Source organism: Hipposideros armiger, unplaced genomic scaffold, assembly GCF_001890085.2.
Source record: "Hipposideros armiger isolate ML-2016 unplaced genomic scaffold, ASM189008v1 scaffold_641, whole genome shotgun sequence".
NCBI classification, from domain to species: Eukaryota; Metazoa; Chordata; class Mammalia; order Chiroptera; family Hipposideridae; genus Hipposideros; species Hipposideros armiger.
The window spans coordinates 876,748-940,311 of NW_017731991.1; the positions used below are offsets into that span (position 1 = coordinate 876,748).

The window sequence follows — 63,564 nt, forward strand, 5'->3', positions numbered from 1 at the left end:
AGCATGCCTTCTATAAAAATAAATCTCATCTGTATGTTCCCTTTAAATGGCCTCAGTTACGCCCAAATCTCTTCACAAATTAAACTGGCATTTCTATATCATAACTGACTCCTTCTGTCCAGTGAAGTCTGAACATCTACTGAGTTTGGGTGACTTGATTGTGACTTATTCTGAACTCCCATCTACAGGACGTGATGATGATTATTGTGGGTAGAATTATAGTGATGGTGGTAGCAATGGTTTTGGTCCACAGCTCGTAAAGAAATATCGATCCAGCAGAAGGGAGTTTTTCTCTCTTTTTTCCGCAGAGTCCGCTGCTAGAACCTGCCACAGGCCTCCCACTGACCACCATTCACTAGATTTGACCTTCTCTACTTGCCAGACATCGTGCTAGACACAGGCTGGGGATACGTTGAGGGTAGTTTAGCTCCCTAAAGGAGAAACCTTGAGCTGATATTTTAGAGTTCATTATCTCACTACTGTGAGAACTGCATACTTTAAAACATCAGTAATCAAGCTATCACCAGGCACTGTTATTATGACATTGGATTGCCCCTAGCAAGCTCACCAGATTCCAGTTCTGTGCCCTCCCCGCCCTTCCCCCACCCTCCCCAAGGTTATAAGAATCTTCTTGGTGGAGTGTTTGGCAGAGGAGTTTGATTGGGTCTGGGATGAGTCTCTGTAGTGACCTTGGGGACCAACCAGTAATCTACCTTCAAGGGATTTCATTTAGCTCCCTGAGGCTGTTGAAACAGCTGTTAATTCAGATTTATAAAGACTGAAGACTGACATTTTAGAAACACTTATTATGTACGGGACATTGTTAGAAATTGCGCCAATACTATATTTTTAGTAGATTAATACATACTTTATATAATTTTTTTTTCCACTGACGTGAGTAAACAGTGCAAACTCCCAAGAAACAACAAAGTATTAGAGGAGTGTTTTTTTGTTGTTATTGTTTGTGGCGTAGGTGTGAATGGTCACACTCTTCATTCTGGGAGTGGGTTTGAGGAGTTGAGGGGGTGGTGAGTAGCCCATTGCAGAAAGAATGAATAGACAGGATTAGATCCTTGGAAGAGTAGAGCCAGCGCGACATATTTGGGGAATAATTAAAAGGTGTTAATTAATGAAAAGCATTACATTAAACTTCAAACTCAAAATTATCCCATAGGATGGACTTAAAGTTGAAGGCTGGGTGTTAGGCAGGTGTATATAGTTTCCTAGGGGTGCCTTAACAAATTACCACAAACTGGGTAATTTGTTACCCAGTCGGAAATCAGGATGTCAGCAGACCCATGTTCCCTCTAAAGGCTCTAAGGAAGAATCATTCCTTGACTCTTTCTAGCTTCTGGTGGCTCCCAGCCATCTTTGGTACCCCTTGGCTTTTAACTGCGTTAACTCCAATTTCTGCCTCTGTTCTCATGGCCTTCTTCCCTGTGTCTCTGTTTCCAAATCTCCTTCGCCTTTCTCTTATTAAGACTCCAGTTATTGGACTTAGAGCCCACCTCACTCCAGTATGATCTCATCTTAACTTCATTACATCTGCAAAGATTCTATTTCCAAATAAGGTCATGTTCATAGGTACCTGGGGTACGGCCTTAAACATGTCTTTCTGAGGGACACAATTCACTGAACTACAGCAGACAAAACTATAAAAGCCCCTAGTCTATTCTTTTTGGCTCATCAGTGAACCTTTCTGCGTTGCTACTTGGTTTCCCAATACTTAACTCTACACCTGTTTCCAGGAATGTTCCTTACAAATTCATCCATCCTAAGGTATCAGAGGGCATTTGCCATTATCAGACTGCAATGAAAAAAAACGCCTAAATGTGGAATTTTAGGCATCAAGGTTATAGAAAATAGTGCTGTTTTATCACTAAATCTTTGAAATCGCACACATTTCCTTTCTCATGAAGCTGAATGTTACAAATGTCAGTGTCCAGAAAATTCTTAGGTTGAGATCTATATAGTGTGTACATTGACAATGAGAAATTATATAGTGTGTGAAGGGGATTCACAAGTACAAAATCATACATCTGAGCCTTGCAAACTCTTAGACCCATCCTGTGGACCGGAGTGAACTGTATTTCTGTAAAGGGTAGAACTTGCTTCAGGTCATGAAGTCACCTCAACATACTTAGAAACACCCAGATCACAGCTTTTAGCTAAGATAAAATGGAAAGACTTCACTAGATTTGAAATCAGACTTAAGTTGGAAACTCGGGTTTGCCTTGAATTATCTGTGTAATTTTTGCCAAGTAGTACTTTGTATGAGTTTCAGTTTCTTTGCCTGTACAATAATCATAACATTATAGTTCATAGTATAAGCTGCATAATAGCTTTATATAACATTTTATTGTTGTTGTATTGCTATGGTCTGAATGTTTGCACTTCCCCCAAATTCATATATTGAATTCCTAACCCCTAAGGTGATGGTATTAGGAGGCAGGGCACTTGGGACGTGATTAGGTCATGATTAGGCAGAGCCCTCATGATTTGGATAAGTGCCCTTATAAAAAAGACCCAAGAGAGCCTGCTCCGCCCTTCCAGCCCTTCCGTCATATGAGGCTACAATTAAAAGTCTGTGACTTGGAAGAAGGCCCTCACCCAACTATGATGGCACCCTGATCTTGAACTTCCAGACTCCCGAACTATGAGAAAGAAATTTCTGTTGTGTATAAACCACAGGGTCTGGAATTTTGTTATAGCAGCCCAAGTTAGTAGATTAAGACATGTACACACACACACACACACACACACACACACACACACACACACGGAACAATTTATATGTTGCATTCTGCATATATGTTACATTGTAACAATCCTACCTCACAAAGGTCTAGAGACAAATAGGAGATAAAGAATGTAAACAGTCTATACAAACAAAGTTATTCTATGAAAAACAACTTGAAATCAATTTCCTTGTGGGCTTATGGGACATAAATGCTTGCACTGTTGACTACAGGGCACACACTCATCCTTGTGGCATCTCTCCTTGTATGACTATTTCATTACACCTCCATCTAAAGGGCTTGCCATATTCTGTCTTGTGCTTGCAGTTAGCAGGTCTTATTGAGGGAGCACTCAATTAACCTGTATAAGTGGTTACTAAAGAAAAAAAAGATGCAATCTCTGCTCATAAGATAAAGCCAGGAAGAATGACTTATATAATAGCCAGGACAAAAGTGATTTGTGTAATGGGTCATATCACTAACAGTAAAATCAACAGAAGAGGGCAAAGAAATCATCTCCCTCTTAAGATTATATAGAGAATCCGGGATTTTATTCCTTTGGCAATGCAGACACACTGAAATGAGACATCAATACATTCAAAAGCAGAATGTCACTGGTCTTATACTAGCATCTTTTCTATCAGCTCAAATGAATATTTATGCACTATCATCACTGCCTTCAAAGAGTCCACAAAACACAAAAGAGTGCATGTAATTATAGTAGGAGACAGAGTACAGTAAATGCCTTCATGGAGGTTTAATCAAATACTTAGGCATAGGTAGGGAGAGAGGCCACAGTGGCTGCATTGTGCCTGGTGGTTAAAGCTCTAGGACTGTGGAAATCAGGTGCTGCTTTCAGATTTAAAGCCAGTGCCTGACTGTGCCTTTCACAGAAAGTAATTCCCTCCTGTTCTGCCCTGAGTAGCTGTGTGACCCTGGACAAGATACATACCTGTTCCAGCCTCCTTTTTCTCATCTATAAGATAGGATGATAATTATGCCCACCTCATAGTGCTGTTGTAAAGGTCAAAAGAGGTCATGCACACAAAGTGCTGACCAAGGTGCCGGATGCTCTGGAAACTCACATTTATGTTGGTTATTATTATTAATAGTATTATTTCTTGGAGGAAAAACTTGATGAAGAAGACAGCATTTAGTGGATGTTGGAATGGTAGATATAATATGGTAGCAAAATGATCAGAAGAAAGAAATCAGACAGATGAGGGGGAGTGAGACTTAAAGCCATGAGGTCTTTACACAGTTTGTAACAAAAAGACTTAAGTGGAATTATACATTGAAATAATTAATGCAAAAAAAAATCTAGATTTTTTTCCCCAGACACCCAGCAGTCAAAAAATTTTTTTGTTTAATATCACACCTCTAAAGTACATTCATAACACTTCAAATATGTTCCATAAATAATAAAGAAATGTCCAAAAAGACTAATTGTTCTTTTAAAAAAGGTAAACTGCATGCCTGATGGAAAGAGGGGAAATACATATTGTTTCACCAAAGAATTGGCCACAAGAGCATATCCCATAAATAAAGAGACTCAGGAAGAAGAAGAGGGCATGGGAGAGCCAGGATTTGAATGTTAAGTCAACTTGACATCCATATTCAGGAGGCTAAGTTGCAGGTGGTGGAAGAGAAGTTGCGGTTTGTGGAAGGTGTAGAAGTCCTGGCATGTATCCTCTACGTTGAGGCGGTAAGTAGAAATGGAATATCTATTGTTTCCCTTTTTGTGGGAATCACAAAATAATATTCTTTTGCTGTCTCTAGACAATAATCATCCTGGAATTTACCAACAATATACTGGGAAAAACAAAGAATTTTAAAGCAAAATGTATCCTAAATAAATGAACTACTCAGGCAAAAAGATTCAACAGGACATGTTTATAGTTTATACATGCAGCTTGAGTGAGAAGAAGAGTGAGAGATAGCTACTAGCTCTGAGTTTTTTAGTCTGGGAGCTTAGAATGGTAATATCCTAACTAAGAAAGAATCTGTGGGACTGCGATGCATTCAGTTTTCAACATGTTAAGTACAACAAGCTCAATGAGATGTCCACATGGAAATGACTAATGTTCAGTTGGAAATTCAAGCCTGATGCTCACAGACATAAGGTTGGAGATCTAAACTGAGAGATAATCGCAAAGACGTAGTTGTCAAGAGAATGTTTCTAAAACATTAGTGACCAAAGAGAGTTGGAAGAGAACAGGGCCAAGAACAGAAATTTTGATGAGTAACTTTATTTTTGAGATTGGGGTGTGTGTGTGTGTGTGTGTGTGTGTGTGTGTGTGTGTTGGAGTTGGGAGGAGAGATGCTTAAAGGCCATCAAAGGCAGGAAGAAGGCTTGGAAAATCAGAGAAGATAGAGTTTCAGGGGTCCAAGAATGGTCAATGGTGTCAAATATCGTAGATAGTTTGTAAAGAGATAGTGACTTTGGGAGGAATTAAATTCCAAGCATGGCCGCAGGGGATGGTTGTGCAGCTAAGGAAAGAAACACTTTGCTTACTGTGCTCACTCTGTTTGGAAGGAAAGGAAACTTTATTCATTCTCAAAATGGCATGGATAGCAGTTGCTGTGGTCCTCGGTTACTTTTTGGAGTAGTTTCAATCTAACAGCGAGACACAAGAATCAGATCACAGGGGGCTGACAAGTGAGTGGGACCTGAAAAAGGGAAGGCCGTAAATGCAAAGGAATCTCAGGAAGAGTTTTCAGTGAGAAGGGAGGAAAGAGAAGTTGGTGTGATTCTTCATTTACTCGACTAACATTTATGGAGTGACAGGTTTAAAATAGTTTGGAAGGGTGGAGTGATAGTTGAATGCGTTAGTTGAGTTAATAAGAGAAAGAGGATTAATAAGGGCGCAAGGTGCCAGAAGAAGAGAAGTGGGACACGTAGCAGTCGCAGTCTAGGGGGAGGGGTGAGGACAGAAGTCTTCCTGTGTGAGAAGTGAGGAGGAGGAGCGAAGACAAGGGGAGCTCTGAGGAAGAGGAGAGTAAGCTGTCATCATCAGGTGAAACACACTGAACCAAAACCAAGAATAACTGTGAGAGAGTGTGTTAGTTTGTTTGGGCTGTCATCACAAAGCACCATAGGCTGGGTGGCTTAGACCAGGGGTCAGCACACTGCGGCTCGTGAGCCACATGCGGCTCTTTGGGTACGTACATGGGGCTCTGAAGTAAAATTGAAAATGAAAATAAAACTATCATAGTTTCATTTATATAATTTTTAAAGGATACTATTCACATAACGGCGATTTCATTTGTTTTATGGCTCTCGAATAATTTTTAAATTGTTGTGAGGGACAGGATTGGCTCTTCCGTCTCAAAAGTTTGCCGACCCCTGGCTTAGACAATAGAAATTATTTTTTCTCACAATTCTGGAGGTTATAAGTCTGCAGACAAGGCGTCAGCTGGGTTGATTCCTTCTGAAGCCTCTCTCCTTGGCTTGCAGATAACCATTTTCTCCGGGTGTCTTCATGGGTCTCTCTCTCAGCATGTCTGTGTTCTAATCACTCCTTGTAAGGACACTGGTTATTTTGGATTAGGGCCCATTTTAATGATATCATTTAAATTTAATTACTCTTTAAAGACCCGATCTCCAGATACAGTCATATCCTGGGGGTTAGGACTTCAACAAGTAAATTTGGGGGTTGGGCGGAGAGACACAATTCAGCCCATAACAGGAAACCTTCCACTGATTTGCACGAAGACATGGAGGTCGAGGACCCACCCATCACATTTTGCTCAGGACTATCCCGGTTTTAGCACAGAAAGCACTTTGTCCAGGAAACCCTCAGTCCCCAGTAAACCAGGGTGATTGTTCAGGCTACATGAAGACAACAAAATTGGTTTGAGTGAAATCAAACCTGCTAGTGGGCATCCCATCAAGACTGCTGCCAAGTACTTGTTTTTATGGAAGAGGCTTCTGCCTTTGAAAGGTTCTATATATGGCTGTCAAAGCTATTCATAAATGATGATCTGATGTAGAACTCTTTAATAGGATAAATATGTAAATATAAATATATATAAATATATATAAATATATATATATATATATATATATATATATATATATATAATCTCCTGACAAGCTTTTATAGAAACCTAAAAGAACTCATTATGCTAATAATTATAATAACCATTAAGCAGCTCTCCATTCATCATATAGCCAGGAAGACTTTAGAAAAACCTTGTCAGGACTTGCTGAAGTACAAATTCAAACAATGTTGCTTATCTGTTGACCGTTTCACTGTTTCAACAATCTTTTAAAACTTCAGATTCAGTATGCTTTAAAATTATACTCATTTCATGTAAAGAAATTGTCTTAACAGCTAACCTCCCCTGAGTGTGTCTATGTGTGTGCCTGCACAGTTGCAGACCGATGTCATTAGATCTGCTGAAATAGGGGCACCCTGAAGAAAGTCTGGAGCGAGGCAGTGTAAGTCGCCAGCTAACCCTGGTGGTACTGAGGCTGTAGTGCAGTGAGCTCCACAATTCCTGAGTGGGAAGTGGCTGCCCTAGGCTGCAAGCCCTACTCACCATCTTAGTAGAGTCTTTTTTGAACCCCACAGTTGCTTAAGATCCTTCTCTTATTTGCTTCTCTGGTACCTGGACCATTACATTTAGCTCATCATATTGAATTGTATTGGACTGAATAAATGGTGGTTGAGTCAGTGTTTAATTTTGAATATGAAAAATGTGAAAATTTCAAAATATAATGTCATAAAATTAAAAAGTAAAGCACATAAAAAGGAATGCAAAGTTGATAAATATAACGGTTGAACTTACTCCATGTATTAATCTGAGTGTGGACAGAACACAGACAGCACACTCAACAGTCATTAGTGAGACTTTAGTGAAGGGATTATTTACAGGAGTTGAGGCAGAGTTAAGGGACACCAATAAGGGATAGCAAACCAGGGATGACAAGAGCAGGGAGTCTTTACCACTCTCAGGCCTAAACGAGAAAGAAGGGAGAGTGGTGCCTGAACCAAGAAATTGCTTGTAGCTGTAGGAGGAGAAGAGTTTTAGAAAACAGCTGGGTACTTCTATAGAGAAACTAGCCATGGACAGCTCACCAGATGGCAGGGAGGGAGCCAATAGAATATATTACCCAGTTTTTGCCCCCACCATTCACATCGCCAGTTTCCTGTTAAGAAGACCCAAATGGAAGTGAGAAGCATAAAATAGGATGGAGAGAAGTGGGAAGTGGACCTGGATGAGCAAATGCAGGATGTCCAGAACAGAATGCAAATCTAAAATTTCTTAAAAAAAAAAAAAAGAGAGAGAGAGAGAAAAAAAAGAGAATTTTACTGTGGTCAGTGATGTGGTACATGTGGGCTCATTCTGTAGCCTATTCATTTTGACAGGGACAAAGAGAGGCTGTCGGGAATAGAAAGGTATAATGCCTGGAAACATCATTATATGATGGAAGTGCTATGGAGACCTCATGGCAGTCCTTATCACAGAGTGTAACCTTAAACACTCAGCAACTCAGTTCCTTTTTAAAGCCTGTTAGATGGAAATTATAAACAGGGAAGAGAGTCTACCCTAAAAGACTTGTATGATATCTATTCCTCTTAAATTCTATTCTTCTATCAAACTGAATCAGCCAAAAACCTCCTTAATGCCAGATGACAGTCTATGGAAGGATAATTTTCAGTGATTTGAACCTAAGTTATTTCTAAGTCATTTCTTCTCAGCTCAAGTCACTTCGTTCAAAATCTTCCGATGGCTTCCTCGATCATAAGCATAAGTACTGAAGTCCTTATAAGATCTAAAAAGGCCTTTCACAGTCTGGATGTCTGTTGACTTGGTGATTTCATCTCCTACCACTCTGCTGGTTACTTTCTCTGTTTCAGGAAGTGTCTCCTTGTTGCTCCTTGAACACACCAAGCATATTCCCCACTCCCCCTGGAGCACATGCTGTTTTTCATGCTGGGAACACCCTGGGGATAGCCACATGGTCAATTCTCTCTCTCACTTCCTTCCAGTATCTGCTCAAAAGTCACTTTATAAAATAGAAATACCAGTCTTTCAACCTTTAGAATAGAGGTACAATTATATCTAAGTTAACAACCCTTGACACTGTCAATATTTTTGTCAATATGACACTGTCAATATTTTTTTCATAGTGCAATCTGGTTATATTCAAGTAGCAAATCTTATACTTCAGATTTTTTTTAGTGTCATTTGGTTACATGTATCTATATTTTATTGTTCTTAATAAGTTGTTTCATTGATTATGTAATTTTAGATTAGGCGTTACTTTCTCTTTACACATTGAAGATTTCGTTCTATTCTCTTTAATTTTCATTGTTGCTTTTAAGAAGTCAACCTGGATCAGCCTAATTGCTGCTATTCTGATTTCTTTTCTTTATTCTGATTTTATTATGATAAATGTAGATTTGGTCTCTTTTATATACTCTACCTGGAGTTGTTTTTTTTTTAAATAGGGCTTCCTGGATCTCAGGATCTAATATTTTTCAATAGTTTTGGAAAAATTCTAGTCTATTATCTTTTCCAATATTGCTTCTCCTCCATATACTCTAGTCTTTTCTGGAATTTTAATTAGGTATGTACAAGTTATTACTAATCATAATACTATAATTACTATTGTAAAAGTTGTTACTATAACTTATATGTCTCAACATCTCTTTATCTCTTTGGATTGCATTCTGGATAATTTATTTAAGTTTATCTTCCAATTTACTAATTCTGTTTTCGGATTTATCTTTCAGTTCACCAATTCTCTCTTTAACTCCATCTCATTTGCTATTTAATACAACAAATGAGTTTAAATAATACATTGCTTATATTTCTTGAAACTGTGTCTTTGGAAGTTCTTTGAAGCAGGTAGAAACTGAATACTCCAAAGAATATTTGTTTCTTTTGGCTAATACTCTGTACATTTTTAACTTGGCAAAACTTTAAATTAAATCCCCTACTCCAGTGTTTTTGATCTTCACATACAGTGTGAGTCAGAAGAGAAATTTTTCTCTTTTTACACAGTGACAAGATCTAGACAGGCAATTTGTAAGCTGTTTCTTCTTGCTTTCAGTTTTGGGATGGCACAAATTCTTAACTGTCGTGCAACCTCAGCAATGCATAAATTTTAAAAATATGTTGCGCAACATTTCAATTAATTATTGCCATCAGTTATTTCATTTTAGTTATTTCAATCAGGGCAAGCAAATTGTGATAAAAAATGGAGTTAATACATATATTTTAATTGATTTTTTTCTTCTAGTTATAGCATCTATCATATTTAACTGCTAGTTGCTTAAACTTTAATTATATCTTCTTGAGCAATTTTATTACTTTTTAAAAAAGTTTTCATCGGACTCTTCCAACAGTACTGCTTCAGTGAAACACCTGTTTGAAATGTTTATCTTGGTTTTCCTCTCTGGCTTACTAGTACTACAAGGGAAAGTTGTTATTTTCCATTTCCTGCTCAGACTTCAGGTTCTGTATACGCTGACCTATAATTACAGGTCAAGTGGTTATATCTTTTATGCAGTGGCAAATCTGTGAAGAGGAGAGTTGCTGCTCTTGTGGGCTAGTGGTGAACCAATTGGCAATCTGTCAACATCCAGTTAAGCTTTGGAAGGAATTCTCTCTCTCTTCTCCCAGATCTCCCTGGGTGCAAAGGAGGACTGTTTGCTAGCTTCAGGAGCTAGGAGCAGCTCACCTCATGGATGCAGCTCGCCTCCATATTATCTGTCATCAGCTGGATTAGGTCAACCCTCACAACAAACAAACAAACACATAAATGAGCAAGTGTAGTTATTTCCTAAAGGGATTCATCAGTTCCCCCCACAACTAGCTTTCACTAGGAACCATGAAATTCAGACCTTTGCTTTATGCATGCTCAAAACAAAGAGAGTGAAAGTGTGTCTTCCTGGAACCTGTGACCTCCAACGCCTCATCCAGGGGCCCCCACTTACCTGCTCCAACTTTTTTCTTGTTTGGATTTATGGTTGAGAGGGAGTTGGGAAGGGAACTTCAGGGCTCAGTTGCCCATCTTCTCATGCCCTTTGCATCACCTGTCCACTCCTTGTGACAAAAGAGAGTCTATCTCATCTGAAAGACATGAAGGAAGGAGTGTCAGGGAAGTAGTTCCCTTGGAAAATTGGAGTGCTATTCTCAAAAGAAAGAAAAATGGGTAATGGGAGGGCATAAACATCTGATATCTCCTATATTGTAGCACCAATAGCATTACACACTGTAGATATACATAGACTACGTTTTTTTAAATGTAATTTAATTAAAACCAGGAATAGAATTCCATTCTGATTGCACATTATACATTGTTAATATGGTTCTTAAATGAGAATATGCTTATCTTGGTTAGGGTGTTTTTCACTGCAAGGTATAGAATTCAGACTCAAAATGATTTAATAATTATGGAATTATATTAGCTCATGTAGTTGGAAATCTTTAGATAAAGAGGACTTTAGATTCAATGCAATGAGGACTTTGGCTCTGTTTCGCTCAGAGGCATTTGTTTCTGCTTTTCTGTCTCTGTGTTAGCAATTTCCTCATGCTGGCTTTCTTCCTGGTCAAAAGATGGCTTCCAGCTATATAATCGACAACATACTTTCTTTTGTTTTTCACATTGAGACCTTGAAAGAGAGAGAGTGGAGGAGAGGGAGAGATATCTTCTTATGGCTCTCTTTTAAGATCAAAGAACTTTCCTAGAAGCTTTTAGCACTTTTCTTTGATTCTCATTAACCAGATTTGGGTCATGTACACATTCTTGCCTCCCAAAAAGTTGCTTCATGGCCTTCTGCAGTCCCTTAGTCCCACTCTGCCCATCCTTAAGCAACCACTGATCTGCTTTCTGTCACTATAGATTTTATTTCCTAGAGTTTTATATAAAAGGAATCATTAAGTATGTACTCTTTTTCATCTGGTTTCTTTTATGCAGCATGATTATTCTGAGATTCATCCATGTTGTGTGTATCAACACTTCATTCCTGTTATCGTTGAGTAGGATTCTGTTGTATGGATTTACTACAACTTATTTATTCATTCCTCTATTATTGAACATTTGGGTTGTTTCCAGTTTGGGACTCCACAAATAACGTTGCTAAAACATTTGTGTATAACTGTTTGTATAGGCATATATTATATTTTCTTTTCTCATGGGTAAATATCCAGGAGTGACATGGCTGGAGCAGGTGGTTAGCAGATGCATAATTTTTTAAGGAATGGCAAGCTGTTTTCCTCAAGAAGTTCTATTATTTTACAATATATTCCCCCAGCAGCTTATGAGGGTTCTAGTTCTATCATATTCTTGCAACATTTGGTATGGACAGTTTTTAAAATTTTAATCATTATAATTATTTTGTGTAATGGTGTTTCACTGTGATTTGCTTTGCATTACCCTAATGTCTAATGATGATGAGCATCTTTTCATATGCTTCTTTTCCATTTAATGAATTGTGTGTTCAAATATTTTGTCCATTTTTAATAGGTTGTTTGATTTCTTATTATTGAATTTGAGTTTGTTTTATATTGTGGATAAAAGTCTTTTATCAATACATGATTTGCAGATATTCTTCTAGTCTGTAAATCTTGTCTTTCCACCCTCTCTTGAAGAGAAGTTACTAATTTTAATGAAGTCTACCTTTTTTTTACTGCATTGTATTTTCAGTGTTGTATCCAAAATCTTTTTGCATAACTTAAACTCACAAAGATTTTCTCCTATGATTTCTTCTAGAAATTTTGTAATTCGAAGCCTTAAATTTAGATCTATGATAAATTTTGAATTAAGTTTTGTATATAGTGTGCAAGATATGGATTGAAGTCCTTTTACTTAAAAAACATGGATGTTTAATTGTTCCAGCATCATTTGTTCAAAATATTTTTTTCCTTCTACTGGATTATCTTTATAGTTTGTCAAAAAGCAGTTATCTCGAAACGTATGGGTCTATTTCTGGACTTTCTATTTTGTTCCATTGATCTTCTATCTTTATAATATCACATTTTTTTGTTTGTTTGTTACTATAGCTTTATAATAAATCTTAAAATCAGGTAGTGTTAGCTCTCTGACTTTCTTCTACTTTTCAAAGTTATTTTGGCTATTCTAGGTTCTTTGCATTTCCATGTGAATTTTAGAATAAGTTTGCAAATTTCTACAATTAGTTTGAATTGCATTAAAAATACAGGTCAGTTTGGGGAATGTTGGCATCTTGACAATAATGAGTTCTGTCCCATAAATAAGGTATATGTCTCCATTTATTTAGACAATCTTTAATTTCTCTCTGCAATATTTTATAGTTTTCAGTGTTTAGGACTTTTACATTCTTTTGGTTAGATTTATCCTCAGCATTTATATTTTTAATGATATTTAATTTAAATTTTAATTAGCATATAGAATTACAATAATATTTGTTTATTGATCTTGTATTCTGCTACTTTGATAAACTCAGTTTTTAGTTGTAGTAGGTTTCATTGGATTTTCTACATAGATGATCATGTCTTCTATGAATACAAATAATTTTACTTCTTTTTAAAAATACTGAGTGTCTTTTATTTACTTTCTTTGCTTGATTATACAGACTAAATGTTGACTAGAAGTAGTGACAGCACACATTATTGTCTTCTTTCTGATTTTAAGGGGAAATCATTTAATCTTTCACTATAACTATGATGTTTGCTATAGGTTTTTTTTGTTTGTTTTTTTTAAAGATTTTTATTGGGGAATTGGAGGGATGGTAACAGTGCTGGGGAATTGGGGGAAGGGAAACAGACAAGTTGCTGTCGTTTTTTTTTTGTTCTTCAGTCTAGTTGTGGAGGACGTTGCTTCACTGGCCCAAGTTGACACCATCATTGCGCTCTTCCCGGGCGAGGCAGATCAGTCGCCGGCTTCTGGACGGCCGCTCACTGCGGCTGCTGGTCACTCACGCTGGCTGCTGGCTACATACGGTAGCCCATGGCAATTCACTGCCACAGGGGCTGCAGCCTACGCCGTCGCCGGCGACTCACGGCAGCCAGCTCCAGGTTGAGCTGTTGTTCAGCATCTTAGCTGTAGAGGGCAGTGTCACTGGCCCTCATATGTGGGATCCGAATCGGGGTCCTCTGGCGTCCCAAGCCAGTTCTTAACCATCGCGCCACTCAGCCGGCCCTGCTATAGGTTTTGTAAATGCCCTATATCAGATTAAGGATGTTTCCTTCTATTCCTAATTTTTTGGGAATTTTTTTATATCATGAATGGGTGTTGGATTTTATCAAATGCTTTTCCTGCATCAATTGAGATGGTCATATGTTTTTTTCCTTTTTAGTTTATTAATGTATTGAAATACATTGATTGATTTTTGAATGTTAAATGAACCTTGCATTCTTGGGGTAGATAATTGCAGCTATTGTACCATTTCACATTCCAGCTATTGATACCTTAGTGGTAAGAACTTCTCCACACCCTCACCAGTGTTTGGTTGTCACTATCTTTTACTTTAGCCATTCTCATAAGTGTGTTGTGATATTCATTGTGGTTTTAGTTTGTACATTTTCAAGGGATAATAAAGTTGAACATATTTTTATTTACTTACTTGCCATCTGTTTATCCTCTTCCGTTACATTTCTGTTTATATCTTTAGTCCATTTTCTAATTGGACTGTTTATTAATTTACTTTGAGTTTTGAAAGTTCTTTATATATTCTAGATACTTGTCCTTTGTTGTCTGTGTGGTTTGCAAATATATTTTCTGAGGCAGTGGCTGGATTTTTTTTATCCTCTTAACCAAGTCTTTTGCAGAACAAAAGTTTTACATTTTTTTTCTTTCACAGATCATGCTTTGATGTCAAGTCTAAGACTTCTTTACCTAGTCTTAGATCCCAAAGATTTTCTATGTTTTTTTAAAAAAGGTTTTATTTACATTTTATGTTTAAGCTCATGATCCATTTTGAGTTAATTATTAACTTAGGAGACAAGGGTTTTTTTTGTTTGTTTGTTTTGTTTTTTGTCTATGGATATCTAACTGTCACAGCACCATTTATTGAAAAGACTGTCTTTTCTGTATTAAATAGCTTGTGCACCTTTGTCAAAAATCAGCTGAGCATATATCTGTGAGTTTATTTCTGGGTCCTCTATTCTGTTGCATTGATCTGTGTGTTTATCCCATGGCCAGTAAGTTGCAATCTTGATTAATACAGCTATAAAGTGTTTTGAAGTTGGGTAGACTGGTTCCTCCCACTTAATTCTTCTTTCTCAAAATTGTTTTAACTATACTTATTCCTTTGCCTTTCTATATACATTTTTAGAATAATTATCATTTGATTTCTGCTATTTGAATTACTTTGTTTTTCCATTACATTTTAGGATGATTTTGTGTATATCTACTAAAAGTTTTGCTGGGATTTTGATAGGAATTGAATTAAACTTGTGTATTAATTTTAAGAGAATCAACATGTTTACTATGTTGAGTCTTTCAACACATGAACATAGTGTGTCTATATATAGCTCTTCTTTGACTTCTTTCATCAGAATTTTGTAGTTTTAAGCATACACATCCTATATATGTTTTATTAGATTTACATATATTTTATTTTTTGAGTGATTATAAATGGTTTTATATTTTTAATTTTAGTATCACTGTGTTCATTGCTAGTATAAACAAATTGCAATGGATTTTTTAAAAGTATATCTTGTATACTGTGATCTTCTGAACTCACTTATTAGTTGTAGTTCTTTTGTAGGTTTCTTTCTATGTAACCAGCTTTGTCATCTGCAAATAGGGACAATTTTATTTCTTCCTTTTAGGACTGTATGTTCTTTATTCGTTTTCTAGCTTGATTACACTTGTAGAACTATGTTGAATAAAAATGGTGAGAGTGGGATCCTTGCCTTTTTCCTGATTTTAGGAGGAAAGCATTTAATCTTTCACCTTTAAGTATAATGGTAGTTGTAGGTTTCTTTTTTTTAAAAGATTTTTATTGGGGAATTGGGGGAAGGGGAACAGACAAGTTGCTGTCCTTTTTGTTCTCCAGTCGAATTGTGGAGGACATTGCTTCACTGGCCCAAGTTGGCACCATCATTGCGCTCTTCCCGGGCGAGGCAGATCAGTCACCGGCTTCTGGACAGCCGCTCACGACGGCTCTTCGCAGCTCACACCGGCTGCCAGCCTCTCACACACAGTAGCTTATGGCAGCCCACTGCAGCAGGGGCTGCAGCCTACGCCATCGCTGGCGACTTAGGGCAGCCCAGCTCCAGGTTGAGCTGTTGTTCAGCATCTTAGCTGTGGACGGCAGTGTCACTGGCCCTCATATGTGGGATCCAAACCGGGGCCCTCTGGCATCCCAAGCCAGCTCTTAACCAACGCGCCACTCGGCCAGCCCATAAGTTTCTTATAGATACACTTTTTCAGGTTGAGGAAGTTTTTCTTTATTCTTATTTCTCTAAGAGGTTTAATTGTGTTTTATCATGAATGGTTGTTGAATTTTATCAAATGGGTTTTGCTGCATCAATTGATATGATCATGTGATCTTTCTTTAGTCTTTTATATGGTGGATTACATTGATTGCTTTTTTAAAATATTAAAGCAAAGTTGGATCTCAGAAATAAATTCTGCTTGATAATGGTATATGTCTTTTTAGACATTGCTGAATGTATTTGCTAAAATTTTCATGTTTATATTCATGAAAGATATTCATCTATAGCTTTTTTTTGGTACTGTTTTTGACTGGTTTTGGTATCAGGGAATTACAAGCTTCTTAAAGTTGATTAATAAGAATTCCTTTCTCTTCTATTTCCTAAAAAAAAAAAAAAGTGTAGAATAGGTATTAATTCTTTCATATTTTTGTAGAATTCTCTAGAGAATTCCTCTGAGCTTGGAGGTTTCTTTTTTGAAATTTAAAAAATTATGAATTCAATTTTATTAATAGTTATAGGGCTATTCAAATTATCTATTTCATACTGGGTGAGTTTGGTAATTTGCATTTTTCAAGGAATTAATCTATTTCACCTAAGTTTTCAAATTTATGTACATAGAGTTGTTTCCCTTATTACCTTTTGATGTCTTCAGGGCCTGTAGTAATATCCTTATATTATTCCTGATATATCTTTTGACCCCTTTAGGTTATACTTGTGTCATGGGTGAAATTAGAGGCTTTAACCAGTCAAGATCCCTTCTATCAATATTTCTGAAGATCTGCCACAATGCAAGCAACTGTGATTCAGAACAACATATGTTTGCAGTCATTTTAAATGGGATGTTGATTACCAGCCTCCCTCTTAAAAAGCAATAATGATATATTTGCAGTTGGAATTCAAACTCTTAAAACAATACTGTAGAGGTTACTTAGAGTTTAGATTTTTAAAAACAAGTAATGATGGAGAGTAAAGAATTAAAGGGCTGTTCTTTTAAAATCCATTATTTTACAGAATAATTTCTTTTATAATTTTATAGACACGACCCAATCATTCGATCCCAATAACTCTAAATCTGAGCTTCAACGAAAAGGAAAGGATGTGAACAATAAACCGTACTCCCTCAAACAGCATCTTTTTGTCAACAAGCTTAAATCCTGCTGAAGGAAGTTGAATACAGGAAATAACTCAGTTAATGACGTGATGCATTAAAAAAATACTATCTCTTCCATCAGAATCAGCATCACAGACTTAGATCAAACATATCTCTATGCAGCCACCAATGCTCGGTCAAAAACTTTGTGTTGATTTATTTGAATTAGTTGTACTACCAATTGCTTTCTTGTTTTCCCTCATATATATTACCAGTGAGATTTGTTGGCAATTTGTGCAGGCTTATCATAAAAATACTTGTTATACTAAAATTTACACGCAAGAAAAAGTTCAGTTGTAGTGGTTGTGTTCATATAACCGCAGGATTCTCTGTTGGTGATGCATCATCATGTAAGAGAGTATGAGGCTTGGCATCAAAGACATCTGATTATGAACCTTTGTGTTACAGTTTATTATCTGGGCAAGTGACTTAAACTCATGGAACATCAATTTCTTCAAGAAAAGTGAGATTAGTAGTAATTATTTTTTAGTAGTAATTATCATGAGAGTTAGAAAAAGTTTATGTAAAGTGCCTACCCCAGTGCCTGCATGAGGATAAACCTTCAACAAGGGGTAGCTATTATTATTGCTCAACAACAATGATAAGAAGAACAAAAAGAAATGAAATAAATTAAAATTTTCATTATTACTTTCAATATTGAACTAGAGTTCTAAATTTAAATGGCATCTGGCTAGCAGGTACTTTTTCAGTCCCTCTCTGAGTTCCTCACAAAAATATTTATGAAGACACAGAAAAGGATGAAAACTCATAGCAATGAAAATTAAGCCTGACAGCTGTTTTTTAGGTTATTCAAAAATAATCACAACAGATAGTCATGCTCACAATTCGTGGCCAATGTAGTGGTTTGTTTTTTATTCTCTTTCTTTTTGGAATGGAGTAAACTTACTACTTTGAAAGTACATGGAGAAACCTACTCTCTGCTCCCCTCTCAATAATAATAATAATAATAATAATAATATAATAATAATTATTATAATTATTATTATTATTATTTCTGTGCCAATGGATAAGCAGTGGGGAGGACAAGTCCACTTTAACCCAGGCATTATTTACTAAGCATTCAGAGAGGATTGTTCCTATACTGATCACAGCCTCCATCCTGTTACATTTGTCTTTATATATCCATTTTGAAACTGCAATCTTTACATAACAACTTAGAGACAACAAGACAGGAAATATGGACTTTTGGTGATTGTGTTAGGCAAAGGGAGAGTGAGAACAATATGACTCATTGTATACAGAGAAATGTAGTCCTGAAAGAAAATGAATTAGGGTAGATATTGGGAGAGCTTTGGGCTGTGAACCTTGTATATTCTGTGGGAGCAGAGGGTCAAAGAAATGGGCAGCCTGGGTCTGAGAAGACTCCAACTCAAGCCTAAAAGATAAGGAGAATAAATCAGTACACTTGTCTATCAAACTGCCTCCCAGAAATAGCAGAGTAGGGAATTCCATTAACCCTCTCCCCGCCACAAAGAGACTGAGGTAGAATCATGGAAAAGTATGACTGTTGGAATTCATAGGAACTGAAAAAAATCCTCCTTATTCAATGGAATTAGGGAGGGAAAAAAATTAATGTGGCTTTTAAGAAGAAAATGAAGACAAGAAGAAGCCAACATTTTTTCTCCTGAAGTTTCAGAGGGATTGCATTTATCAAAAATAATTTACTACTAGAACCAGGGGAATGTTTTAGAAAAAATTTGATATAGTCATTAAAATGCCAGGAAAGATAGTCTTTATGAAATTGCAACAAAAAACCAAAGAAGAGAATGCAAATTAGCCTAAATAGATAGCAGTGTGAAATGCGCTGCAGAAACATGCTGGAGATAAAATCAGCTGCCTAAGATCAGGAAATTGTCAAGAAAATTTAAAAATCCAATAGAATTAAAATCAACAATGCAGTGAGTAAGGCAGACTTGATTTAACAGAATATTTAATTAATGATACAGTAGAACTACTTGAAAAAGGTTTTTCACAATATAAGGGCAGAATAAAAAGATGGAAGAGAAGATGGTTGGTATAAAAGATAAAGACAATAATCCATATTAAAATTTATAGGTTTTTAGAATAGGAAATCAGAAGCAAAAATTAAAAATTAAAAACATAAACAACCAAGCAACCAACCAACAGATGTTTTTCTGAACAGAAAACAAACAAACAAACAAACACAAAAAAACCTAAAACACTGTATTGGTTTAAAAGACTTAAAATGTTACAAAGAAAATTAGCAGAGAGAGAAATATATCTTGGAAAAAAAATTTCCACTTTAAGGATAAAGAAATAGAAATAGAAAAACTATAAAATAAATTTTTGAAATAAAACATGTTACCTATGAAATAAACGAGAATTTTCTTTCACATTAGCAGATCAGTTTACAATAGAATCTTTTCTACAGAATTTTGAAGAGATAAAATTGTGCCCCAAGAATTCTATATCCACTCAAGTTTTTGTTTATCTGCAATGACAATATGAGGGCACTATATATATATATATATATACACACACACACACACATAATATGTATGTATACATATATATGCCAAAAAAATGTATACACATTTTAAGAAAGGAAAAAAACTCTATTAAAATTGTAATACTCAATATATACCAATAACGAAAGATGAATATAAGTCATGTGTATACTTTTTTTGGTATATATATGTATATATATATGTGTATATATATATATATATATACACATATATATATACATATTCAGAAAACACACTATCCACATGCTTTTTTGTTAAAAAAATACTTTAAGACATATTTCAGATGACTGCGAAGTTAATCAAAATTTAAAAAATGTGTAAACTAGGCTATAAAAGGTCATATAATGTGCATTGAAATAATTCAAACATAAAACTAGGTGTATTAGTCAGGGTTCTCATATACATATAGGCTCATGCGATTAAAAAGGCTGAGAAGTCCCATGATCTTCTGTCCACAAGCTGGAGATCCAGGAAAGCCATTGATTTAGTTCTAGACTGAGCCCAAAGACCTGAGAAAAGGAGAGCTGATTGTGTAAATTCCAGTCCAAGTCCAAATCCTAAGACAGAAAATGGATGTCCCAGCTTGAAGACAGGTAAAAAGAGTGAATTCACTCTTACTCAATATTTTTTTTCTATTCAAACCTTCAATGGATAGGATGAGGCTCACCCACATTGGGGAGGGCAATCCACTTTACTCAGTCTACTGAATCAAATGTTAATTTCATCCAGAAACACTCTTACAGACTCACCCATAAGAATGTTTAACCAAAATGTGTGGGCACCCTGTGATCCAGTCAAATTGACACATAAAATTAACCATTACACTACATGTATATAATTGTGTGTTTGGTTATACAAAATGAATGCAATTCTCAGAAATTGATCCTAAATGGGGTAATGTAAAATTTACATATAAAATAAATAAAAATAATGTGGCTCTAAATGCCCAGGTAATATAAATAAAAACTACAAATCAGGGAGAAGAATGTTAATTGGAATGTAATGTGTGAATGTAAAAAGATAGCTAATTTTTAAAAATCTTAGGTGAAAATTAGTGAAGAACAGAAAAGAAAGATTATTAAACACTGACAATCAATAGAACTTACAACAGGATTGAAATCTTCCAAATCTGCAAAAGATAAAATCAACCTAAACTGCAAATGACGGAAAACAGAGGAAGTGGCATAAAGCTTTAAAAAAAGAAGCATAACCCAAGATAGTAAAATAAGATGAAACGTATCATTTGTCATAATAAATTTAATTGGCTTGCAGTCCCCAATTAAAACAAAGTTTTACCATATAAGGAGGTTAAAAACAATATCTCTATACTGCTTCCAAGAGGGCACTTCTACAACAAAACACAAATTTTAAATATGAAAAGATGAACAAAGAAAAGAAATACCTGAGATCCAAGATGGCTGACTCACTGAGACCCTGCCTCACCCAACTTGCGTAGCGCAGGAGGCTGTATCAGCACCTGAACATCAGCAGGAGGCAGCAGGCCTCGGAGTGTCCTGGATTTTTGCAGCTACCCTGACCTGGTACTGGTGGAAGCTGTCCTGGATTTGTAGTGTGGTCTCTCCCATTCGCCTCCAGGGAAAGCACAGGCAGTGACAAACTGTGGAGTACTTTGTAGCTCCTACCAGGTAGTCACCAGCTTGTCACAGGCAATGGCTGACCTGGGCCTGCACCAGATCCCCTCCCAAGAGGCCCAGAACCAACATAATTGGAAGCTGGCTTCAGACCACTGCAGAGCACTGCCCAATTAGGCCCACAAACAGCACACACAAAGGGTGGCTTCAACAGGCACCAGAGCCTGCTGTGGTGAATCCCAGTCAGTGGGGTAAGCCTCCTGCACAGCAGCCCATTAGCTGTGGATGTGGCCAAACCCCACAGCCAGTCAGCCTGAGGGTCAATCCCACCCACTAACATGCCAACTGCGATCAAGGATCAACTATAACTGGGCCCCACAGGGCACCTACTATATAAGGCCATCCGGCAAGACTGGGAGACATAGAAGATCTACCTAATACATAGGAACAAACACAGAGAGGCAGCCAAAATGAGGAAACAAATACCTCCCAAATGAATGAACAGGAGAAAACTCCAGAAAAAGAACTAAATGAAATGGAGGCAAGCAACCTACCAGAGACAGTTCAAAACAATGGTTATAAGGATGCTCAAGGAACTTAGTGAGAACTTCAGCAAAGAAATTGCAAGCATAAAAAATTACACAGAAACCATAAAAGGGAAGAAGTCAGAAGTGAAGAATACAATAACCGAAATGAAGAATACACTAGAAGGAATCACCAGCAGACTAGATGAAAGAAGGCCTGAATCAGTGATTTGGAAGACAAGTAACAAAAACACCCAATCAGAACAGCACAAAAGAATTTGGTAGTCACAAAGTAGTCATGGAGAGTAGGGTACAGCATAAGGAATATAGTCAATAATATTGTAGTAACTATGTATGATGTCAGGTGGGTACTAGAATTATCAGGATGATAGATGGGTGGGGGTTGGAGGACAGGCTGAAAAAAGTGAAGGAATTAAGAAGCACAAATTGGTAGTTACAAAATAGTTATGAGGATGTAAATGAAAGCCTAGGGAATATAGTCAATAATATGGTAATGACTATGTATAGTGCCAGGTGGGTACTAGACTAGACAGGGGGATCACTTCTTAAATTATATAAATGTCTAACCATATTCTGTACACCTGAAGTTAATATGCAATAATATTGAATATCCACTGTAACTGAAAATTTAAAAAGGGGGGAAATGTGAAGGGCAATAAATGCTTCAAATTTCCAGATATAAAAGAAATAAGTCATGGGGATGGGATACACAGCATAGGGGAATATAGTTGATGATATTATGATAGCACAGTATGGTGTTAGATGGTTGCTGGACATATTATGGTGATCACTTCTTTAGGTATATAAATTTTTTTTTTTAAGATTTTTATTGGAGAATTGGGGGGATGGGAACAGCGCTGGGGAATTGGGGGAAGGGAAACAGACAAGTTGCTGTCCTTTTGTTCTTCAGTCTAGTTGTGGAGGACGTTGCTTCACTGGCCCAAGTTGGCACCATCATTGCGCTCTTCCCGGGCGAGGCAGATCAGTCGCCGGCTTCTGGACAGCCGCTCACTGTGGCTGCTGGCCGCTCACGCTGGCTGCTGGCTACACACGGTAGCCCATGGCAACCCACTGCCACAGGGGCTGCAGCCTATGCCGTCACCGGCAACTCATGGCAGCCCAGCTCCAGATTGAGCTGTTGTTCAGCATCTTAGCTGTAGAGGGCAGTGTCACTGGCCCTCATATGTGGGATCCAAACCGGGGCCCTCTGGAGTCCCAAGCCAGTTCTTAACCATCGCGCCACTTGGCCGGCCCTAGGTATATAAATTTTGAATAACTACTGTGTGCACTTAAAACTAATAGAACATTGTACACTAACTATATTTTTAATAAAAATCTTAAAAAAATAAAAACAAAACAAAACAAAAAAAATGGACAAAGATTTATAAGGCAAACTGAAAAAAATCAGTGGAACTAATGATTTCAGATAATGTAACTATCAAGGGTCCAAACATTAAAAGATTGAAAAGGAGGTAATTTTTTATCACACGCACCACACTCCATGACCAAATTGTAACGATCATAAACCTTTATGTACTGACTAAAGTAGCATCAACACTTATAGTAAAAATTTATTAGGAGAAAAGGAGAAATGTACAGAAATACTATTGTCGCAGGAAAATTCAATATCCTCTCAGGCTTTGAAAGACATAGTGTTCGCTTATTTTTTCTGCCCAGATTCTTTTCTGGCAGGACGAAGTTCTCCCTATTCCTGTGCTTACAACATGCAAGGACCATGTAAGCCTGGATTTCCAAAAAGCTATCTTGTTGCTACAGAGACAGAGCCTGCTTGAGAAAGGTAGACAGATAAGCAAAGCTAAGAGATAATGGAAGACGGTACCCATATCATTGTTTGAGTCCCTAGATCCAGCCTTTGCTGAAGAAGTTTATATTTTGGAAATCCCAGTTCTATCAGCTTACTTATTCTTTCAATGAGTTATGCTAGTTTGAATTGGGTTTATATTATTTGCAAAAACAGATTCCTAACAACATAGCCATTCAAGCAGGAAAAGAATAATAATGTTTCAGAGATTTTTAATGTGATATAATTAATAGTGGATTAATAGTGCATAATATTTTGCAATGAGATGGAGTGTAGTTCTTTTAAAAATGGATAGTATACTCGCTACAAAAACAACCACACTTGACTCCTCAAAACATAGCTTTTAAAGAACACATTCTCTAAAAAGTAACCATCCTAGAATTTAAAAGGTAAAGAAACGACAAGACCTATATGGAAATTAAAAATATTTCTCCAATGACTATAGGGTAAAAAGAATGTAAAGTTAACAAAAAATAAAAATGTTAGTATTAGGGGGATAAAATTTTAGAGGCAGTTCTTCCATCTGACTCATATTTCCTTTCATCTCTCTTCACTGTTTCATTGTTCAAAACAAACATCTAGGCCCATCTGTGCTCATTGACTCAGGTAAGGCCTGTGGCAGGGTAGAAATAAATAACAGTTTATTTTTTTATAGTTACGTCATTTGTCTTTGAAAAGCTTAGGGTCGTTAGGGAAATACTAAGGTATAGAGAAAATGTTTCAGCACTGGTGGTAAGGTATCGTCTCCTACTCCACTCAGAGAGTAGAAAAAATGTTTCTCAAGTTGGAAGGAGTGTGGACAAACAGAGGAGACGGTGTCACTGGGGATCTGTATAGAGCCGAAGGATCCTGCCTTATACGCGGAGCTCTGGGAAAGGGTATCTGCCGAGAGAAGGAAAAACCGACTAGTGGAGTGCAGGATGACAGGGATGGTGGCGAGTACGCAGAGTGCCTCAGGGTGGTGTGACATCTCAGTGTCACCTTGTTTGGACTCATGATGTCCGAAACCTGAGGACCAGGCTGGATGACGGATGTCTTAGCTCGTGCCTATGTTGATGATCAGTCGACATGAAGGGCAGATGCCCTGCCTGGCACAGTGGTACTACATAAACAACCTAATTAAAGAGGAGAAGGGAAGCCCTAGATTGACTGACATTAAATTGATATATTTGTAGAAAAATAAACTAGGTTGTATTTCTGATGCTTTTGAGTTTGTGACTAACTTTAAACTCACTACACTTCCTATGAACACTTGTGGGTTTTGGTCAAAGGAGCTTGGACAGGCAGGACTTCATTTCTTCAACTCCCAATCCCTCGCCCCACCAATATAGACTTTGTTCATGTAACTGGGGCTCGTGAGATAATGAAATATTTATTTTTATTTCTAGAAATAGGCCAATTTTAATATTTTTGGCTTTTCCGTTCAATGTAGTAGCCACATTACAACAGAATGTATAATATAATCTTGCTTCTCTTGCCTTTCTCTCTCCTCCTTTTCCCCAGGGCTCAGAAGGACTTCCCTTTTTCTGATGTAAAAACTTATGATCTAAACCAGCGGTTCTCAACCTGTGGGTCGCAACCCCTTTGGGGGTCGAACGACCCTTTCACAGGGGTCGCCTAAGACCATCGGAAGATAAAAAGATATTTACATTATGATTCATAACAGTAGCAAAATTACAGTTATAGAGTAGCAACAAAAATAATTTTATGGTTGGGGGTCACCACAACATGAGGAACTGTATTAAGGGGTCGCGGCATTAGGAAGGTTGAGAACCACTGATCTAAACTGACTTACAAGGCTATTTATTCTTTTGCTACAAATCCTATGTTTGGGTGAAACAGTTGATATTACCTTAGTCTTTCTTTTTGCATTTCTTTTATAACCCAGGAAAACAGTTACTTAAAGAAGGCTAAGGGGGAGTTCATGTACCTCAAAAGAGAAAGAAAAAAGCACACTGATAATTTGAAAAGCGAATTACACAGAAATTGCACATTGACATGTACAAGTGCATTTTGTCTTACATATATGTCTTTTTATATCATACTTTGGGGCCCACTCCCTCATGTGTGCTTTAAGCTGTGGCAAAAGGCATTAGACCACTTTGTTTCAATGGATTTGGGGGCTGTGCACATGTCCTGCTACTACACTGTGAAAAGAGGTGAATGAAGTTAGTTGAAGAGTGAAATAGAAGGTGAGTTGAAGTATGTCCCTGTCTCCTTAGGGACTGTTTGTCTTGTTTGGATTCAGAAGGTGGGAGAGTCTGCAATATAGTCTATCTGCCTCCCTTGACAGTGTCTTTAGTGAAAATCCCACCCTAAAGTTGGCATAAGGTATTCTGAGTTTACAGAACTATTTCAAGTTTAAAAACCAAACCAGCTGTACTCATCGGTATGTTAAAGGCAAGTTGGGAAGAGGCGTATTAGGCAAAGCAAACCTTCTCCCTAAAGTCCTGAGAAATTCTCCCTTTAATTTTCTTGTGGTTACCCACAAACCATAGAAGCACTTTTCTACCTCTAATTTCTAATAAGTGACATAAAAGGGTTTTGCTTGCATTTCATGTTGCCACAAAGATGTATTATTCCATTTTTATCTTTTTTCTTCTTGATTTTCCAAATAATTGTGCCACTTAGCATTTTCTCTTCTTTCAAACTACACAGTTTACATAGATAGTTGCTGGTAGATAGTTGCTTGAAATAGTGAAGTGTATGCCAGGCTGAGCCAGATAGAATCTCATGAAATGGCCATTTCAAAGAATGAGACATATTGCTGCATGGAATTCATAGTTTACCTAACTAGCAATATAGCCTTGTTTTTCCTAAAAAGAAGGAAGCCTTCAAAAGCCAATATTTTAAGTTTCTCCTACATATGTAATAATAATATGTATGGCTATAGCCATGAATATTTCATAATAACATTCTTAAAATTTAAAAATGGAACTTCTTGATTGAATTCTTCAGATTTTCTCATCTATCACATGCAAATGTTGGATTATATTATTTTTTGTACCCTCTCTAGCTCTAAATTTGCCTTTTGAAACCTTAGTACAGGTGGAATTTGGTGGATTTTTTAAAAGCACTTTGGGTCATAAACTTACACATTTTTTTTTCTGGGAAATAATATATAACAATTAACACGTCTATTCTTTAGAATTTTGAGTCATTCCAAGCCACGCATGATTCACTGTTTGTTCATTTTTTAGCTCACTCTAGGTAAAGCATTCACAAGGTACAAAAAGGGGAAGACATTACCCCAAAGTAAATTAGTCTTTAAAGTTCTGATGTCTGTTTCTAATAGTAAAAATATTACATATGATGATGAGATAGAATTTGGTAGGAAAAGAAGAATAGTAGGGTTTTTTATCTTCATATTCACAAGTGTTGAGAGTGTATCTCAACAGGATAAGTACAGGTCACTCTTTTTTAAGTTTAGAAAATTTCTTTTTTCTAAGTTATTCTGTTCCTAATTTAAAGCAAACATACATGTGGTGAATATCTTCCTGTATCAGGGCATAGATAAAGAGACCAATTAATGACAAGAAGGGAAGGCTTTAAAACTGAACATTAATCTGGGGCTGTGGCAACTAGAAAAATCACACTTACTGTGACTATGCTATAGATGTTATTGTGAGTCCGAAATCTTGCTCAGAAAACAACACTTACTCCTGATTAATCGGTCTGCCAGTTTTGTGTGCCATTTACCAGACATTCATGGCTATTATATTTTTAATGATTTTCTGATGGCAAAAGGATACGCAAATATAGAACTCCTAGGCGTTGGTGATGTTAGCAGTAGCCCTGGGGCAACTCTCCCAAGGTAGTAGGAATGGATCATGAAAAGGAAGTGAATATTTGCTGAGTTTTCTTACTCTGTACTTGGCATCGTGCCCAATCCTCCACAAATATGATATATGAAACAAATTGTTCAGAAAGACAGATCTAGAACTACACTTTAGTCATATGTCTCTCAATTAAAATCTATGTTCCTCCTGTGTCCCTTTTCCTGTCATTTGAAAATTAAGATAACTTCTGTTTCTTCCCACTAGCCAAGATTTTTGTTGAAAGAACACCCATGACGCCAGGTTTGTTTCACTTCCCAGTACAAACTGATGCTATAATACAGTCCTGATGCCTTTTCAATCTAAACAGATTGCCGACACCTTCTTCTTGTCACCATCCTCCCCCCTCCAAATCTGAGGTCCAGACCCCTCCCTTTGAGAACTTGTGCGTCAGTTCTATAGTCGCACACGCTGCATGAATGCTGCCACCTGCTGGCATCTCTAGAGGAGGTGAAGGCTGGGAAGCCAGGACTAGCTTGGTTCGCATGCTGTTTGCCACCACATTCTGCAAACATGGCCATTCTCTTGCTTAGTCATCCAGTTTGGGCTGCTCATGAGAGAATAAAAATAACAAAAAAGCTAGGATAGGTCATTTGTTCTCCTAGTGTGTCCAACCTGATGGACTTTGAAAATGTATGTGCTGATTCTATTTTGCCATTTAACATGAAGCAAGGACAGTAATTGATGCTCCTGTCCTATTGTTTATTCTACACATAGAAGCTTGAGGCAGAAGCCATGACTTGAATCTAGAGCACTTGGCTATACTCTGCCAAAATTAAGTAAAATATTTCTTGCCACCTTACTATGCATATTTGCTTTAATTTTAAAGGATCTGATCCACCAAAACGTGCAATAACGTAGTTGCTAGTAAATGAGGCCATGCCTGCAAAAACCTTTAAAATTTTATCATTGGTTTATACAAAATAGAGCAATGCTAGTTCATTGGATTAAATTGCCAATTATATTAAACATGTAAACAACCTCACCAGCAGGATGCCTAAAAATAATATGTTAAGAAAAAATTAACACAAAGAACATGATTGATTCATTTTGATTTGTGAATTATGAATGGTTATTTAAATTTTTTTTTTTAAGAAAAGTCTTTTAATCCATGTGTCTTTTGCTCTCTGCAGGGAACAGTCAAAAGTAGATTTATTTATCAAAGGCACTTTTAGATTTAGTTATTGTTGAATGCCTAGTACCTACCATAAATGCTAGTACTTGGTAAGTTCAATAATGTTGATTGAATGAATGATTAATTCCTAGTCCTTTTATTTGTAAACATGCCTGAATTCTTCAGATTAATTCACAAATTGTGTTTAAACTTACTAGTGGAGATGGCTATTCCAATAAGCAGCTGCACACTATTTACCTGTCCTAGTCAGGTGTGTTTCTGGGAGCAGCAGCTGTGAGAAATGCTGCAGCTCAGACTCCACCCCAGAATGATGGAATCAGAATCTGCATTTTCAGCAAGACCCCCTGAGAAGCGTTACTTTATAACACCTTAGCGGCCGTTATTATTTCCAGCTATAGAATCCATTCTCTCACAGGTTTCTTTTCCCTAAATGAAATTATTCTCTGACTGGACTTTGCATTGCTTTCTCATTGAGTGTATGCAAAATAAGTTTTTCTCATTTTTGTTTCCCTCTTTCTTTTCTAAGAGTTGCTCAAGCTTACAAACTGTGAATTTCTACTCCTGAGCTGTGAATCAGGGGGCTTTCTATCAGGGAAATTCCCTTCTGGGGCCACCTGATTGAAAATTTTAAATGATTGAACCAATGGTTGGTTATGAAGGCATTGTCATTTATACAGTTTTCTTTTTTAAAAGAATGTTTGTTAGGCCTGGTACAGACTGGGCACTACATTTAAGGAAAGACTTCCTGCTACAAAAATATTTGTAATTCCGCTTGAAAGAGAAAGTAATTATCACAAATCAATTAAATCTTTTTTTTCCCCCTGAGATTGCCCATGTGTAAATTTATAGAGGGGGTTGGATAACCCACTTGTTAAATTAATTGTTATTTGCTTTTCACTTAATTGACTCAACAGATAGTTTTTATTAGAAAGACAACTTTGGTTTCTTTTTAACTTGCCTAAAGTTATTAAAATTTTTAGTATGGAAAACCAGTTTCAACAGTTATTAATTATTTTGCTTTTCAATTTAATGAAATGCTTATTTTAAGCATGTATTTTTGAAATCAGGTCCAGTATGAAAAGCAGCTGGTGCCAGTGCTGGCTGCAGACATGCTGAGGCCAGGTCTCTCTTTGCGTAGAGACCAGGCCACCCCAGGTCTCTATGCAAGCCTGGGGGCCTGTGACAAGAGAAATAAAACACATTTGGAAAAGTTAAACTGTCAAGGCATATGCAGGTCTCATGGTGGTACTTATCTTTATAGAAGTGATTTGTTTGTCAGCAGGCTATAAAGGGCCCTGGAAAGAGCCTGGAACTTTGGGGTCAGACAAACCCAAGTCCTGTGACTTTGTGGGTCTTTTCAGAGCTCCAAGTGGCTTTTTGTTTTTTTAAGTCAACTGTGATAGGTTTAAGATATGGTTTAATGGGAAGAGCCCGTTCTTTGCTCTCCTCGATTGGGAGCTCCCTGAGAGCAGTAACTTGTCTTTTAGGTGTGTATCTATCTCCCTTGCCTACCTGGAAGATGGCCAGGACACAGCAGGTGTCCATTAAATGCTTGCAATTATATTGTAGTATATTTATTTACTGGTTCATTGTTTTGTTTTCTCATGAGAATGTGATTAGTGAGGGCAGGTGACTTCTTGATCTTTTCACTGCTCTGTATGCCTGGGCCTCACATGTTGCCTTGCATGGAATAAGTGTTCAGTGTAGGTGAATGCATGAAGGAAATAGTGTCCAGGGGCTGGCTGACAGCTTGGGCACCACACATTCCTGTTTTCACACGGAATCCTCACAATACCCTTGTGACATAACAATAACTAACACAGATCATCCCAGACAATGTTTTAGGTTTGAAGTGCTTTACACTTATTCATTCTTCTGATGCTTGTAACAAACATTTGATGCTTGAATGTAGATATTACTGTTATAATTTTCATTTATAAATCAGGAAACTAAGGCACAAAAGAGCGAAGTAAGTTGCCCAAGGTAACACTCATAGAGAATTAAGCTAGGTTCTGAACCAGGCGGTTTGGCTCCATTATCTTTGCTCTTTGCCACCATATAAAGTTGCTTATCAATGTTTCCATTTAGTGAGTGAGGAAGTTGAGATTTAAATGGTTTCCCCATAATCACACTTCTGTAAATTGCCAAAGCAGGGAATTGGACATGAGTTGCCCACCTATAGGCTAGGGTTCTTTCCATGACACCACAATTCTAGACATTTTATTATGACCCTGGAGACAGAGATTTTTCAAGAAGAAACCAATATGTGTCTCTATTGCTAAAAAGGTCAAGAAGATTCATCATAAGAGGCAGAGTCAAAACAAAATACGTAAAGTTCCCCTGCAGTTCAACAAAGCCCTTTAAGATATAAGCTTGTAACATTCTTTGTGGTTCTAGTCAAGACGTCTTAAGAAAAATATGTAAAGATGTTGGGGAAAGTCCAGGAATTACACAGAAAAGGGATGTTGAAGTGGTGGGTAAGGACATGTAGCAAATGAGGTGATTCGATCTAGGAAGACAAAATTGACAGTGCATTTGCCTGACATCTAAGAGTTACAAAATGTATGACTGACTTTTAAAAACAAATCCCAAATACCATTGTAGCTTAAAGAATTTAAGTTTTTAGAGTTTAGTGTAAATAAAAAAATTTAGACTTTGTATTATAAACTAATGGAAGTACTTAGACCAATTGGGATGAATATATGAATGTGTTTTCGAGGGTTTATGTAAATCAATGGACACATATTCTAATGTGTCACTGAGGAAAATTTAGCTTTATTATTTATCTCTTATCCTTGTGATAGACATTCAAGAACCTGGTGTCTGGAATTAGACAAGCCTGGGTTTGAGTCTTGGTTCTGTTCCATACTTGCTATGGGACTTGGGCAAAATTCTTGACCTCTTGGTTCCTCAGTACAATGGGATGTTAATGATCCTCACTTCATAAATTTAAAAATAATTGAATTAGTTTTGAAATGAATTAAACTAATTGACTTTAAGCACACAAATAGAGCTCAATGTTAGCTTAATGTCGTTAGCAACTGTGACTACACTGGATGGCATGAACTATCTATCTGCCCTGGGTCCCATTGGTAGTCCTCAGTTTCAGGAAGATAATGCAGAGGTATTTCAGAAAAAGAACAGGATATATGTTCTATCACAGAATTTCACTGTGGAACCCTCCAGTGACATGCTAGATTTGTCTCTGTAAAGTATGTTGTCATAACTGTTCCCACGGTTTGCATTTTCTAACAGAGAAGATTTGAAGACGTTGTGTCTGCAAAGATACTGAGAGCCTTATTAAACCTACATCCTCTGTGCTGCTTCAACTTGATTATAAATAAGGCACATGGGAAGGGAACTGAGTGAAGTAAAGAACAGGGTCAATACCTAGTGAATGGTTCAGTGACCGGCAGAAAACTCCCACGAACAATTGACTGTGAGCAGTTACCTGGTTCCTGAATGAGTCAGATAGAAAAAATGTCATGCAGACTATTAATACTGGGAACCTAATTCTTCTATGTCACTAGTCTAGGTTTTAATGGAACAAGTGGTTAGAAAGTAGAAATGATCTCATTTGAAATAAATTCCAGTGTGTATTTAAAAAGATAACAATGTGTGGTCTTTGGTATAGAGACAATGGCTACACCTCCGAAAAACTCCAAAAGCACTGCTAATTTAATGAGGAAAACATTCCATTTTGTTATAAAACACAAAATTAGATGACTGTGTTTAGATATTTTTCTTTTTCTGGATGACAAAAGAATTTTAAATATTACATATGTTATGAATTATTCAAAAAATGGTGTTAAAAGATTGGAGAAACTTCTATACTATGTATTTGTATTGTAAGTAGGTTCAACTCTTTCAAAGAGCCATTGATACTGTGTAACAATAACCATAAATAACCATTTCATGCATTTCGACTGAAGTCCATTATTGGGTATTTGTTTTAGTCAAATAATTCTTTTTCTCTCTTGACAAAGACTCACTCTTTGACCAAATTTTAGTCAAGCTATTCTGAGCCTCTTCTCAAATAGGCCTTGACCTTGGTCTTCTCTGTCTGTCCTGTCCTCCCTGAGACTGCTTAGCCTACTTTAGCAAGAATCCCATACCTTTGATACCTGATCAATCTTGATATCTGATTAAGCTCCTCATCCCCCACCTTTGATGTCTAATTCCTTGGTTTACCTTCAGCAAGTTTCCTTAGGTCAGTTTAGCAAGAATCCCCAGACCCCTTGATGTCTTCTCTTAGTCATTTAAAAATATTTTTATTAAAAATACAGTTAACATACAATATTATATTAGTTTCAGGTGTGCACCATAGTTTAACATTTATATAACTATAGAAGTGATCACCATAAGTCCATCAACCATATGACACTGTAGCATGCTATCACAATATTATTGACTATATTTTCTATTCTGTATGTTATGACTCATTTGTTTTATACCTGGAGATTCGAACCTCTTATTCTCCTTTACCTTTTCCCTCCTTTTTAATTTTTTGAATTACAGTTGACATTCAATATTATTTTATATTAATTTCGGATGTACAACATAATGGTTAGACATTTATATAATTTACGAAGTGATCCCCCTGACTAGTTTGTACCCATCTGGCACTATACATGGTTATTGCCTTATCATTGACTATATTCCCTATGCTTTACATCCTATGACTATTTTGTAACTACCAACTTGTACTTCTTAATCCCTTCACCTTTTTTCATCCTGTCCCCCAACTCCCTCCCAATTATCATTCTGACAAATCTAGTACCCATCTGACATCATAAAGTAGTTATTAAAGTATTATTGACTATATTCCTTATGCTATACCCATATCCCCATGATTACTGTGTAACAACCAATTTGTACTTCTTTTTTTGTTGTTGTTGTTAAAGGACAGGGTGTTTTTTATTTATTTATTTATTTATTTACTTATTTATTTTTAAAGATTTTATTGGGGAATTGGGGGAAGGGGAACAGACAAGTTTCTGTCCTTTTGTTCTTCAGTCTAGTTGTGGAGGACTGGCCCAAATTGGCACCATCATTGCGCTCTTCCCGGGCGAGGCAGATCAGTTGCCGGCTTCTGGATGGCCGCTCACTGCAGCTGCTGGCCATTCACGCTGGCTGCTGGCTACACACGGTAGCCCATGGCAACCCACTGCCACAGGGGCTGCAGCGTATGCCGTTGCCGGTGACTCACGGCAGCCCAGCTCCAGGTTGAGCTGCCATTCACCATCTTAGCTGAGAGGGCAGTGTCACTGGCCCTCATATGTGGGATCCAAACAGGCGTCCTCTGGCATCCCAAGCCAGTTCTTAACCAATGTGCCACTCGGCCATCCCCAATTTGTACTTCTTAATCCCTTCCCCTTTTCCCCTCACCCCCAATCCCCCTCCGATCTGGCAACCATCAAAATGTTTTCTGTATCTATAAGTTTGTTGCTGTTTGTTAGTTTTGTTCTTTAGATTCCACATATTACCAAAATCACATTGCATCTATCTTTCCCTGTCTGACACTCCACTCAGCACTACACCCTCCAAGTCTATCCATACAGCCACAGATGGTGAGAACCCATTCCCTTCCATGGCGAGCAATATTCCATTGTATATATGTACCACACCCTCTTTATCCATTGATTTATTCATTAATGGATGCCCAGGTTGCCTCCATATCTTGGCCATTGTAAACAATTGTGCAATGAACATATGGATGCACACGTCACCTCGAAGGAGTGTTTGGGTTTCTTTGGATAAATACCCAGAAGTAGAATTGCTAGGTCCTTCTTTGTCTCTTGTTACAGCCTTTGTTTTAAAGTATATTTTGTCTGGTATAAGTATTACTACTCCAGCTTTTTTTAATTTTGTTTCCATTTTCATGAAATATCTTTTTCAATCCCTTTTACTTTTTGCCTGTGTGTGTCTTTCAATCTCTTGTAGGCAGCATATGTAAGGGTTTGTTTTCTTATCCATTCAGCGCTCTTATATCTTTTTTTAGGGGGGGAGGGTGTGTATCAAATTATTTGAACAAATGGTACAAAGGAAAGAACGTTAAGTAGATGAATTGGTACAACTTATAGAAAAGTAAAGGTAACCCTTTATGTACTGCATGTACTGCTACGGTGACCAGGAAGTCACCCCTGTGGCTACTGGAAGCCAGCCAAAGGCTTAGCTCTCATCACTGTCTCCTAGGGTGTGCTTGTCAAAGAGATACTCTGCCATGCCAGATTCAGGAGCCCCCATCCTGCATAATTTGGTAATGTGGTCACCCAATTTTTTTATGGATTTCACCTGCTCATTTAGGTAATGAGTCTCAATGAAGTCACACAACTGGGCATCATTTTTATCAGTGGCCAGTTTGTGCTCTTCCAGCAGTGACTGATTCACACTTTTCCCCCAAGTATAATGCACACTCCATTGCATTTAGCCCATTCTCCCAGTCATTACAATCTGGTTTCCTGATATCCTAAAGGGAGATTCGGTTACCGTGCTGGTTCTTCAGCTTCGTCAGTTTCTCAGTATGTTCCCTCTCCTCATGAGATCGTTGAAGAAAATATTTGGCAAAATTCTTCAAAGCCACATCACTGTGGTTAAAGTAGTAAGACATGGACAGGTAGATGTAGGAGGTTAGAGCTCCGGGTTCATCTGGTGGTTGTTGGCGGCCTCCGAGGGTGCTGTGAGGAGGTGGCGGAGGGCTAGATATCAGTGGCTGGCGGGATGGGGGATGAGCACCGGTTCTGTCCAACCACTGTTGAAGCAGGAAACCATGGCAACTCCAGGTGAAGACTGTCCCTCCTCTGTCTTTTGTTTGGAGCATTAATCCATTTACATTGAAAGTAATTGTTGATAGATATGTAGTTATTGCCATTTTATTATTTATAATTTTGATTTTTTTCCCCCTGTCTTAAATAAGTACTTCTGTGATTCCCTGTAACACGGGTTTGGTGGTGATGAACTCCTTTAGCTTTTCTTGTCTGGGAAGCTCTTTATCTGTCTTTCAATTTTAAATGATAGCCTTGCTGGGTAGAGCAGTCTTGGTTGTAGATCCTTGCTGTTCATTATGTTGAATATTTTATGCCAATCCCCTCTGGCCTGCAAAGTTTCTGTTGAGAAATATCAGCTGACAACCTTATGAAAGCTCCCTTATAAGTTAGTACTTCACTTTCTTGTGCTGTTTTTAGGATTCTTTCTTTGCCTTTAAACTTTGCTGCTTTAATTATAGTGTGTCTAGGTGTGGGCCTGTTTGGGTTCATCTTGTTTGGGACTCTCTGTGCTTCCAGGGCTTGTATGTCTATTTCCTTCACCAGGTTAGGAAAGTTTTCAGTCATAATTTTTTTCCAAATAGGTTCTCGGTCCCTTGCTTTCTCTCTTCTCTTTCTGGTACCCCTATGATATGAATGTTGGTATGCTTGATGTGTCCCATAGGTCTCTTAAACTCTCCTCATTTTTAAACATTCTTTTTTCTTTTTGCTGTTCTGATTGGCTGTTTTCTGCTACCTTGTCTTCCAAATCACTGATTCAATCCTCTGCTTCATCTAGTCTGCTGGTGATTCCTTCTAGTGCATTCTTCATTTAAGTTATTGTATTCTTCACTTCAAACTTTTTTTTATGGTTTCTATGCCCTTTTTTATGCTTGCAATCTCTTTGTTGAAGTTCTTACTGAGTTCCTTGAGCATCCTTATAACCATTGGGGTTTTTTTTGTTTTGTTTTGTTTTTAAATTTTTATTGGGGAATTGGGGGATGGGAACAACACTGGAGAATTGGGGGAAGGGGAACAGACAAGTTGCTGTCATTTTGTTCTTCAGTCTAGTTGTGGAGGACGTTGCTTCACTGGCCCAAGTTGGCACCATCATTGCGCTCTTCCTGGGCGAGGCAGATCAGTCGCCGGCTTCTGGACGGCTGCTCACTGCGGCTGCTGGCCGCTCACGCTGGCTGCTGGCTACACACGGTAGCCCATGGCAACCCACTGCCACAGGGGCTGCAGCCTACTCTGTCGCCGGCGACTACTCACAGTGGCCCAGCTCCAGGTTGAGCTGTTGTTCAGTATCTTAGCTGTGGAGGGCAGTGTCACTGGCCCTCATATGTGGGATCCGAACCGGGGTCCTTTGGTGTCCCAAATCAGCTCTTAACCAACTGAACCACTCGGCCGGCCCTTATAACCATTGTTTTGAACTCCATCTCTGGATTGTTTGTGTGGGTTGTTTGCCTCCATTTCATTTAATTGTTTTTCTGGACTTTTCTCCTGTTCTTTCATTTGGGGCACATTTCTTTGTTTCCTCATTTTGGCTGCCTCTATGTGTTTGTTTCTATGTATTAGGTAGGGATGCTATGCCTCCCAGTCTTGGCTGGGTGGCCCTATATAGTAGGGGCCCTGTGGGGCCCAGTGGCACAGTCTCCTTGGTCACCTGCTCTGGGTACTCCAGAAGCATCCGTTGTGTGAGTTGTGTGTGCCCTCCTGTTATAGTTGAGCCTTGATTGGTCTTGGCATGTCAGTGAATGGGAATGACCCTCGGGCTGACTGACTGTGGGATTTGGCCACATTCACAGCTTATGGGCTGTTGTGCAGGAGGCTTACCTACTGAGTGGAATTTGCCCCAGTGGGCTTTGGTGCCTGTTGAAAGCACCTGTTTTGTGTGCTGTTTGTGGGGCTAATTGGGCAGTGCTGTGCTGTGGTCTGAAGCCAACCCGTAATTATGTTGGTTCTGGGCCCTCTTGGGAGGGGCTCTGGTGCAGGCCCAGGTGAGCCACTGATTGTGACTGGATGGGGACTACCTGGTAGCAGCTACAAAGTGATCCACAGCTGTTTGTTTCCTGTGCTGTATCTGGAGGCAAGTGGGAGAGGCCATGCTGAGGACCCCTGCCACCAGTACCAGGTCTGGGGTAGCTCTGCAAAAAGCCAGGACACCTGGAGGCCTGCTGCCACCTGCTGGCTCCCTTAAGGTTCAGCCACTGATAATACCTTGTACAGGACATGAGTTGGATGAGGCAGAGTCTCGGAGTCACTAGACTGGGAAGAATTGTGGTCACCAGGTTCATGTAAATTCTGGTTTGGTGCCAGTGTTGAGCCTGAAGCAACCCATCAAAAGTCTTATAGCACACCAAAGCCAGTCGCCACCTACCTGGGGCCTGCTGAATTCTGATAGTTTTCCAAGAAAGAGTACAATGCAGGAGGGGCTGGTCGTTTATGGAGAAAGTGCTTGAGTTGAATGGAGTGGGTTCCCAGTGAGCCAGTAGAGTGAAGCAGTGGAGCTCACCCAGCCAATCAGATTCAGATTTGGCCAGAGGGGGTGGGGCTCAACATACAAAAAGATGGTGCCTGCCTGCCGGCTGCACTAAGATGGATCCCTCACCGGGAAAACGGTGACTGTCTTCCAGCCCTGGTCTGGAAGCCACATACCTCAGTCTGCTCCCCATATGTCTCTGATAGCCCTCGAGTCACTGTCCCTCGCTGGAGCCCAAGACGAGTGCCCGTGAGCGAGTGAGTCAGTGCACGGGTCATTTAAGATCATGTCTGGGCTTCCCACAGCCTCCAGTTTCACCCGGATGGTCGGAATCCCCACTGTTTTTCACAGTCAGATGTTGTGGGGGCTCCTCTTCTTGGCACCAGTGCTCCAGGCTGGGGAGCCTGTTGTGGGGGGCTGCGTTCTCTCACTACTCTGGGGGAAACTGAGGCTGCTGAGACATCCCTTCTGATTCTCAACCGCCACATGCAGCTCTGGGGCCTGGTCCACATCTATCAGTCTCAGTGTGGCTTCTTCTTTATATTTTTAGTTGTAGGACTTCTGTTCAACTAGATATCAGATGGTTCTCCAGGATGATTGTTCTATAATTTAGTTGTAATTTTAATGTGTTCACGGAAGGACACAGGCACAGTGTTTATCTACTCTGCCATCTTGGATCCAGATCCCAGGGGTGCTTTTTTCTTAGTAATTTTCCATCCATTGACCTCCTCACCCTGCTCTTTGGCTATAAATCCCCATTTGCAGTTGTATTTGAAATTGAGCCTGATCTCTTTCTCCTATTGCAATAGCCCCAGTGCAATAGCCTTGAATACATTCTTCCTTATTGTTAACAAGTGTCAGAATAATTTTTCTTTAACTCTATCTAATTTATCTGTCATCTGTTTATCTATCATCTATCTATTATCTATCTATCTATCATCTGTCTTTGCTAGAATGGAGAACTGGAAACAGCCTAAATATTAATATTTAATAAATTACAAATGAAGTCTTTGAAATAACATGCTGGCATTAATAAATAAATAGTGGCCAATACTTGTAGAGTACCATTATCCATATTGTTCTAAGTGCTTTATCTGTTGAGCCTCCAAAAGGAACTAAAGTCACCAGGAACCTAAAGCATCAGCATTCTCCATCTTGCATTCTTTGATTTATTATTCTCTTTGGCAGTGCCTACCCCTGCTCCTCAGACTTCATGGCTGAAAATATAGCTGCTGCCCAGGTGCTCACATGTTTTTTTTTGAGGACGGACCCTTCTCCTTTTCTCTCCAGAAGTAAGCAATATTGCAGGAAACAATTCCATCCTTTCTCCTCCAGTGGCATGTTCCTTTTCGTCGAGGAGGGTTGGTTTATTTTACTGGTGACATGAAGCAATGACTGATATACACTGTGCTTTGTTAACCAGTGATATCATGGCTTCAGAATGTGGGCGACACAATCGCATGACTCTATTGTCTCTTGTTAATTTGTGGACCAGTGTTGCCACTTGTCCTTTGTCTCCTGGTAGTAACTAGTTCAGACCAAGGATTGTCTCTGGCAGGCCCAGTTTAGTTTTAAGCCTGCTAATGGGTGAGCAGATCAAGCAGAGTTGATCTCTGGGCTCAGAGGTCTTCATTTTAGGGGTAATCTTTCCAGGAGAGGTCCCCTTTTCGGGAGAGGCCTCTATTTCAGGATAGATTGTCATTTCAGGAGAGGCCTCAGCTGAATATTGTGTTCCCCAACACATTACCAAGACTCTTTATTTTGGGATTATTTGGTTTTGCTTGACCTTTTCCTGGTCCATACTTTGTTCTCTAACTGGATCCTTATGCATTTCTCAGGTTTTAGAAAACAGAGTTAAAGAGTCAGTGGCATACTATTAAATTGGCTCTTTTGGGGGAAAAAGGGCTGGATTTGTAGCAGTTGTTGATTTTTATAATGTAAGTGCTCTCACCATGGCATATTTCCAGCTCCCAGCAGGCTGGTGGACAAAATCTAGGTGTTCTGTTATCAGCTCTTGTGAGTGTGCTCCAGCCCACCATGGGAAGGGGGACCCACGAAGCTTCATCAGATACAGTTTACCACAGTGAGGGAACAACTTTCTCTCAATCCATTTCCAAATGTCTGGGGAAAGTTCTTAGTGGCCCAGTTTGTCTGTCAGGCTCTGTCCCAGGGTTCCACGACCATGCTCGTATGTAGTAGAAGGAAGCTTGGTTGTTGGAAGCCTGCTCTAATGGGTCAGAGAGGCAATTAGGGAGTCAGTGTGTGCTGGGATAACACCCCAGCCTTAGTGTGGGTCCCTCCAAAGCAGAACCTGTGACAAAGGCTTATGTACGTGATGTTTACTTAGAAATATAACCCCAGAAAGCAAAAGCGCAGGACCAATAGGGATAGAGAGAGAGAGTATCAAAATAAGTATCTATTATTAAGTTTACAAATCTTCCCCTTTTGTTAATATTGGGTAATGAAAGGGCAATCTCCCCAAATAATACATATTGAGAATGAGCTATGTGTTTCCAGGGACGATTGCTGGAACTTGAGAACAAACCCAATGCAGAAGAGCTAAGAGAGAACACAAACCAATTCCGGTGACACCATTCACATCCCTGGATTAAGGTGTGCTTTACGTCAACTCTATGGACCATTCTCCCTCTTTCAATTCTGGTTATGTGAACCAATTCATTTCCTTATTGCTTAAGCCAGTGTGAGTCATGTTTTCTGTCACTTGCAACCAAAGAGTTCCAACTGCTATACTTCCACAGTAACAAAGATCACATGGTATTCTGGTTGTTTGTTAGTATCTTTTCCAGTAGGTTGTTGCCTCCTTGAGGTCAGGGCCCATGCATTTAATTCAGCTTGTATCCCCAGCCCCTTACAGAGCACCTGGCACATAGTAGAAGTTCAGTACATGATAGAAATCTGTAATATTAATTTAGCATCTGTAATATTGATCCTTTCTATTCTCATCAATGCTTTCTTAAAAAACATAAGTAGGTTAACCTTTTTTTGTGCAAAGAAAACAAATAGGCGAAAATTTACAAAAAAATTTGATAAAATACATTCACCCAGGGTAAAAAATGATGGTTAGATGAGAGAGTTGTTATTAAAAGCATCCCATCAAAAGTAATTTCCTTAGATCGTTTTTTCTTTTTGACTATAATAGAGCTAAAAGGTTAACAAAGGTATAGTTATACTTGATTGATTTAAACTGTAACTAATATACAGTAGTCTCTCCTTATCCATGGGGGATATATTCCAAGTCCTCTAGTGGATGCCTGAGACTACAGATAGTATCAAACCCAATATATACTATGTTTTTTCCTGTACATACATACCTATGATGAAGTTTAATTTATAAATTAAGTATAGTAAGAGTTTAATTAAAATAACTAATAATAAAATAGAACAATTATAACAATATACTGTAATAAAAGCTATATAAATGGCTTTGGGGTCATTATTAAGTAATATAAGGTTACTCAAACACAAGCACTGTGATACTCCAACAGTTGATCTGATAACTGAGTTGGTTACTAAGTGGCTAATGGGTGGAGAGCATCCAGTGTGGAGATGCTAGACCAAGGGATGACTCACGTCCAGATGGGCTGGAGCAGGACAGAGTGAGATTTCAACTACTCAGAACAGTAAGCAATAAAACTCAAAAATTGTTTATTCCTGGAATTTTCCATTTCATATTTTTGGACTGTGTTGGCTGGGGGTAACTGAAACCATGGAAAGCAAAATTGTGGATAAAGAGGGTCTATGGTCATGTGTCACATAACAATGTTTAGTTCAAGAGGAACCATGTAACAAACATGGTCTCATAAGACTGTAACGGGTTATAAGCAAAAAGTTGCTTGTGATGTTCACAGAAAAGTCTGGACTTGATTACAATGTTGAATTTACTGCTAGTTGGGGGTGACTTAAATAGTTGAGAAGGCTCAGCATACTATCGACCCACCTTGGCCCTCCCCTCCCTCTCCTCCTTCCCCTCTCCCCCAACCCCCACACCCACACCCACAGCAGAGCCAGAGCTGTGGAGAGAGCCAGCTAGGGAGGAAGGAAGCCCGGAGTCTGCTGTCACTCCTCCCAATCCTGTTTTATTTCCCTTTACTCCCCCTTTCACATTTATTACTTCTTATCTCAGGGTTTATCTCTGTGGGTCACTTTTGATCTCTGCTCTCCCTTTTTCTCCCCTTCTCTTCCTTCCTTCCCTTCCTCCCTCCCTCCTCCTGATGTTTACTTTCTTTCCCAGGGTGCCTCTCTCCACAGCCAACCCCCTGTGTACACACACACACACACACACACACACACACACACACACACACTATCTTTTATACCATATTTTGTACTGTATTTTTTCTATGTTTAGATACACAAATACTATTGTGTTACAATTACTTACAGTATTCAGTATAGTAACATGCTGTACAGGTTTGTAGCCTAGGAGCAATAGGCTGTACCTATAGCCCAGGTGTGTAGTAGACTGTACCATCCAGGTTTGTGGAAGTGAACTCGATGATGTTTGCCTAATGACACATTTCTCAGAATGTATTCCCATTATTAAGTGATGCATGACTACTGTAATGGAAAGATTTTTTTTCTCCTGTTTTTGTTTGAATGGGCAAACTCTATGTGAAATGAAAATGTGGCAAAAAGAAAATGCCATGATGTTGATCGTATTTTATCTTGCTTAGTCCTAAAAGTTAGCGTGAGCAATTATGATCCTGTTAATTAGAAGCTCACAAAAGAAAAGCTTATTGCATATTTGAAAAGTTGCTAATAGAGTAGATCTTAAATGTTCTCATCATGAGAAAAAAATTTGTAACTATGTATGGTAATGGATATTAACTAGACTTATTGTGGTGATTATTTCACAGAATATACAAATATCAAATAATCATTTTGTACACCTAAAATTAATGTAATGTTAAATGTCAATTATACTTTAATTTTTTTAAAAAGAAAAGCTTATTCTATAACCTACTTCATCCCTTTATATTGACTGAGCTACCTCTTTTCCCTGTTAATTGAAAAGCTCTCTGAAAAAGAATCCACAAAGTAGGAAATTCAGAAAGTCCAAAATTTTATCCAACTATCATTCTCTCTGCATTTCTTGCACATGGCTTGTTGAATGAGCTTTTATGGCAATCTTTATATGAAAATTTAAAACTATATATGATCTCCCAAATTGAATTTTAAAGCCGTTATCTGGGGTGCTCACTATATAACTTTATTGTTAGCAAAAAACACATGGAAGTAGCAAGTGCTATTCAAATATATTTCTCTAGAATCCAACATTTAGAAAAACTGAATGCAGATAAACAAAAAGGAGAATATATTTTAAAAATAATGTTTTGGGGAACACAATAAGTTTGAAGCAAGCTACAAACTCGATTTCCCTTTGGAACCCCAAATGCCAATCTTTTCATTAAACCAAAACATTAGCAGATAATAAATTTCAATCCCTAAATAAACCTTCTCCCTTAGACTAATGGCAAGAATTAAAAACATTTTTTAAGTCAATATTCAAGACCGAATCAAAGGAGATGGGAAAAAAAAAATCCTCCTTTTTGTCTTTGAGTAAGATTTAGAAACCAGGAGCAAATTAAGTCTGATACAAAGAGCACTTTATGATCCCTTCTTCCCAGATAAGGAACCAACATGCCAGCACTGTCGTCCTCCAAGCGCAAGCGCGACAACGCCCAGCTCCCTCTGGGTGTGTGAGTCCTATTGTTTGTGGATGTGTCCAGTCTATTCTGAAGACAGAGCAGGTGATTTGCAGATGTGTTCTAGATATCTACTAAATTAGAGTGAGTAGACCATGAGTAGACTCTGCACTTCTGTAATACTTGTCTTTACTTGTAATGTTCACTCTATATTTTCCCTTCCATGATCCTTTTGAATATAGTTTCGTCTTGATTAATTCTCCCAAAAGTCATTTATGTTAATTGGATAAATAGTAAAACCTGAAAAAAAAATCTAATGCTATGATTCTTCAATGTGAATTTGAGGTTAGAATAGAATATTTTGAATTAATTAATCTTTCGGGTAAAAATGAAATATTTGACCTCCCAGGCCATTTGTTCTATATGCAGTAATTTCATGATCTCATATCATTCTTCTTGAAATTGTTAAAGCTTTGAAAATGTTTTGTTTAAATGTAAATGGCAAAACATTATATTTTGAATTTAAAATAAACAGTATATTGATAACTCTTTGAACTGCATTCTAGATTCCTTAAACTGTTAAAAAAGTTTATTTGTTCTAAAATGTCCTTTCTGTAGTTAATAAAATTTTATTATAGGATTGGTAGGTATCTGACCATAATGCTGAAAGACACCTGTAAAGTCTAGAATCCCTCTTGATATATTAAAATCTTCCTCCTTCCTTCCTTCTCACTCTCTCTCCCCTTTACCTCTTTCTCCCCACTGCCCCATCTGTCTTTTTCTTTTTCTTTTTTTAAAAGATGATTTCAGTCTGGAATAAAACATTGTTGTGAAATTGGTCGGAATTTTTGCCAAGCATAGATGTGTACACGTCAGCTGTTTTCTGGAAAATAATTGTACCATGTGACAGTGTCTATTATTTTAATTAGTCCTAAGGAGTGCCTCCAAGATATTTCATCAGGCCAGTCTTTCTTACTCAGGCAATGGCGTTTTATTTCCTGAAATGCTGATTAAGCAGATAGGTGACATTTGACATGTCGTATAGGTGAACAAAATAATTGTTACAGTTAATAAGCCAGAATTCACAGAAGTAATAAACCAGTTAATAAGCCAGAATTCACAGAAGTAATAGACTATTCCCCAGGTGTACAAAAGTCGTGGACCTGCACCCTAGAAGGGCAGGACGGTCTTTAGAGTGAAGTGTTCAAATCACCAGAAGGAAACATTAACTAAACTCTATGAGTGTGGGATGGCCACTGTCTAGGAAGGCTCTGGCATGTCTGAGGAGCTCAGAGTGCTTTGTCATAAAGCCTGCAAGGTTTTGTCAGTCATCTGGCATCTCTTTTATTTCCTGGAAACTTACATATGTTTGTATGTGACATTTAAGAAGTATTAATCCCAAGATCTGAAAAAGAGCCACTTTGTGAAATTGTGTTGAGAACACACATCCAGAAATTTGCAAACCTGAAAATGAAGTGTTTTTAATAGTGCTGGGATGGTGAAGGGAAACTTTGTTTCCTTTTTCTATAGCTGTTACCCAACATCACTGTAAAATGAACTAAAGATTAGAACAGGACGTGTTCATCTGAAAAGCAAAACGCTTTATCGTCATTAAGCTGTGTCACACAGCATCAAAGTGATTTTCAAATATAACAAAACACAATGGTATACTGTTTTCGTATGTCTTCTGTGTTGGTCTGTTGGAGGCTTTGTGGAGGCTGGAAGGCCACACCCCTGTGGGTGGAGGTGATCTCCTGTCAGATTGTGTTAATCCCCATGTCATTCACACTGGGAAGAGGAGGTTTTCAGACTGGAACTGGACTGACACTGGCTGGAGGAAGGGATATTCCCCTCCTACTCTGGGTCTTAATCTTAGTCTAGCTACCTCAGGAGACACTGGCCTGTGTGTGTAGGTGGTGAGCTCTAGGACATGCCTATCACTGGATGCTGGAACCTGACCCAGTCAGGCTTTAAAGAGTGCACATCATCGTTGGCAAGCCATATCATCTATGTAAAGGATGACTTTGCTTTACTTACACTTCGTATTTAAATATGCCGTACTTCCCTACTTTCCATCTGGTTCATCCCTCTGTTTCTGAGTGTGGACCAGAAGCTCAGGACACACTTTGTATTCCATAAGAAACCTGGGTTTTAATCAGTCTAGGAAACCTGTGGAAGGCTGCACTTTCAGCCTGTGATGTTGGCACTAAACCTTTTCATTTCCCAGGATGCTTTTGCGGTGCACTCAGAGTAGGGAGATTTTGTGATATGCTCTCTTGTGCTAAACTCAGAAACAGAGACCTCTGCTGAGGCGTCCAAGGCCCAGCACAGGACCCAGGCTCCCATGGCATGTTCTATATATGAGTCTCTGCCACATCTGGGGGGCTGGGTTTGGGTGGGGTCTTGGTCTCCATCTGTGTAGGGGCCTGTGGGAACATGCAGCCAGGTCCTCCCTCTCGCTTTGGCAGATTCACCCCCTTGCTCAGGCATTTACTCCCCACTCCTCACATCCAATGTGGCAGCTGCCTTTTAGGGCTATTTAGCTTGATACACCTTCCAAAAAAGGCCTGACTTTTTTGGGGGCAGGGGGTTGTTAATAGCAAGAATCACTTCTACTTCTTGTTAGTTTCAAAGCACAGAAAGGTCAGTTCTTTGCCACCCTCTACCCCACAACACTGTCTCCAAAAGAATCCATTAGGGGGCCGGTCGAGTGGCACGTTGGTTAGGAGTTGGCTTGGGATGACAGCTCTGAGCAGCAGGGCCTCGGTTCGGATCCCACATGAGGGCCAGTGATGCTGTGCCCTCTACAGCTAAGATGGTGAACAACAGCTTGACCTGGAGCTGGGCTCCCGTGAGTCGCCGGCGTCGGCATAAGCTGCACTGGGGCTGGCTGGCAGCTGGCGTGCGCTTTCATGAGCTGCTGTGAGCTGCCGTTGAGTGGCTGTCCAATGGCCAGCAAGTGACTGCCTCTCCCGGGAAGAGCGCAATGATAATACCAACATGGGCCAGTGAAGCGCCGTCCTCAACTAGACTGAAGAACAAAAGGACAGCGACTTGTCTGTTCTCTTCCCCCAATTCCCCAATAATAAAATCTTTAAAAAAAAATCCATTAGGATTCTATCAGGACTTGAGATTATCAATGTCTAACCTTTTCTTACAGGGGATTAGAATAAAGATGGAGAAAGGACATGGTTTAATTTTCTCCTGGTGACTACCCAAAAACCAAGGGATTAGTTCAACCTTTTCACATATTCACCCCAATGGGGCTAGTGTAATTCTCTGTTTCCATCAAGCTTCCCATAGTTGATTCTTTTTTATTTAGACAGGTCTTGTTTAAATATGCCAGCCCTGTTCAAGTTTTACTTGTTGGTATTAAAGAAAGTGTCTGTGTCCAAAAATGAGCCAGGATGTTAAAGGTGAAAGGGCATTTCTTTTCTCCTCACCTTAACTGAACCTAGTAATGGCAGGTGTCAGGAATGAGATCCCTAAGGAGAAATGAACCTGTCAGCTACAGATGGGGCTTCATGCTCCTGCTATCCTTTTTGTGTGGCAATCATTTGACAGTTTGGGAAGATCTGGATTTTGTTTAAATGAATGTGAAGACAAATTTTTGCACAGAATCATGGCTCTGTTGGATTCTTATGCATTATGTAACATTTGCTGTTTGAACCTAGAAAAACCTCCTAAGCCAGGCATCTTGGATTTGTGTTTCAAAGTGGTGTAGTGTTTCTTTCTGTATGGCAGGAGAAATTAGGAAGAATACTTAGTCTCAGAAGCAGGATAAAAAGGAAACGGAATGATAGTCACAGGACCTCCCTGCCCATATATGAAAAGGAAATATATATATGACAGTATATGAATTAATGTAAGTTAACTAGTTGTGTAAATTTTTCATGGGTTTTTCTGCCTCTAAGTCTTGGCTTAGCAAAATTTTGTTAATTAGTAACTATATAAAGAGTCAATACAGCTGGATTTGTGTGTGTGTGTATGTGTGTGTGTGTGTGTGTGTGTGTGTGTGTGCGCTAATCATGGGACCTTGATAAAAGCAGAGAAAAAATTGGTGAGATTCTGTTGCCTAAGTTGGGCATACTTATAAAGGAAACAACTGTTTAATATTTTGCTTCTGCTTGAGAATAAATGATAATTTAAAGTATGAGAAAGGTAATTTTAAAAAAAATGTGACCAACCTATGTTGTAAACAACATTGTAAAACAAAATCCTGTAGAATATATATTTTTTGACTTTTGAATTAGGTTGTACCTGTTCCAATATTTTAAAAAGAATGAATAATTGCCCTAGAATGGGAGTAAGCAATTTCCACCTTTTCATCAAAGGCTCCTTTAACAGGAAATCTACTGCCACCTAGCGTCTAACTCTTAGAATAACTGAATTACCGGGCTTAGAAATACTATTTGTAAAACCGAGAGTACCGCTTGATGGCACTATGGACAAGTACATTAAAGGCACAACTTACCAGTTTGCATACTTGTTTTATCTCCGTCAAACAATGTGACAAACACATTGTTTTCCTTTTCAGTGTCATATTTTTAAAGACAATCTGATATATTTTTGAAACTGCTCTTTAAACCCTCGTAAGCCATGAGAAACCTGAACACCTTCAGATGTAATTCCTGATTTTTGAAGTTTTAAGGTTTTAAATAGTTCAAATTAGATTGTCCTTTCATCTCTTTCCCCCGTACCCATATAACTGTAATCACTAAGTGAAAATGTGCAGCACATTTCCCACATAATCCAAAAGAAGAGAGAAAAACAACTCAGATGAAGCTATCACAGGGGCTTTTTGTATTTAGAAGGTATGGAGGTTGGGAATAACTTCTGTTTTAAGCATTAAATCTAGTGGGAAAAATTTATCTCCTAACAAGAACATCTGCCTGAGATAATGATTCATTATAAAGTGACACACAGCTTGGGCCCAGAGAAATCAAGAATGTTGCTATGGAAATTTTTGTAATTTATTATGTGAACATGCTTCAACTTTAACTTTGTTTCTGGTACCATTACACTTGGTACAGTGTAATAGCAGTGGGAAGTGAAATTCATTCTATTTTCTCTATTGGGCAGATTCTTGAAGAAGTTGCTCAAAGAAGCTGACTTTCCTTATGGTTATGCAAGGATGAGAAGAATAAAACAAATCAATGTTTGAAAACATAACAGCTGGTTAAAATAAACATTGTACCCAAAGCACAGCAAAACATAAAATTTTGGTACTTAGAATCACATAATTATCTATCTATCTATCTATCTATCTATCTATCTATTCATCATATGGATATTACATATATACTTATAATGTCTACTTACTATAGCTTTGACAATTTTGTAAAACTAATATATTATCGGTAAAGGTGTAATTACAATGATTCCATCTAAATACTGTTGCCTGTGAGCCAGGAAGACTAGTTGCCAAAATACTTACTTGGTATGTGCTAGTAATGATTATCAAGATTTTAAAGGTGAGTGAGTTCTCATAGCTATCACCAAGCAATCGAATTTTACTTGTTTGATTAGATTTTGTTATCATCCCCTTTGGCTTCTATTCCGAATCACCATCATTCTCCTCGGCCACCTGTCAATTATCTGCCCTATGTAACACTTACTATATGTAGGCATTTCCCTACCTCCATTTCTCATACTCAGAGGATGATCTACTCCTCTTCCTGCTCAAAGCCGAACCCTCTCCCGGAGCACTTGGTCCCATTCCTCCCTCCCCATCAACATCGCTGCAATGTGGCTTCATCAATCATTCCTTCTCTGTTCTGGATTTCCCAGCTTCATCTTTTTATTGGTTCTGACCCTGAGTCCACAAACCCAAAGTCTTTCTCATCATTAAAAAACAGAAAAACAAAAAACCCCCCAAACAGCTAAAAAAATTTTTTTTCATGATCAAAAAGTAAAATAGGCACAAAAAACAAAAAAAAATCAGCCCTTTTTTGACATGAAATTCCCTTGACTTGAATTTCATCTTTTTCCTTCCTTTTTTTGTCCATGAGTTGTCTCCACTTTTATACCCGTTCATCACTCTTCAACTTACTAAACTCTAGTTTTCTCTTCCGCTATCAGGCTGACGCCATTTGTGAAAGTTGCCAATGACCCCTTTAACTATTTTTATTGGACCTATTTGCCAAATTGAGACAACTTATCACAACCTCCTTATTTCTAATTTTCTGGTAATCTCTTTTTCATCTTCTCTTACTCTGCTCATTCCTTAAATGTTGATTTCCCCTTGTTTGATCCTCTTAGTTTCCCTCTTATTCTGCATCAAGAATTTTGAAGCACAGGTTCTTTAGGGATCCACAGACCTCCTGAAATTTTGTGCAGAATTTGGGTGTTCAGTTATGTGTAATTTTCTAGTGAAAAGGCCAATAGTTTACAGCAGATTCTCAAAAGCATTCATGTCTCTCAAAGGCTAATAATCACTGTTCTATGTGGCCTTCCAAGATGATCTTAGCAATTAATTTAGTTTTTAAAGAACTCACACATATCAAGTGCTAAGTGAAAGTATAATTTTATTAATTAACCTTCAAAAGAATTGTGTGAAGTAGACATGATAATCCGCACTTTATAGATTAGGCAACTGAGGCATAGAGAGATTAAGTGGCTTGGCTAAAGAGTCATAGTAAGTAGGTGTCATAGTTTTAACTCCCATTTATTTGCTGATGATTCTCAAACTCACATCTTCAGCCTATATCTCCCAAGCTTCAAATTCATAGATAACTCAATAGGATAAATTCACAAGTAAGACAAAAAAAGTTCTACCATTAGCATGAAAGATGATCAAAGAATCCATATCACATATTTTTCCACAAGGTTGCAGACAATGATGAAAAAATAAGAAGCCACTGAAATTATACTTTTGAAGGATATTTAATCATACAATGTCTAAACATAAGTGGAATCTATGTTATGATACCACTTTTGCAAAAAGTATTTCTATATATATGATATATATACTATGTGTATGTATACTCACACATATACACATGTGCATGTATATGGAAGAAAATATACCAAGATAGGTACAGTGTACATCTCTGGTTATTGAAATTAATAGTAATTTTTTTTCTTCCCTTTAGTTTCTGCATTTTTGAATATTCGACAAGGAACATATAACATTTTTTAAATGAGGGGAAATTTGTTTAAAAATAACTCAGTGAAACCCCACAACAATATCAATAAATGATATAGGGCAGACTTCTCTACAGGGTAGAGCCACCTTAGACTCCAGCCAATGGTGTTTTCTTAATGAGTTACCACAAAAACTATATTGTAAAATTTCTCTTTTGTGCTGTGTACCCTAACAGCTTTTAGTTGCATTAATTGTGTAAACTTGTTCAAGCCAGATAGTATCCACTTCTTGTAGTTTTTGCCTCTCAAAGTGGCACAGTTGCGTTGCCTAATTTCTAAAGTACTTAAGTAATGTCATATCTTATGTATGTAAAGAAATATTTAAAAATTTCTATGAAGAGGATACCCAATGTTACAATAATATTCTGTATATTTCTTGATTCCAAGGTTTAGTAAGAATTTAAAACTGGGGAAATAAACAATTAAGTGTCTGGGAAAGACCCCATTGTAGAATATCATACTGCCTTATTCTGGATTAATCACTGGAGTGATGTGAGAACAACACATCACAGCTGCATTCTATTTAAGCCCTTCAAATCATTTAAACATAGGTTATCTCATTTGAATCTCATAATAACCCTGTTGGATAATTAAGGCAAAGACTGTTATCTCCATATTTCAGATAGGAAAATTGATACATGTGGTAATTGAATCTCTAGAATCCAAATTCAAGGAGTGGCTTAAGCAATGAAGTTACAGCAGAAGAATATATATTGCACTATTTATTGAGCAACTGTCATGGTTACAGGTTTTTTTTTCTGCATTTCTGTTGAAGCTAAACAGCAGCCTACATCTTAGCCAAATGGTTAGAGTAATTCAGTGCCTGTAAAGGTTAGCTTCCTATCTAATAATAGATCATAGAGAAACTTTTCTTCATCTATAAAATGATGTTGACCTACTTGATCAGAGGTCATGACCTGGCAGGGTCATGAACAGATTCAGTACAAATTTCATTTGACCTGCAGAATCTCGGATCACAGAAAATTTCACATTAAACGGTCAGAGATTTCTATAATACATCATCTATATGTTGCATTTTGGTACCTCCTTCTCCTACCAGATTTGGGACTTTTTTTTTAAAGATTTTATTGGGGAATTGGGGGAGGGAACAGCGCTGGGAATCGGGAAAGGGGAACAGACAAATTGCTGTCCTTCTGTTTTTCAGTCTGGTCGAGGAGGACGTTGCTTCACTGGCCCAAGTTGGCACCATCATTGCGCTCTTCCCGGGCGAGGCAGATAAGTCGCCGGCTTCTGGATGGCTGCTCACAGCGGCTGCTGGCCGCTCACGCTGGCTGCTGGCTACACACAGTAGCCCATGGCAACCCACTGCCACAGGGGCTGCAGCCTACGCTGTCGCCAGCGACTCACGGCAGCCCAGTTCCAGGTTGAGCTGTTGTTCAGCATCTTAGCTGTGGAGGGCAGTGTCACTGGCCCTCATATGTGGGATCCCAATCGGGGCCCTCTGGCATCCCAAGCCAGCTCTTAACCAACGTGCCACTCGGCTGGCCCAGATTTGGGACTGTTTTAAGAGTACCACAATGATCCTGGATCCCGTGATTCGAAGAGTCCTCCCATTTCCTGCCCTCAAAGAGGTGGCTCTGCCCCTTGTTCAATGGGAGGTATGCATTTACAGGAACTAGGACTTTTTTTTCACTTTTTAGGATTTTAGGAACTATCCTTGCATGTTCATAAGGAATAATCTATTTAATGTAATATGTAGCAGTTTTGTGAGCTTTTAATAAAAATTAGAGAAATGTTTTTTTTAATAACTCTTATTAAAAAGGTTTTTTGTTGTTGTTTTTTCCAATTACTGTTCAGAAGAAATGTTTCAAGAGACATATTTTCCTAAAACTGTAAATTAGCTCCCTTTTAAGATTAAGATATTCTATATTATTGTTTTCACATAAATCAGATCATGGCTCTTAGTATTTTTCCATTTCTTTAGATATGTGATAACTTCAGAGATTTCTGTTATGACCAACCCAGCAGCAGTCTTTCCAACATCCTCTATTCTGCCTCTTACAAAAACCTACCTACCCACTGTACATGAACCTAGAAAGCTTCCTCATCACAGGATTATGAACATTTATTAAATTATGACCCACTTCCTTGATAAAAAGGTTTGAGATATCTTATTGGATCATGCACAGTGTATTCCCAAAACTAAAGATATTTATTTACAGGAAAAATAAATTTAAAATGGTGACATGTAACTAAAGTAAACGTTAATAATACACAGCTATGCATGCCATAAGGTCTACCACTACTGTTAAAAGAGAACTTCATATTTATGTTTAGTTCCAAACCTCTGATTAGCCAAAGCCAAAAGGGCAACATTATCAATAAAGAGTCAGATTGTCCACATAATAATAATAATGCAGATAAAACTAATAGTAGTAAATAAATAATAAAATAACAAATCATTAATAAGTAATTAAACTACCAAATGCAGATAAAAATACGGAAGCTAATATTTTTCTGGTTATGAAATTGGAGGAAAATTTCTACTCAAATTTAGTATTTTTGGTGCTTAAGAATAGGACATGGCATGCTTAAGTAGTAGGACACAGAATCATGGAGTGGACAATATTATCAACAAAATCCTTAAAATTAAAATAACTAGTTTTGTGTATCTATTTCCTATAATATCCTTCAATGTAACTTGAGGGTATAAGACCAAACCACAATGTAGCAAATGTAATTCTCTATAAGTGGGTAGTACAAAAAACACAAAACTGCAAAATAAGCTTTCTTAATGTCTGGATTGATGTAGGAATAAAAATCTAAACTATGTATTGGGCTGGGCAGACTCTATACCCTTTAATTAGTTCTTCCTGAATATTGTATCTTGCACTTTGAATTTTGATAAAAGCTGGCCAGTGACAGGTACTTTATTATCTGACTAATGCCTTGGAGTAATTATTTGGTGTTACTGATTCAAGTACATGTATTTTTAGAACTCATTTGCTTCAAAAAGGATATGTTTCAAAAGTGAACTGAGCAAAGAGGAAAAAGTGAATGTCCCCTTATGAATATTAAGGTGCCTAATCTAGACTTTGTTGTGAGTAGGCCTTGGCCCACCTCTGTATACAGGAGGCCTGGGGAGCACTGTGCGCAATATAAAGATTTTTCTCAGAAAACAATTCTGGGTCTGCTCCAGGATAGGGCAAATCAATAAACAAGGCTCCAAAGGTTCTACACTGCAGACCATGGTTTTGGCAACTTTAGCCTCAAAAAATTTCAAAGTGGAATTACCCATAGAAATTTTTAGAAATCCATTTGTGAACTGAGTTTGAGAGCTTCCTAGTGAAACTTCTGGGGGAAAATTACTTATGAAATATACCCCATACTAATAAAAAACGATAGACAAGCTGTTTAGAGTTGTTAGATATAAACCAATTAAACCTTGGAAGACAACTGCCCCAACTGCGAATTTGTATTTATAGATAATTGAACTGAAATGAACTCTTTCTGACTGTTATATGGCAGGAATATTGTGTATTGAACCCAGCACCACCACAGAATAGTTCTCTTTTTAGTTTTCTTGCAGGGAGAATTAGACATGGGTTATAAAGGTGAGATTGGTTTCTTTCAGCTTCTGACAATCTTCATGAGATTGCTGTTACCTGGGTGTTTGTCTAGCTACAAGTTATTAACAAAGTGTAAATGTTAGAATTTTGCAAACAACTGCCCAAGAATGGTGGATAATTAAAATAACTACTTAGAGACATTCTGAATTTCTAGTTACTAGCTGTGGACCCAAACTATGTGTTAGAGGAGCTCTCAGTGACTGAATCGTGTATAATGAATCATACCCCAATCACATAAAATGGCTCCTCTCCTCTATCAAGGACTCACACCTTCTTTAGTTAACATTTCAAATTCTAACTCATGTGCTGTGGCATTGTAGAATTCTAGGAATAGATCAGCAGATATCACTGTGGAAGAGTTGGGGGAAGGAAAATGGAAAAAAAAAGTTGGCATGGTCTACGCCTCAAAAAATAAAAACAACAACTCTTCCCCTTTAATTTCTCTTCAAAAATTGCAAAGGCAGTGTGAGTTTAGTGCAATGAGTGAAATAGCATAAAGACAAAAAAAACTGAGTAATTAATAATTTTCCCTACCTGTCTCCCCGTCCCCTACCCCCGTTCCCTTTCTCCCTGGGTCCTTACAAGTGACAAATGTTGACAACCTGGTATATAGCCTTTCACACATTTCTACATGCTCATTCATTCACAAGCCTACACATACATATGAAATCTGATGGGTTTTGAATTCCATTTCTCCACTCTATCAATGGATCTAGAGTTAGACTCCTTTTTTCTCATGAACACCAAGTAGTTGCTATAACAGTCTGGGTTTTGAAATGGGGTGTTGTAAGAAACTTGGAAAGAGCACAGCAGAGATGGTTCTGGAATCTCATTTAGGATGACTCAAATAGCTAGGAATGACCTGAGTGACTGGGGCTAGAGGTCTACCTCCAATACAGCCTCTTCACTTACACATCTCCCCTAGGCTGAGATGGCTGAAGAACTGGCTCCGCTGGGATTGTCGATAAAGAGTCTGTTTGTGCCCCTTTCAGCTTGGAGGTCTTAGGGAGTCAGACTTCTGTGGTGGCTCAAGTGGTTCCAAGGGCGAGCAAGGCAGAAGCTGCATGGTTTTATATTATCTCACCTTAGAAATCACATGGTATTGCCTCCTCTGTACCCTATTGGTCAAACGAGTCACAAGCCTGCCCAGATTTAGGGGATGGGCACATGGGTTCTACCTCTTGATGGTAGGACAGGTACAGAATTTGTGGCTACTCCTTATTTATTTATCTGTGAAATATTTATCTGAGAAGTTCATATTTAAATCGTGAAATATTTATCTGAGAAGTTCATATTTAAATCGTGTCTAAGTGGAATACAGAAAAACTAATAGGGCAATAATTTTGTGTTGGTCTTTTAAAAATGGGACTGACTACATTCTGAGTCTAATCAGACAGGACCATACTCTTAGAGGTTATAAGTGCCAACAGAGATTGTAACTGTCAAAGACATCCTGTCTGAGAAGACATGAACTAAATCATGGCAAGAATTCTTTATTAGTACTTTATTTAGCTTACACTGTTAATCAGCTCTTTTAAAGGTGAAAAATTTCCTGGGACTGAGGTAGAAATAAGCCTGGTGACAAAGTTCAGGGTCATTGCCCTAAAATAAAGCTGAGAAAAGCAAGCTTCTCAGGCGTCATGTATGATTGAAACTTCCATGACCTCACCCAGCACAGTGATACTGTTGGATTCTCTATCTCCAAGTCTGCCTTAATTGGCGGTTTTAATAGTGAAACTCAGGCCCTGAACACAATCATTTATTATACCTAAGGTTTTATGATGCAGCAAAAAGTTTATAGCAAAACCATGGGTGAGTATGGGCATGGTACCAGGCGCTCAGCTATAAAGATGAAAAAGGTAGAGTGGCTGCCTTCAAAGAACACACAGTCGGGTGGGTGTTTCATGTGAACAGACAAATTACAACACAAAGTATTATTTGTAAATGAACCATATGATCTCAGAGAGGGAAGATCTACCTGCCTGGGTGTTTACACTGGATTAGCACCTATAACTACTCCCTCTTTGTCCCTCTCTGAACCTTTGAATCTTCTCTCTTACATCGCCATCTAGAAGGGTTTTTTGATAAACTTCAAAGTTTTTCCTTCTGCCTAGTTTTTTTGCTTTAACGTCTGACTTGGATTTTTGCCTCTTTCCCTAACATTTCCCTTCTCCTCAATATCCTGTCTCAACAGATTTTTTTTGGGTTTTTTTTTTTTTGGTCTCTGTGCTTAAAGCCTGAGGGCAAGAGATTCATTCATTAAAGTATATATGTGCGTATAAGCTGAACAGTGACTCTATGCTGTGTAAAATGTTAGATGCTGGAACTGAACCAATTAGGTGTAGTTCCTATCAGTCGCAAGGAGCTTATTTTAGTAGGATGCCTACTAGATTTAAGATTATGTGCCTGGCCTGCTCAAATATGGGTAGTTTAGACTCTGAGAAAATCAGGGAAGCCTTTCTAACTAGGTGACATTTAACCTATTTTTTTTTAAATGAAAAAAAAGTTTTCCAGGTTGGGGTGAAGGTAGAGTAGAGAACATCAGACATTTCACATAGAGGGTATAACACATGCAAAAAGCAGGAAGGGCATAGTCAGTTTGAGAGATAACGAGAAGTTTATTTGTTTGTGTAATGAGGCATATTGGTGAGTGAACGTAGAAAAGTAGGTTGGGGTCATTTGGAAAGGGCCTTGTATAGCCCTTCTGATTAAATTTGAACTTTATCCTATAGACAAGAGAGAGTCAGCAAAAATTTATAAGCATAACTGGGATAAAATCAGATTTGTTGTTCTTTAAGAAGTTAAACCCAGGATGATGGTCACACAAGTGGGAAAAAGACAAATAGCAGGAAGATCAGTTAGGAGACTATTGCATTAGCCTAGATTAGAACTACTGAAAGCCTGAGTGAAGAGATGGAAAGAGGGGCAGAGAGCAGAGGTTACTTCTGCAGTAGTTTTAAGGTGGGATCTTAAGAACACTTGACGCCTCATTGGTGTGGAACACTTGATGAATGGTAAGATCATGAATCTAAGATGGAAAAAGAGGGACAAAGAGCAGATTTTGTGAGTAAGATGATACCAAGTTTTGTTTTGGATGCTTGGCTATTCAAGTGAAGATGAACAGGAGGCAATTGGAGACTTCGATCTGAATCTAAAAAGGAAGAGAAAATGAGTTGGAAAACCATTTTTGGAGGCCATGACAGAGGCAAATGGACAGAAAATTAAACAAATATTTGAGAAACAAGAAGAAAAAAGTCAACAAAGACAAGAAATCAGCGAACAAGGAGGAGGACCAGCAAAGATTAGCTTCCTGGAAGGGAGGAAAGGTCAAATAGATGAAGAGTGTTACTTTGTTTTTGGACCAAAGTTCTGTGATTACCTGGTGGGTAAGTGTTGACATACATAACGGCAAAGATATAGTGGTCAGTTTTCAGCCCTGCTGCTATTCATGGTTACACTGAAGGTGGTGTCCTATGTGGTTTCTGCCCTTCCCTCTTGGTTCCTGCTAGTCAGGAGTCAGAATGGAGTTAGAACATGTCCCAGATAGACCTCATTTCCAAGAAACAGAGGACCCTAGAAACTTGATACACCTCTTTTCAAGAGTTGAAAAACATGGGAGACATCATCATTGCATCTTGGGAGATAATAATACTTCAGTTTTAACTTCAAACCAGTTTTTCCACTTCTGTGCCTGCATTTCATTTGCCGGATGCATTTGGTTGAATGTCACTTTTTGTTCTCCATTATATTAAAGATGTTTTTGAATAGACATGTTATGAAATTTTACGCTAGAAAGCATTTCAGATTGTTCTAATAATTTCCTCCACAAGAAAATGGTAAGCATTTTCTTTCCTCATCAAACAAGCTGACCTGAAGAGAAGACTTTTGTCCAAATGTCATTTGTTTCCATTGTTTATTTATTCACTTAATTTACATTGGGAAGTATATTAATTATAAATGCTCCAGTTATTTAAGATGAGTCATTTAATTTGCACAGTCCCTTATGAGTAATGTTTGATATCAAAGGATCTGGGCTCTGCTAAGTGACGCTTACTGTGGTGTGGTGGAGTTAGGTCAGAATGATGCTGGCTGAGTGCCCTGGGAGGATAAATATCAAAATACTGGATTATCTAGCTGAATGAAAGCACCGCTTGTAGATTAGAAGAAAGTATAGTAGGCAGGTGACCTGGAAATAACTATAATAGAGAGGAAATTCACCATAAAACCAAACCAAACCAAGACAAACTGAACGCTTAGTCTGCCCTAGAGAAGGCGATATTATGACAGGGCTTAAGGGAGACCTGAAATGCACTTCTAAGCGCTAGTCTTTTTGCCCCTTATTGTTGATAGCATTTTCGTTTTTATGCCTTTTAAGTGATACAATCTGTGTGACGACTCCTTCCTTCTTTTTCAAAATTAGGTGTTAATCAGCAGTGTAATGGATGCCTTTCCTGTTTAGCTTTATAAATGAAAGTACTCCATTACATGCATTTAACCAGGCTTTGTTTCAGATCAGAATCTGTTGTGAAATACAGTGGCAGTCATGCAACCTCTACTGGCTTGTATCTACTATCTGTGTACACGTTGTGTTTTTCTTACCTGATAATAATAAGGACCTTGAGGGCAGGAAACACGAGCTTTTCATCCCTCTGTGCATCTATCTGTCTGTCCATCCATCCATTTATTGAACATTTGAGCATTTATGTGTCAGGCGCTACGATGAATTTAGGGATGAACAAGAACATTGTCTTCTTTCTCAAGGAGCTCATAGTCTAGTTAGGGCAGTGGTCCCCAACCATGGCTACCTGGAAAAATCACTTAGGTTGTAGCCTCCACTTTCAGGATGTCTGTTCTCATTGTTCTGGAGTGTAACCTGGGTATTGGTATATACATATTTTAGAGCTTTCAAAGTGATTCCACAGGGCAAACAGATTGAGAACCACTGAGTTAGGCAGATAAGCCTACATTATGTTAAGTTCTAAAATAAAGAAAAAACAGAGCTTTTTGGTACACAGAAGCAAAAACAGTCATACACTTTTTTTTTTCTTTTTAAAGATTTTATTGGGGAATTGGGGGAGTGGAACAGACAAGTTGCTGTTCTTTTGTTCTTCAGTCTAGTTGTGGAGGATGTTGCTTCACTGGCCCATGTTGGTATTATCATTGCGCTCTTTCTGGACGAGGTAGATCAGTCGCTGGCCTCTGGATGGCCGCTCACAGCGGCTCTTGGCAGCTCACACTGGCTGCCGGCCGCTCACGCTGGCTGCCAGCCACACACGGTAGCTTATGGAAGCCCACTGCAGCAGGGGCTGCAGCCTATGCTGTCGCCAGCGACTCACAGCAGCCCAGCTCCTGGTCGAGCTGCTGCTCACCATCTTAGCTGTAGAGGGCAGTGTCACTGGTCCTCATGTGGGATCCGAACCGGGGCCCTGCTGCTCAGAGCTGGCATCCCAAGCCAGCTCTTAACCAACACGCTACTCGGCCAGCCCGCTTTTTTTTTCTTTTACTTCTCATAGCACCTACTACAGAGCACAGGGTCTTGAATATACTATATCAAATGTTTCTTTAGTTAATGAACTTATTACCATTGGGCTCAATCACCTATTTCAATATCATTAGGTGATAGTCTGTATTATAATTAAATTAGAACAATTTTTTCATTTATTAATTGAATTTCTGCCCCAAATTAAAGAGAGTTTGGGGATCTTTCGTTGAGAAATAATGAATTTAGTTGTTTCTATATTTAGCTTCATACTTTTTGGATTCTTGATTTTATTTGGTGAAATCTAATTCATCTTTTTATGGGCAAAATCCTTTTTTGACTTTGAAAATCTTGATTTTATTTTTTCTTGTCAGCCTCTCCTCGTTTAGTCAGGTAGTTTTATAAATTAATTATGACAAATGTAAATTATCCATTTTAATGTACTTCATAGGTTTAAAATTACAATTGTAGCTCCCATGAAGCAGACATGAAACTGTTGCAGACAGAATAAACTCCTGACCTAGGGAGAACATTTGAAAGGGTCCCTCAGGCAATACCACGGTATTGTGTTTCTCTTCAATAGGGAATCCATTTCTGCTCAGACACCCAATCTGGAAATTTCTCTTATTCAAGTTCATATGAGATACAATCCTCCTCTCCTGACAGTAAGCATGAGATAGGAGAGCACACGGAGTAGGGGTGTGTGTGTGTGTGTGTGGGGGGAACTGTTGAGTGCCCAGATCAGAGAGTCCAGCTCATCAGTTTTTGGAGAATCAGTAATTAGTGGGAGACAATTTGTAGTGTATTGAAGGTACCCAACCTCCCCAGAAATACTATCGATCAGCCACAGTTCTTACAGTGAACTTTGAGCAGTTTCAGAACAAAAGTGTAAAAATCTACAAGTAAGATGTTGTCATAGGAAAATGGCATCTCGACACTCTTTGTGTTTTCTGGCTTAATGGCAACTCAGTATGTCCAAGTGACTAACTTCTGGTTAAGAGGATGTAAGTAGGAGATATGTGTGCAACTTTGGGCTTCTGTTCTTGAAAAGAATGGGAGTTCCCTCCTCTTCTCTCAGCCATTCTTCCAATGACTGGATGTGGATGTGGTGGTGAATGACATTGGACCATGTAGATGAAGACAAAGATAAAAGTAACCAGAGACCTTGATCCTATAGAGCAGAGGTACCATGCCTGTTCAGGCTTTTATGTGCTAGAGGGATAAACTATCAAATTTAAGCCACTGCTACTTTGTCTTCATTATACACAGATAGTCAATCACTATCCCCTCAACCTCTAGGTTAACCATGTTGAATTAAATACAGTTCCTTTAACTTGCAATGTATTTTTTTTAATGTCTTCTTACCTTTACCCTTGCCATTCCCTGTACCTGAACTGCATTTTCAAATGCATTTCCTTTATCAGCCAGGTAAACCCCTACTCATTTTTTTTCAAGACTCAGATTAAATATTATATTCTCTGCAAAGTCTTCTTTGAAATTTCCATGTTGAGGTGATAGTCCTTTCATGATTGCCCTCAAGAGACCTTGTACATAATTACAATAATGACAACATACATAGTTTGTTGAGTATCTACTATGTGTTATATAGTTTGAATTTGTTTCACACAAAAGAAACTCACTTATTCTCACAACATTTCTATGGGGTGCATGTATCAAACTCATTTTAGAAAATCCAGGCTTGGAGAGAGAGAGAGAGACGCTAGGTAATTAGCCCCAGTTCATAATGTTAGAGTAAATAGAAGAACTAGAATTAAAGACAGATTCACCTGGTTCTAATTCCGTGTTCTATCATCTCTGCCTTCATTACAGCCCCTCTTGCCTGGCATCACTATTCTTTGTTAACAGGTACATCTTGTCCAATTATACCCTGCATTCCTCACATCTAGCTCATTGTGGGAGCTCAACAGATACAAGTTAAATACCTGAGCTCAGTTTTTATTACCAATTGCCTTCCAAAGTTATGGTATAAACTCTAGGAATAGTACCATACCTTAAATGCAAGGCCAATGGCAATCACTGTTTTGTATTCTGATTTCTCTTTGGATCGTATAATCGTAATTGATCTGATGCTCTATATACTGAGTTACCTTTGGTAACTGTTAGGGTCTTAGTTTGTTAGGGCAACCTTAACAAAATACCACCAACTGGGTGGCTTCAGCAAAGTAAATTTATTTTTTCACATTTCTGGAGGCTGCAAGTCCAAGATCAAAGTGCTGTCAGGGTTGGTTTCTGGGGAGAGCTTTCTTCCTGGCTTGTAGGTGGCTGGCTGAATTTTCATGTCTTTATATGGCATTTTCTGGGTGCCACACATTTCTGGGTTTCTCTCTTTTCTTATAAGGACACCAGTCCTATCAGATTAGGGCATACCACCCTTATGACCTCATGACCTCATTGTTGAAATAAATTTCTAGGCCCAAGTTGGAGCTGCTCCTGCCCAGGGTACCAAGTCAGCTCACCAAAACTTAGATAACTTACACATGCCTGTAAACACTCCACTTGACCAGAAACAGTGTACCCAGCCAACCAATCCCCAAACGCCAAGGCAATGTTGGACTCTATACTTATTTCCTTGTGGTTTTTTTTTTAACCTATGTTTTATTTTCTCTTCCTTGTTCTATATTCATTTTCTATGTTCCTATTCCTTTTTCTTTATTCTTCATCCTAGAAAAGCTTCCTGCCTTCCACCCCATTTGGCAGCTCTCTGGATCCTGGAGAGTGGATCCTGCCTGCTTCATGAAGTGTTCAATAAAGTTTGTTTGTATTACCTGAATTGTCTTCTTTATTCAGTTTTAGCACTACAAGAAATAACGTTTTTCTCTCCAATACGTTCCATGTACACTACTGCCTGAACGTATTATGAAGATGTAAAGTATGCTCACCCACCCTACCTGATCCTTAGCTTCCTAATCTTAAAATGGGCATGATGATGACAGTCCCACCTATCTCACAAGTGGTTTTCTTTTGTTTTTCTTTTTGAGAATTAAATGCAATAATATTTAGAAATTGCTTTACCAACTGAAGGTGCTATGTCTGAAATGTTTTTTTCCCATCTGCCTGGTGAATGTTCACTCATTTTTAAGACTCACCTCCACTGTGGAACTTATTTTTCCTTATCGTAATTGTTGGCTGGTGGATGGGTGAAGTTTTTACACACCCAGGGCCTGGGTCTAATACAGGTGGGTGAAAATAGAGCATAGCTACTTTGAGGAAGTCTTGCAAGCAACCCGCACTTATTTCTCTAACTTTGGAACCATGGAACATGTGCAGACACAGCTGACTTCTTGTTCCTTCCTTCTCACTCTACTTCTCACCAGTGTCTTGTGGAAAAAGCAGAAGATTTGAAGTTAGACCGATCAGGGTTTAAATCTTAATTCTGCAACTAATTTGACCCTGGGCAGCTCATTTTACCTCTGTGAGTCTCATGCTCTATGAGCGTATCTGATACTTCAGCTAGAGTTGCTTTTCTGATTTGGTTCCTACCTCTGTGTGGGTATAGAGTACAGAGGTTGTGGGTGCAAAGAGGAAAGGGAGGGGTGGTGGAGAGGGAGAGGGACAAGTATTGAGAACTGTGAGAAGAAGGACATTTGTGACATTCTTTGTGTTTTTTATTGCCATGTCTATCCCCAAATTGGGATCTATCTTAAAAATCTATGGGGCCAGCCGAGTGGCGCGATGGTTGAGAACTGGCTTGGGACGCCAGAGGGCCCCGGTTTGGATCCCACATATGAG

The 63,564-nt window shown here is 38.3% G+C and overlaps 1 pseudogene; it reads right to left on the minus strand.

Moving 5' to 3' along the window:
- Positions 1-34,879: 34,879 nt before the first annotated feature.
- LOC109372535 (ferritin heavy chain pseudogene) lies at positions 34,880-60,744 on the minus strand (annotated as a pseudogene).
- Positions 60,745-63,564: the final 2,820 nt, after the last annotated feature.